The sequence below is a fragment of the Mytilus galloprovincialis genome, chromosome 11 (genome assembly GCF_965363235.1).
Source record: "Mytilus galloprovincialis chromosome 11, xbMytGall1.hap1.1, whole genome shotgun sequence".
In the NCBI taxonomy this organism is placed as follows: domain Eukaryota; kingdom Metazoa; phylum Mollusca; class Bivalvia; order Mytilida; family Mytilidae; genus Mytilus; species Mytilus galloprovincialis.
This window is the reverse complement of record NC_134848.1, coordinates 76,951,914-77,024,002: the sequence shown is the minus strand read 5'-3', so window position 1 is coordinate 77,024,002 and position 72,089 is coordinate 76,951,914. Positions and strand designations below refer to the sequence as shown.

The following is a 72,089-nucleotide window of genomic DNA, read 5'->3' as shown; positions in this document are numbered from 1 at the left end:
TATGATAATATAGTTCTTTAAAATCATGGTCATTGTCCGTCCTTGGGTTTCATCATCTCAGCTTTCAGCGTCTCCCATGCAGTGAACTCTAGGAAATAGTGCACGAAATCGTCCCGTTGGTTTTTCGTTATTTTGCTGTTGTGTATATTGTTGTTTGTCTCTTTATGCTTTCATCATTCTCAAGAAAGTTGACGTAAAGACGATATACTCATATTTTTGTATGTGCTCTATGGACATAAATTTCAACAGTTTTTGTTATTATACGTCATAGGTTTTATACATTTCTGCTATGAGTATTTCCTATGAAGTATAATCTAGAAAACAGCGAATGTCTCCGTGACGTAGACAGTTTACATTTGACTAATTATTTTGAACGTCCATTTGGTAGCTTCTACCTTTTTTGTAAAGGAATGGACGTCTGACATTCATCATTGTAATGTTATGTTTATTGTTTTACTTTACTACACTAATCACACCTTATTTTATTGTAAATTAATGTAGAAAATCAAGAAATGCAATGTTGGTTTTTTAAGACATAACGCGCGTCTAGCATACATCATATGCATAGTATATTAATGTTTATACTCTACACTTTTGTTTTAATATCTTCATATAATTAACTTACTATATATATATGCATGTATATTCAGAAGTAAATCATACCAACACCAATTGAATTTATTGAATGAACAGTGAAGGTCAATTAACAGTAAATTACAACGAGCAACAAATGTCGCTGTACTTAACCAATTTACTGTTAATTGACCTTCACTGTTCATTCAATAAATTCAATTGGTGTTGGTATGATTTATTTCTGAATATATTTTTTTTAAATTTTCGGTTATATTTAAATTCAAAATTATACCACAATCTGTGACATAGCCAATTTACTAGTTAACTAAATTCACAAAAATACTGAATTCAAAACGGAAAGTCCTAACCAAATGGCAAAATCAGAAGCTCAAACACATCAAACGAATGAATACCAACTGTCATATTCTTGATGTGGAAACGAATTTTTCTGATGTGGAAAAATAGCGGATTAAACCTGGTTTCATAGCTAGTAAAACCTCTCACTTGCATGACCGGAACATTTGGAATTACAACTTACAACTTGTTTTGTCCAATTATTTAATAGTATACACTACAAAAGAAAAGTCTGAAATGGCCTAGATCTGTACTCGACTATACTGTTTTTTACACGACCAGTCTTAATTGGTCCTAAATTTACTCGACATTTCTCGCCGCCAGTCTGTACCATACTCGAATATTCATTTAAAATATCACACCCGATCAGAGAGTATTTAATTCAGAATAACATACATTCCAAATTGCAACATCCTATTTAACTTAAATCACAAGGCCTTTTGACTCCACTAGATAAGTAAAACACAAGTTTATAAACAATGGGATTTCTCTTTACTTTTTACACATATAGTGAGGTAATTACACCTTATTCAAGTTCTTCTTGTATGTCATGTCCTTAATTTTGACAATAAAATATTTAAATTCATTTGAAATAAAGGTGTACTGCAAAATTAGAACGCATGTCCTTATCTAAAAGGTAATTGATGATTACAATAGTGTTATATATAGAATCTAAAGAAAGTTGTCATTTTCTAAATTTATGAAGTTGCTTTTGTATACTATGTCATATATATAAAAGAATAAAAGATATTCACTGTATAATGAACTAAAATCAACCGACACCATTAGTTTATACTAGGCTTAAATTAATAGTGAAAACAGTTACCATAAAATATATCTGAAACAATCATAAAATTTTTAATAAAATAATAAAATATAAGTAACAATTCATGTTTTGATCAGCTTGTTTTATTTTAATTTTATTGTGATTTATATATATGTAAATGTTGATAACGAGGTGTTCAAGTAATATTATGTTTATCGTGAAATTTTCGGTTCAATACTATATTTAATATGCAATTGTTAATTCAAATTGTTATTCAACTTACTAGTCAGGGAAAGTAACTTTTGTTAAAACAGTTCCTTAATTGATGAAATACAATAGATAGAAAAAAAAAAGATCTATGTTGGTTAAGAGTAGGTCGAGTATTGTTCAGACTAGGTGGAGTATGGGTCAGACAAGGTCTAGCATGGTTCAGTCTAGGTCGAATATGGTTCAGACTAGGTCGAGCATAGTTTAGACGCGTATAAAAGGATGAAGTACTTGTCGAGTAAAGGTCGAGTATAAGTTTAGACAGTAAAGTATATACATTCGAGTATTATCAAATCAATTTTAGCCTCATTTAGACTGGTCGATTAAAATCAGTACAGTCGAGAACAGATATAGGCAATTTCATATTTTTCTGGTATGTCGTGATAACTAACAATTTGTTATAATCTACATGGTCATATATTTCAAATGTTCGCCTTTAGCTTTTACCGTTTCTGCTTTGAGCGTTTCCCATTAATGTATACCTACAGAACAGCACATGGAATAACCGCGGGTTATTTGATTTTTGTATACTGTTATGTATGTATATAGGTTTATACCATGGCATTGTGAGTTTAGATTCGACTTATAGGTTTAAGTGTGTTTGGTATCTTTTACCTCTGTAGATAGATGTTTTTGTTTTCTGTTTTTGTTTTCTGTTTTTGTTTTATGATAATTGTTCCTTTTAAAATTGTTATACGATGATGACTGATAGTGGAATTAACTATTTGTGGATTCTTATAAATACTACATATAACTTTTGGACTATTTTCAATCTCGGTCTATTTCTGATATTTATTCTTACATACTTTTGATTTTTTAACCCTATATGCTAATATTGCCTATGTAAATTTTAAAATTGTTTGCATGCTCATTGAACGACAAATTTATATGACGTATAAAATTTTCTGGCGTCAGATACACAAATCAATGAATGTGTTTGTAGGTGGATGTTTTTTTGTGTTCTGTTGGATTTTGTTCCTTTTAAAATTGTTATACGATGATGACTGATGTACCCATATTTTGACTATTTTATTTATTGTGTCTGTTTATTAAGGTGGTACCTAACACTACAGGGAGATAACTCTGTAAAATCAGCTAAGCGTTTTAATTACGTTGTGTTGTAAAGGGAATATTAAGCTTCTCAATGATCAAAATTGTTGTTTGTCAAACTGCTATATAACCAGTGTAATTTTTCTGACAAAACGGTTGGTTCAAAATTTTTGAAATTTTTATATACTTGTTAAAGGGTCAAAGTAAATACTTTGTCAAAATTTTATGAAAATTAAACGAGCCAAATTAATTTTAGTGAAAGTGTTGGGTACCACCTTAAACGCATCAATGTAAATATAATGGAATTTGATGAGACAGTCATCAAAGTGAGAGGGTTAGCGATATAAAACCAGGTTTAATCCATCATTTTCGACATTTGAAAATGCCTGTTCCAAGTCAGAAATGCGACAGTTCTTGTCCATTCGTTTTTTATGCGTTTTTTTATTTGATTTTGCCATGTGATTGTGGACTTTCCGCGTTGATTTTCGTCTAAGTTCAGTATTTTTTGTGATTTTACTTTTTTTCTGAAGACGGGACACACGTTTGCAATCATCATTTCAGTCCTGGTATCTTTTTTGAATTAATTCTATATTGTACATGTAATACGTTGGTAGTGGCATTGCATTGTTAATTTCCCCATGGATAAATTAATTAGGATGCATTTGGTCTGTCAAAGGTTAACGTTCTGTCTCTAAATACACCATTTGTTGGATTAGGAAGAAAAAATGACTATTTGCATTGAGCGTTTTAATAACATTTATCACTTAAACCATGTTTTTCATATACACAGAGAAACGGAAAGGTTGTATTGGTATTTTTTACCGTATGAATTTAAACTACGTAGGTCTTTTGAGAAGATGTGTGAGGGATACAAGAAATTATTTTACAAGAAACATGTAAATCTCATTTAACTTTTTTCTTTTCAAATTTCTTTGATACATATTTTGTTTCGATCATTAATAACAGAAAAGTTGAAATAATTTGTTCGTAAAACAGAGAAAACCACAAATTTACAAAATTGACAGCATGGTAAATTTGACACGAAAATGCATTAAAAGATGATAAAACTTTCTTTTATTAACACCTATCGTTAGTTTTTTAAAGTGAAATTTATTAAGGTTGTTCCACATCATCTTCATTGAAATTATGGAAAAAAGTTTATTTGATTATTTTAACAATAATAACCCCAAAATGGGTAAAAACATAATGAAAAACGGGAAAATCATCAAAATCGGGTACTTTTAAAGAGCCGTAGCAAAAACAATAAGTGGACCACCACCATATGAATTTTTTTTACCAAAAGATCAAGTTTTTAAAGAAAAAAGTTTAATTATAGAAATTTGAAGCTCTCAGAGGTTTATATCCTTAACACTAGACATGTCAAAATATCTCTATGATTTTTACTTCTGTGCAATTGCGTATTTGTCTACGGAAAAACTTTTTTTTCCAATTTCAATACAAACACAAAATATTTACTGTGTATTATCCTTTCGTTCATATTTTTTGTGTAACTAATTACAATATACTTATCTTTTTTGTACATAACACTTACCGGTAGCTGAAACAATAAAAATAAAAATGCAATCTTAAATAAGTATAAAGAAACATCACTTTGTAAATATGGCTAACTATTGTTTTGAAGTGTTAATGATTTTTAGATGAAACTTTAAAGATGTGCTTATATCGAGTTACATATATTTTATTTGTATCAATACAGTCCCAATAAAGGATAGTATGTGCAAAGCAATACTATGAGGTTTGTACGAGTTTTAGTATTAAAAGTTGTTAGAGAAAATTAAATTATTTATACAATCATCAAATTGTATTTGATATGCTTCTTGTAGCTAGATATACAAATACAGGTTCATAGAGACGGTCTGGAGTTTCTTTACAATGGCAACACAATTTTATAGAGTTCAGTTCATTCAATAATTAAATACTGTTTATAGAAATACAGGTAGATAGAGAACGTCTGGAGTTTCTTTACAATGGCAATTTTTTTTTACAGAGTTCAGTTCAAATAAAATAAATAAAACAATGTTAAGTTTCACTCGGATTTTAATACTGCAATAATTGTCACTTTAGTATTCCCTATTCCTTTATATTCCGGTTAAGAGGTATTATCACTTTAAACCATCTGGAGTTTCTTTACAATGGCAAATTTGTTTACAGAGTCGAGTTCATTCAATAATTAAATAAGTCCATGTGTTTAGTAGTTTTTGATATTTGTTGAATATTTTGATAGAAAAGAGTAAACCATGTAGACTTCTCTTTATTAATTTTCTTTATCAACTATACTAACTATATCTTGATGGAAACATGTTTAACTGGTGACCAAATCTCATCAGTTCAATAAGAGAGGCAAATCAACAACAAACTTGAAGATTTACACGGTCTCTTATCGATGTACGTCAATTGAGTAAATTATTTCTGATGTACATGTTTCTATAGGTTACAATTGCGCAATTATTTGTTTACATTTCACCGGGAAGTTTTTGAACCCAAGATGGTAGTAAGGAAAACAATCTATGAGGCTTCTGATTGGATGGTATGCCTTCCATTTATTGATTTTATGAAAGATAAACCATTTTTGTGCAAAAATAGTAACAATTTGGAATGATTGATTTAGTATTCTCTGTGGAAATATTTTTTTTTGTGGTAATGGGTTGACTGAAAATTTTGCTATGTCATTTAGTGCGGATTTTGGAAGCGTCCATAACAACAGCTATTTAAGGCAATTTCCGCCGCATAAGCATGTTGTTTTTTTTTACTGAAATAAATTCTTAGTATGTCTCCTTTCAGATTCTGGCTTTGGTTTCTCTGCAATTTATGTACTTTTTTTTTTATTAGGATTCAAAGAGACAGGGTACCCTATGGAAAATGCATTGTAAATAATTGCGCAATTGTAACCACTTGCAATGCAAATCATAATTTCGACAAAATGGCGTCATCTGGAATACGATACGAAGTGTAAATTTGACAATCAGACAGCTAATATTATAATTAAAGTTCTAGGAAAACCTTGACATGTCGTAAGTGAGATAAGACCCATCAGCCTTAATTGTGATTGTAAAGTTATGTGATATCGAATCAATATGTTAGTGCTGAAAAATGAAAAAAATGAAAAATGGATAGTTGAAAGTTTTTGTTACAGTTACTAAATGTAAGATGTCAGTTCTGAAAAAAAAATCAAAAAGAGAAGCATAACTTGTTCTTTCGGTTATATCCTTAATTTTAAGTTCACTGTGATATACAGATATAAGCACACATTGACACGATTACTAATAATATATCTCTGTACGGGCTTTATAAACCAGGTTTTTATCACACAATTTAATTTTAATACATGCAATTTATGATTGCTTCATTGAATTTTTTTATATAATAAGCAAGCATTGGTTTGTTGTAAGTTAATACAAGCCGGGGAAATAAATAAAATCCGTTTTAAAATACTTTATACCAATGTAAAATACTTGTAAACACATTTTAAAAATATTTAAAAAACAAACAACAAAGGCCAACATAACTTCGAAATCATCATTAGTCCCGAATAAACTAAATACAACAATGTTAATATCCACTCCGATTTCACTACTGCAATAGTTGTCACTTTTTAGTATTCATTTTTCCTTTAGGATTCAAAAATATATTATAACTGTAAACCAACATACAAGACAACAGATAATTCTAATTGAAAAGTCCTTTATCAGATGGCAAATCAAAACCTTAAACACATCACATGAATAAAAACATTTGTCATATACTTGGTACAATCATTTCCTCATACGGAAATGATGGAGTAAACTTGGTTTTATAACTAAATTAACATGTAATCTGTATGGCAGTCGCTTATATTCCTTTACATTGACAACAATGTGTGGGCGAAACAAATATAATATGTTATAAGAGGACCATTTTTTTAAATTCTAGTATAAAAGATTTGAATTGAAAATGTTCTCAAAAGACATTTCAACAAATTACAATGGGCATTCGAAAATAAAAAAAAAAACAATGAAAAAAAAACAACACCTGGACAAAAAAAGACAACAAGCCATACAAAAATTTTTGGGGAGTAAATGTCCTCTGTGCTATTAGTATTTCGTTATCAAGTTATCATGAAAAGTCATTAGTTACCTGGTTGAAATTAGATAATAAAACTAACAAACCTTATCAAACACTTTAAAAACTAAATCGAATGACAAGAAAATATCGTAAACGTGGTAATATTCAACCAAATCCAGCTGATATCATTAAAATCTTGTTTTAATATTGCAGTATGTATCTAATGGTCAGTGTTCAATATTTATTCTTTTATAACATATGTAGTATAAAACAATCAAGTGATTGAAAAACACAACATGTATTTGTAAAACTTGTCTGTAGTAGATGACCGTTTTAAATATTTGTCATTTACAATAGACGTAGATAATACTTACTTATTATATCTCTCTTCCCTTCTGAAAGATGAAACAGATCAATGGCGTTAGATATATATGTATAAGTGAAAGATGGGTAAACAAACAGACCAGTATAATTGCTACTGTTCAATGTGAAAATGTGATGTGTCGTTCATTATTGAGGACTGAGATTAAGCTGTTCCATGTTTTTCTGGAATTTTCAATCAAACAGACATCAATGGGTTATCAAGAATGGAGTATAGTGTTGGACGACCTTTTTTCTAAATTGTCCTTGCATCATACATGTTTCCCTTTAAGAATGGCATCTATGTAAAATTGAGAATGGAAATGATGAATGTGTCAAAGAGACAAAAACCAGACTTAAGAGTAGAAAACAGCCGACGACCACCAATGGGTCTGTAACACAGCGAGAAAGTCCTGCAAGTTCTGTAAAATCACATAAATGAACTGAAATAAAATTGAAAAAACAAACAAAGACCAGAGGCTCCTGAATTTAGAAAGACGCAAAATTGCGGCGGCGTTAGAGAAGTTTAGTGAGATCTCAACTTTCCCTATGCTTAAATATCAAAGTATTTACAAATTGAGTGGTAGAATTCTGCTCTTAATCACTATTTCTGTTTTTTCATCAATGGGTTTAAAAGATTTCTGAAACATTGCAATCATCTACAATGTATGGGGCTTAAATTAAGAACAAATGTCAGAAGTTGCATTTTCGAAGACCAAACATATTCTGCACTTCATTGAAATAAAGGAATACAAAACGTTTTGTCTTCATACTTTTGATACGCCATAGAGTGCCATATGATACATAAATACATCTTTGTGTCATGTCCATAGAAACAAGAAACTTACCCACACGTTTCGCATCTGTTCAGGTATCTCCCTCGCTCTTTTGGGTTCACTTTCTGTTTGTAATCACTATAATTAGCAACACTAAGCTATTACTAACTGGTAGACACATAATCAGTGCAAAAATAGCAAACAGCATTTGAAATATATACAAGAGTCATATACAAAGTTAATGAATCTCGAATTAATTGAAAAAATAATCTTTAAGAAGATAAAATCCGTTAACACCCAGACAGAGAAACAATTTTTTACCAGGAAGATATATTGCTTAAATTCAGAGAGGTTTCCTATGGTTCAGTGTATCACAGAAGCTGTTTACCCACCAAGAGTATCACAATTCACCATTTGTTGTAAGTGGGGGTTGTCGTTACGTAGTGTTGTTGATTTTTGACAAGACCTTATGATTAATTTCGACTTTTTATTTAGTCTAATTGGTGTATGTCGTTTCTTTAAACCAAATCGGATGACATCATCAAAACAATATAAGAGTTTACACCAACAAGGAAACAATACATTAACGTCATTCTTTTTTATATTCCAAATCTTTATAGAATTATTCCTGATTTGCCTACCCTTTTCTCTCCTTTTCCCTGTCTTTCTTACAGACAATAAAAAAGTGAATGTAAGACGAACTATTTTAATTTAACCATTCATAAAACAGCATATTTGTAATCTCGTTTCAACTTATTGAAGAACTATATACGATTATTCCAATCATTTTGTAATGACTGATAGTTCTCATATTATATAATCGAAACCCCTTGTATTAACTTCATATGCATGTCGGAAATGTGACTGATAAAATCATTCAACCCATCACGAAAAGTCGATTGTGAAAGTGACTTCTGGATTCGTTAACCTCTTAATACAGTCGATTGTGAATGTGAATGCTGAAGTGGTAGAACTCTTCATTGACAGTCGATTGAGAATAACTTTGTCATTCAATTATATTTTAAAAAGAGGTGAAAATATCACAAAGAGGACAGTTCCATATGAGGAAAGATATGACATACAAAGACTATTTACAAAAGGACAGACTACACTTAACAAAACAGTATGACTTTGTTATGCTGTTGTAAAACAGTATGGCGTCTTTTGATTATACGTGCCTCAATAGTCCAGATAATAGTGATTAATGACTTTTATATGTTGCTTATATCGTATAAGTTTAAAGAGATTCTTAATATTTCAACTAAACAAGCAACGAAGATTAACGAAAATTAATTGCAACAAAATCTAAACACTATCGAAAATAATTTAAAATACAAGTATGCATTTGCATATCATAAGAAGATTTATTTACTCAAATGCAATCGTGATCGAGCCAGTGTGTTCTAACGTACGTAGTGGAAAAAAGGAGATACATAAACCAGAAAGACATTCTATAAGTATAAAGAGGTTTTAAATATTTCAACTAGACAAGCTGGCACATTTTAACCAGCAGTATATTTACGAAAATTAATCGTGCTCGAGTCAGTGTGTTCTAATGTACGTAGTGGAAAAAAGAGGAGAGACATATACCAGAAAGACAATCTATGAAATTAAACAGTGTATTGGTGTACGCAATATATAAAACAAACTTAATCAGAACCGTTGCAACGTCAACTGCTGAGGTATGCAAAAAGATAATGTGTAATTCACTCAAACATTTGATAACAAGTTTACATTGTCAAATACGTAACCTTTAAAACTGTATAATATACAAATATATTTCCCTACCTCTTTGGTGAAGGCAATTCTCTTTCTCTGTGTATGGTTTGTTGTGTACGCATTTCACTGATAAAAGAAAAACTGAAATGTTTACATTTTTTCCTCAAAATGTTCTGTCAAGTGTCAGGCGTATGACAGTTGTTAACACATAGTCCTTTTCTTTGTATGTTGGCGTTTGTTTTTGTAGCAGTACAGTGTTAATATTGTTCCGTTGCTTTCCACTTGTAGTTAATGTGTTTCCCGTAGTTTAATTGGATTTTTTTTTCAGTTTAATCGAATTATGACTATTGTAAAGCGGTATACTTCATTTGCCTTTATTTATATTATAATATTGCAGAAAATGCATGAAATTAGAATAAAATTTCTAAATAACGAGAAAAATAGATATATCTGTACTAGTTTTAAAGCAAGTATTTTTGCATTTTGTACGTATTGTCATGGTTGGTACATGTACATGTATCAATACAACTTAAAATGTACACTGCCATATACCCCGTATTTTTCTACTGGAGCACATTTTGAATCCATAATATTAAACAATACATTTGTAATGAACATATATTTGTATTTCATGAATTATATCTCTTTGTCTGTCATATTATATCCAGACATAAGTTGATATTTTAAAAAACAACATAATTTTGATTTTGCAAAAACACGTGTCTCTTTAAGATACTATAGTTATATTGAAACATGAATTACGACTACAAAATGGTCGGTTATTTTTAGTACAATTACCTGATTATGTAGTTACCAAAAAGCTGTTTAACGTCGTTATCTGTTGCGGACTTAGCAGTATACTGTATGTTGGGGAATTCAGGCATATGCTCTACCGTCAGCTGTGCGATGTAATCTGTAAGCTTCTGTAAAGACTGCAACAAATTTCCATCGTTTGGTGTCTTGTTGAGTTCATGTATTTTCTTGTCTAAGTCGCGTCCTGCCTTCAAGTCCATTTGAGTATCTTTCAACAGCTTTGTTAATTTGTCCCTTTCCTTCCTGGATTGATTCTTGACCGATTCAATCTTCTCTGAGATACATTTATCAACCATAGTCTTTATCTTTGTACCTTCTTCTGTAATAGCTTTGACTATTCCTTCCACCTTCACATCAAATGCCTTCAGACCTTCTTCTATCTGCTTCATGTTTTGGGTTGTCTCATGTACCTTACTACGCAGGTCTTTTGTATTCGTCTCCTTCAGCTGTGATATGCTGTCGAGAAGTTTGGAAAAGGCATGCCCTAAGTGACTGCCAGTCACACAACTGCTACATACCGCTACGTTACAGGTATTACATACAAAACTTACGTCTTCATTGTGGTCTTTACATTTTGATTTACCTTGCGGTATAACATCAGAGGAAGACTGGAACTGGTGATGCTTTGTCCCTCTCTGCCGTTTATGAAAGCCTTTACAATTTTCACAAAAGTACTGTTCACACTCTAAGCAGTACTGAGATCCAGAGGCACTTACACAAATCTCACACGTTTTTGAAGCTGCCTGAGCCATGTTGTCAATGATTCATTACAAAGTACTTTACATATGTACGGCAAATAACCAATGACAACAATATTTTACACTATACACAATTGACGGCTATGTATGTATGACGCGTCTTTTAAATAAAAACTGGTAAAACAATTATGATTTTTTATACAAAACTACGGTGTGGTTGAACAGGTTTCCGATTAGGTTGAGTACTAACTTCCATTTATTTTTTACTAAGGCGTGTTATACAAATCGCTGATCATTATGTTCATTACAATTAAAATAAAAAATATAATCTTACTGTAAATGCAGAAATTTTCATTTCATATTTAATTTCGTTATTTCGTGAAAAAGAATTATCCACGAAAACAAAATTTAATTGTTAATTTACCAAATCCGAATTTAAAATACGTAAATATTTACATTTTTTTATTGGAGAAAATCATATTGACAACATATAAATGATGAACATCAATGCATACAAAGAAAATCTTAGGTAAATTGATAAGCACAAAAATATCAAACTGTTAAAACGTATTCTTTCAGTCAGATGATAATTCTTATCTTTTATTTGTACAGGAATAAATTACGATCAAGTAATTATAACTTGCTAAATATACCTAGACATATCTGGGCGTCTTTCAATAAAAGTGTGAATTTCAGACCAAAAAAAATGGAAAATCAACTTGTCAAAAACTTTTGTTCAAGAGTTATTTGAATACCTCTATTATAGACCTGTTTGTTAATAAAAAGAGCAATCTTAAATACTCTTTAAATGATATTTTTTCATAATTTATGCACTGTTTCGTAGGGAACATGTGTATACTATGAAACTGCTTCTAAACGCACGTCTTATTGCATTTTGATGTCTTTTATATACATTCCAGTTTGTTTTACCTTATATACTAGATAGATCACCTTTTTTCTGAATTGGAGAACCATTTTTTATCGATAAATATTAGACAGTACTTCATATATGAAGGTACAACTCATGTTACGTAGTGGACATTTTGGTGAGTTTCGTAGTTGACAAAACTGTTTCGTAGTGGACCAAAAATTCCGTAGTTGACATCAACCCTATCCTATGTTGATAAAAAGATACTGAAAATTAAATAAAACTAACACTTGTTATTTGTTGTGCACGAATATAATTGCAAAAAGAGTAAAAAAAGACTGCATGGTATATAGAAGAGGTCCACTACGAAATATTTTTCTCCCATACTTGTTTCTTTAGTAGACCGTTTCGTAGTGGACATATTTTTTTATTTTCTTATATTTAATAAACTTGTACACCCAACTAGGCTGTCTGACACTATAACTTAATCGCGCAGAAGAACACGTTTCTTCTCAAATTTGGCAACAATAGAAATGGATATGTGGTGATGTTATTTCGGTAAAAGCCGTTCTCAATCAAAACTCCAAAAGTAATTTAAGGGAATATATGTATGGCTTGTTTATGAACAACATTAAGGCGTACATTTCTAGTTTGCACTGATTTTTCTAGGGGCGAGCGATTCCAAAGAGAAAGTAATTTATTTAGTGTGACTTCAGAGGGAATTTGTCATTAAATTTGTGTAATGTTATGCATTATGCCTTTATACACCAATGCCATAGAGGAACTGTCAGAATGATTCCTGATCACAACAATCCCTTATAAGAATCGGTTATGTAATATAGTGTAATTCCTGGATACAGCGACGCCTTGATGATTCTGTCATGCAAGTTTTCTAAATGCATTGATGACTTATCGGAATCTGTTATACAATATAGTCTTGTATAATAACTTTATACGGTGATCGCTTTGAGGATTCTGACATGTAGTATTGTATGATAACCGTGATAACTGCATATTAAGTGGAATATGTCATACCTTAAATATGGTTCCTTTAAATACATTAATACTTTATGTATTACTTTTATATAATGATGCCTAAAAGGAATCTAACACACACAATGTATAATGAGTATGTTTGTTTTAAACTGCGGTGTTCCTTGAAGAATAATCTGCCATGTTCCTTGAAAAAATCGCTATAGACTGATTTATCTGAGAGACAATCTGAATCGTCATATATAGACAAGGCAGCCATTGTTGTCATATAAACATCAAGTTCATTGGTTGAAGTTATATTGCTCCGTTCTTCCTACCTATACATGATAATATAGTAAACGAAATTTTGCAATGCACAGACACATATAGAGCAAAGACCAATGAATTTAAATATCAAATCAAGGTCATAGGTTTGTTTGTAATAGAGTTCATCCGCTTCATTAAAACTGTGATGGATAGTTGAATCATTGACAATTTTCAGCAATGTACTGTTTAGAGACACATGTACTTTATTTGACAAGGCTTTACAACTTTTTACTATAGATTGATTTTAAATGGATACTCACAATAGTTAGGCATATAATAATTCCTGAAAATCATCACACATGTTTACGTCAACTATATATTTATTTAGAATAGCAAATTATGAAAATGGAAGGGATAAAACAATAAACAAGTATGCCAGTCAACGTATGCATGTTTGCCTAGCAGACGTTCCCGATTGACTTTTGTTAAAACTAATGTATTGTTTACATGCACAGCGTGTTATTATTATATAAAGAAAGAAAAGAATAACAACAAAACAACAAAATTAAAACACCCGATCACTATATCAAAATTTTTGAATTTAAGAATCTGTCGTACTGGTCTCAGACGTAGATACAACATCAATTTTTCAGGGTGTTCACTTCTTTTTTTATTATCTGTCGTTCACATTCTCCCTCTTGTTGACGTTGTCTGTTTCTCCTTTATCTTGTCATCATCAACATGACACGAAGTGCATTAGACAATTAAGTGAGACACACGACGATTTCTTTTGAATCAAGCACAGTATTTACCTCCTGGATAAATGATCAATGTACATGATAGTATGTACGATACAGACCAATATATAAGTCAACTGGCGTCTAAAAATTGTAATGTGCAATTCAGAGATATTCGGTTAAAACAGTCACATTTGCGATTTTCAATATGCTCGAAAAAGTGTTCCAGGGGACTGTAAAACTTATTAATAAATCCCATGCATAATGAGTATGCATTTTAAAAAAAATACCTCCTTTTTTATATCTACATATCTAAATTATCTTTACTTCAATTCGATTTTTATACATTTTACTTGATTACAATGTAATTAGCATTTCCTCACTTAAACATTTTTTTAAATCAATGCAAGAAGAAGTACATACTAAACATGGCTGCACAGCATATTTAAAAATTGGTTATTCGCTACAACTCAACATTACAAATCGGAAGACCAAATATTTAATCGATCGATTCCAATCATTTGATCGAAGAAACGTATGCAAGAGCCTTTTCCCTGAACAGTAAAAGTTTTTGTTTATTTTTAGTTTTGTATGTACGATAGGCGATCGTTTGCCTTTACTTGTAGACGAAACGATCGCCTGGCGTAAATACAAAACTTATTCCTGATATCAATGAGTTTATTTACAACCACTGGGTCTGCCACTGCTGGTGGAATTTTAATTCCCCGAAGGTATTACCAGCCCAGTAGTCAGCACTTCTGTGCTGACATGAATTATCATTGATATGGTCATATTTATAAATTAACTATTTATGACACATTTGAATTTTTTAAATACTAAGGCTTTCCTACCTCAGGAATAGATAACCTAAGCTGTACTTGGCAAATTTTTTAGGAATTTTGGTCCTTAATGCTCTTCAAAATTTGTACTTTATTTTGCTTTTTCAACTGTTCTGGATTCGAGCGTCACTGATGAGTCTTTTGTAGACAAAACGAGCACCTGGTGTAAATACAAAACAGTACAAACTGAAAACTTACAGATTACTCACACACTACGGCTGAAAAATATCTAACTGCATACTTAATAAAAAAAAAACAATTATCTCAAGTAACGCTAAGAAATTTTGAATAATGACATTCGGACTGACGAACGATTGAAGAACGGGGGTAAACGGTAATTAAACCTGCTCTAGCTTCTGCCGTTTATTATTTTTCTAAATCATATTTTTAAATTGGGCCCACAAATAACTAGAACAAACCCATAAAAAAACTAACATTCTAATCTATATCAAAACGATAAACGAGAAACATTTATGACCCACACTAGCAAAGGACTATCATCAACATTGTTTATCAATGTAAAAAAATTAAAAAAAATAGAAACTTGCAAAACTAACCATATCAGCAAATTGTTTAACTGAAGAATTGGGAGGAGAGTTGGTGTAAGAATCAACGATTGGATTAGATATTGAACAGTGTGTTCCTCTTTGATGAGTGTTATATATTATATCTGCATGGATATCTATAGAGTATGTTATTATAGGTTTTGGAGTAATAAGAACTCGGATAAATAATTCCAAAACACTATTTCTGAGTATTCTAGATTTAAAAGGCAATCACATATACAACAGATCCTACACTTGGCGAAGATTTCTGACTACAGAAACACTTAGGTTTAAATGGTAAGGAAATACGATTCTCAATTTAAATAGATATACAATAAGTATACTGGTTGACAGAAAATAACTATTTGATTTACAAAGAGACTTACTGAACTTGGGAAGACAGTATATTAGAAAATTTGTCCGAGATCAGTACAATATACAGCCAGGCAACTGACTCCCAAAACACTAGTTCTAATCTTATACATGATCTTCTATGTTAAGAATTTATTGTCTTTTCTCATATGACGCGATTCAAATTAAGATGTTCTACAGTTTTAAATTAAATTGATTATCAAAACATAATGTAGCAATAGAAATAAATTTATGGTGGATAGAACACATATATCAGGAGTTACTTAATATTAAATTTATAAAGACGTCGATTTAGTTGATACAAAGTTATCATACTTTGGTTAACCATACTTTAAGATCTGAATTGTCTTAAAACGAGACAAATATTTATAATTTTATATATTGCATACATGTAATAATTTGCCAAAAAAGGGTTATGGTACTTATTTTATTATTGACACTTTTAGATACCGGTTCATCAATTTACGGGTTAGTAACCACGCATATTTTGGTTTTAACCTTTATATATTCTTAAAGTTCTAGAGTAGTTTATGTAAGTTGAACGAATGCAAAATTGATGAAAAAGAGCGGCTTAAGTAATTCTTTATACATTCATTTGATATCCTTTGAGTTCAAATCAATTTCAAATGGGATCGGGATCCCGAGCTTATTACTATAATCCTTTGTCGTGTAACTTTTATCGCATGCTCTTATACTCAACGAATGAACAACTCTCAGGTATTAAACGGGGTTTTGTATTTGGCAGGAGAATAAATAACATAAATGAAATACATTGTCAGCAAAAATTAATGAACTTTTGAAAAAGCATATAACAAAACCAATATGACAATGACAACTAATTCAACTGTTTAAATCATACAAAACATAAATCGTTACGCCATGATGATTTAACTGTATACAACGTCGGATACATTTCACAATAAGGTGAAATAAAACGCCGCACTCTTTAAATAATTTGGTTAATTGAAATAGCAAAATGTAATCTATATAAACACAAGGAAAATATTTAGTATACAAATCTATATTTTAACAAGTATATAAAATGTCAAATAAACATCCAGGTACATTTCGAACATATACAATACTTTCTAAAACAGCTAGAACTTGTTGTCATTTTCTTAAATAATTATATTCACTTCTCATCCTATTTAAAGGTTAAATCATACTAATCAATTAATACATTGTCAGCAAAAATTAATGAACTTTTGACAAAAAATCTTATAACAAAACCAATATGACAATGACAACGAGTTCAATTGTTTAAATCATACAAAACATAAATAGTTACGCCGTGATAGTTTAACTGTATACACTGTTGGATATATTTCACAATAAGGTGAAATAAAACGCCGCACTCTTAAGATATGTTTTTCAATTGAACTAGCAAAATGTAATCTATTTAAACCAAAGGAAAATTTTTAGAATAAACAAATCTACAATTCAACTAGTACACACAATTGTCAAAAAAAGATGCGCAATTCTTTCGAAAACCATGATAAAAGTTATAACTTGCTATCAAGTTCTTCAATAATTATATAAACTTCGCATTTAATGTTATGTTTAATTATATTAATAAATTAATTACGTGGGTGCATTTAACTGGCTCTTGTTATTAAAAACAATAATCACTTGACACTATCAATTAGAAGAGGACATACTTTGAAACTAAATAAATAAGTTATGTATACTTTTATTGAAGAAGTCATGATATGTCTTGTAATTACGTCAACGATATTCGGAGAAATCACCACGACTTGATACACCACACGTTCAAAACATATTATTATGAAAAATATATCTATCTAAACACGTGTAAATAAAGACAAAGGTTGTAAACATGGTAAACAATTATACGTCCAATTAGACAATTGCAAAGTATATGCATCCAATATATATCGTATGATAAGAGTTAAATTTGGACTTGAATGTCATATGTTTATTTGTATGTGTCAATGTGTCAGATGAGAAAATAAATAAAGACAGACAACATAAAATTTATTTCACCGAGAGTATCACAAGCCCAGTAGTGAGCACTTTTTGTGCTGACATGAATGGTCATTGATATTGTTATATTTATAAATTTACTGTTTACAATTTTTTTTGAAATACTAAGGCTTTTCTACCTCAGGCATGGATTACCTTAGCTGTATTTGGCAAAATGTTAGGAATTTTGGTCCTCAATGCTCTTCAACTTCGTACTTTATTTAGCCTTTTAAACTTTTTTGGATTCGAGCGTCTGGCGTATATAATAAATTTAGTCCTGGTATCTATGATGAGTTCATTTAAAACATACATTGTACACACCTTGCTATTTTGTAAGATGAACACAAATCGGTAATACCTTATTGTGTTTCATGTATTTATCATAATATATATAAAAAAAAGATATGACTTGCTTTCATATTCAAAATAAATGTATTTTGTATGATTTCAAATGAGACCATATTGCATTTAAGATAAAAAAAAAAACGTTTGCGTAAGCAACTATAGGTTAACGTGGATCCTACAACAATAAACAAAACCCATACCACAGAGTTAGTTAGTGTGCACTTTTTGTGCCGACATGAATTGTCATTGATATTGTTATATTTATAAATTCACTGTTTACAATTTTTTTGAAATACTAAGGCTTTTCTACCTCAGGCATGGATTACCTTAGCTGTATTTGGCAAAATTTAAGAATTTTGGTCCTCAATGCTCTTCAACTTCGTACTTTATTTGGCCTTTTTAACTTTTTTGGATTCCAGCGTCACTGATGAGTCTCTTGTAGACGAAACGCGCGTCTGGCGTATATAATAAATTTAGTCCTGGTATCTATGATGAGTTAATTTAAAACATATATTGTACACACCTTGCTATTTTGTAAGATGAACACAAATCGGTAATACCTTATTGTGTTTCATGTATTTATCATAATATATACAAAAAAAAGATATGCCTTTTTTTGTTTAGGGGCCAGCTGAAGGACGCCTCCGGGTGCGGGAATTTCTCGCTACATTGAAGACCTGTTGGTGACCCTCTGCTGTTGTTGTTTTTTATTTGGTCGGGTTGTTGTCTCTTTGACACATTCCCCATTTTCATTCTCAATTTTATCTTGATTACATATTCAAAATAAATGAATTTTTGTGTGATTTCAAATAAGACAATATTGCATTTAAGATAAAAAAAAAAACGTTGGCATAAGCAACTATATATTAACGTGGATCCTACAACAATAAACAAAACCCATACCACAGAGTGAGTCGTTAAAAACACACAATATTTCCGGAAGATAACTATGAGTAATTTAGGGTAACGAAATATCTGGCTTGATGATTTACCATGTATACATGAAATGTGTAAATTGAAGTAATAAACTACAATCGAGAAACTTTTACAACGTATAACATCAAGTTTACAGTATTGTAATAGAGAGCTGCATTGTGTGCAACACTATCATTCTCCGTCATTCTGAAGTCTACCCAAACAATAGTCTTCAAATTTGTGATAAAAAATATCCGAGCGCTTTTGACATGAAATGGGCAGTTTACAAGTTCTTATGATGGGGTGTATTTCTTTATTTCTAACTTATTTAAGGAGGGTCAGAGCAATTACTTTTACTTGCAAAAAATAAAAGAATAACTATGAAATATCCGTGAAAGGTCCTGCTTTTAGCGGGACGTATGTAGAAGAATGCTCAATTAAAGTTATAGTGTCCATAAAACGAGTTAATATTATCACAACACGGTATCTTCCAGATATTGTCCCCGAACACAATTATGCAAGATTGAGTTTTAATTCTTGTTATCTGGTGTATTCAAATTTATTTAACTTTAAGTTCCATCGATTTATTTAGTCAATTCAGTTAGAAACAAGTTAACACAAGTATGTGTTACAGTAAGCCATAAAAGAGGGACGAAAGATACCAAAGAGACAGTCAAACTCATAAATCTAAAACAAACTGACAACGCCATGGCTAAAAATGCAAAAGACAAACAGACAAACACTAGTACACATGACACAACATAGAAACTAAAGAATAAACAACACGCACCATACCAAAAATTAGGGGTGATCTCAGGTGTTCGAAAGGGTAAGCAGATCCTGCTCCACATGTGGCACCCGTCGTCTTGCTTATGTGATGACCAATCAGGTAAATAGTCTAATTCGGTAGGTCACATTCATAAAAGGGAACGGAATTGTAATTACGACGTAAGGAACATATCCGATATCATTTGTGAAACGGTTATTCCATAACGGTCAACCAACTCGTGATGGCGTCCGTAAAATTTACGAAGGGATGATTTCAACTTCATCATTTGGAACTCTTGGTTTAATAGCTTCCTTGTGATCAGCAACCCTCTATCAAAAAAATGATGATAGGAAATGCAAGCACGGGAATATCGTATCAATTGGAAGATATATACCTCGTATGCAAGTGCTGCTGGAATGTTGATACTTAGAAATGGAAAGTTCACAATTGGAAAGCTGAAATCATCTGTTTTGTCGTAAAGTTGTGTTTTCAACCGACTCTCATTGTCAATTTCTAGATGTAAGTGAAGATATGAGGCCGACTTAACTGTAGTATTCTTTATCTCTAGTTCGATAGGATAGATGCGTTCCACATAGTCACCAAATTTTAAATTATTTAGTGAAAGAACATCATCTATATAGCGGAAATAGAGTTAAAGGATATTGCTAACTTCTTATCTGAACATATTATTTACTCAATTTGGTCAATTGACTATTTACATCGACAGAAAATATTTTATAGACATCTATGGGCAGTTGTCGTTTTTAAAATTTCTTAATTTTAATGTGAATGCAGCGTGCTTAACTTTCACTATCGCATATCTTTTATATCGCTGGGCTTGAAATACACATGCCGATTCTTATTGATGACGTTTGAGCGGTTAACATTTTAACTTTAACAATACATTCAATAATTTCTTAGTTGTTTCATCAGTGTAAAGATTGCAATCAGACAAAGTGTCACAAACGGAAATAGGACATACTCATTTAATATGCATATCTACCCATAACCGTTATTAAAACCGTGTAATCACGTCCTTATTATTGACATTTTAAACAAACACCTCGTGTCAGTCATTTAATTCGTTGATAAAACATGTAAAACGTATTAAATACAGAACAAAAATGGAATGCTCTACTTTCACATTTTACAAGATATTGTTCATAATCTCAATTCAAACTCAACATTTCATATCGGAAGACCAAATATTTAATCGATCGATTCCTATCATTTAATCGAAGAAACGTATGAAACAGCCTTTTCCCTGAACAGTGAGTGTTTTTGTTTATTTTAAGTTTTGTGTTTACGACAGGTGATCGTTTGTCTTTACTTGTAGACGAACGATCGCCTGGCGTAAATACAAAACTTATTCCTGGTATCTATGAGTTTATTTACAACCACTGGGTCGATGCCACTGCTGGTGGAATTTTAATTCCACGAAGGTATTACCAGCCCAGTAGTCAGCACTTCTTTGCTGACATAAATTATCATTGATATGGTCATAGTTATAAATTAACTGTTTATAAAATTGAGAATGGAAATGGGGAATGTGTTAAAGAAACAACAACCCGACCATAGAAAAAACAACAGCAGAAGGTCACCAACAAGTCTTCAATGTAGCGAGAAATTCCCGCACCCGGAGGCGTCCGTCAGCTTGCCCCTAAACAAATATATACTAGTTCAGTGATATTGAACGCCATACTAATTTCCAAATTGTACACAAGAAACTCAAATTAAAATAATACAAGACTAACAAAGGCCAGATGCTGATGACTTGAGACAGGCGCAATAATGCGGCGAGGTTAAACATGTTTGTGAGATCTCAACCCCTCTATACCTCTAGCAAATGTAGAAAAGTAAACGCATAACAATACGCACGTTAAATGCAGTTCAAGAGAAGTTCGGGTCTGATGTCAGAAGATGTAACCAAAGAAAATAAACAAAATGACAATAATACATAAATAACAACAGACTACTAGTAGTTAACTGACATGCCAGCTCCATACTTTAATTAAACTGACTGAAAGATTATGATTTCATCATATGAACATCAGGCACAATCCTTCCCGTTAGGGGTTTAGTATCATACCATCATAACATATATGAGAAGAATATAACACATTTGAATTTTTTAAATACTAAGGCTTTTCTACCTCAGGAATATATTACATAAGCGGTACTTGGCAAAACTTTTAGGAAATTTGGTCCCTAAATGCTCTTCAAAATTTGTACTTCATTTGGCTTTTTCAACTGTTTTGGATTCGAGCGTCACTGATGGTCTTTTTTTAGACGAAACGAGCACCTGGTGTAAATACTAAACAGTACAAACTGAAAACTTACAGATTACGCACACACTACGGCTGAACCATATCTAACTGCATACTTAATAAAAATACAATCATCTCAAGTAACGCGAAGGAACTTTGAATAATGGCATTCGGACTGACGAACGATAGAGGAACGGAGGTAAACGGTAATTAAACCTGCTCTAGCTGTTGCCGTTTTTTCTTCTTCTCTAAATCATTAATCTAAATTGGGCCCTCAAATAACTAGAACAAACCCATACAAAAAAACTAACGTTCTAATCTATATCAAAACGATAAACGAGAAAAACTTATGACCCACACTAGCAAAGCACTACCATCAACATAGTTTATCAATGTAACAACATTAAAAAAAAATAGAAACTAACCATATCAGCAAATTGTTTAACTGAAGAATTGGGAGGAGAGTTGGTGTAAGAATCAACGATTGGATTAGATATTGAACAGTGTGTTCCTCTTTGATGAGTGTTATGTATCATATCTGCATGAATATCTATAGAGTATGTCATTATAGATTTTGGAGTAATACAACAAGAACTCGGATAAATAACTGAAAACACTATTTCTGAGTATTCTAGATTTTAAAGGCAATCACATATACAACAGATCCTACACTAGTCGAAAATTTCTGACTACAGAAACACTAAGGTTTAAATGATAAGGAAATACGATTTTAAATTTAAATAGATATACAATAAATATACTGGTTGACAGAAAATAACTATTTAATTTACAGAGAGAATTACTGAACATGGGAAGACAGTATATTAGAAAAGTTGTCCAAGATCAGTACAATATACAGCCAGGCAACTGACTTCCAAAACACTAGTTCTAATCTTCTACATGATCTTCTATGTTTTCAAATGTATTGTCTTGTCTTATATGAAGCGATGCAAATTTAGATGTTCTGCAGTTTTAAATTAAATTGATTATGAAAACATAATGTATCAATAGAAATAAATTGATGGTGGATAGAACAATAATATCAGGAGTTACCTAATATTAAATTTATAAAGAAGTCGATTTAGTTTATACAAAGTAATCATACTTTGGTTAACCATATTTTAAGATCTGAACTGTCTTAAAACAGGACAAATATTTATAATTTTATATATTGCATGCATGTAATAATTTGCAAAATAATGGTTACGGTATTTATTTTATTATTGACACTTTTAGATAGAGGTTCATCAAATTACGGGTTAGTAACCACGCATATTTTGGTTTCAACCTTTATATATTCTTTAAGTTCTAGAGTAGTTTATGTAAGTTGAACGAATGCAAAATTGATGAAAAAAAGCGACTTAAGTAATTCTTTATACAATCATTTGATATCCTTTGAGTTCAAATCAATTTCAAATGGGATCATCGAGATCCCGAGCTTATTACTGTAATCCTTTGTCGTGTAACTTTTATCGCATGCTCTTATACTCAACGGATGGACAACTTGCAGGTCTTAAACGGGATGGTGTATTTGGAAAGAGAATAAATAACATAAATAAAATACATTGTCAGCAAAAATTAATGAACTTTTGAAAAATCTTATAACAAAACAATATGACAATGACAACGAGTTTAATTGTTTAAATCATACAAACCATAAATAGTTACGCCGTGATAGTTTAACTGTATACACTGTCGGATATATTTCACAATAAGGTGAAATAAAACGCCGCACTCTTTATATATGTTTTTCAATTGAAATAGCAAAATATAATCTATTTAAAGCAAAGGAAAATTTTTAGAATTAAAAACCAATTGTTCAGAGAACAATTGAAGGTCTTTCCATCAAAACAATGTATTTTGATATGAAAAGTTGTGAAACTAAGTTTTAAATGTCATTTCAATCGTCAAATGATAGCTCCTAGTAAGCTGATTCCAAAAATATATTGTTTCCATACATTTTTTTTTAAATAAGGGAGATAATTTATTACTTCCGGTTTGAAAAATGTTACTTCCGATTATATTTGAATATTTACTTGATACTGATTCCAAAAATATCTGGTTCTATATACTTTTATATTAATAAAGTACAAAAAAATAGCTACTTCCGGTTTACAAAAGGTCACTTCCGGTTGTTTTTTTCAAGGTTAAATGGTTTGATACCTTTTTCTAAAAGTTGTATATCTTTATCATGTATACATATAGAATAAAAGCAAAGGTCAAAATCTAGAACGTCAAATTAAGCTATGACCTTGAGATCAATTTCAAGGTCATAAACCAAGGACCTCAAATCAAAAGACCATAGGTCTTAATTATATTTAGTTAATGAGTTATATCACCAAACGCGTATTTTTAAATACAAGAGGGGAGAAAACTCCCTTTTACATTCAACGTACGCTTGCAATCAAAATTTACATCTTACGACATGTCGCAACTAACAATTTAGTAAAAATAATTTGTTGATATCTTATACAGTCTTTGGATATAAGTGAAAATAAGCCAAATTCAAATATTAGAATATGACCTTGACCTTTGACCTTGACCTAATTTTCATTTTTTGGGACCAAGGACCTCAAATCAAAAGATCCTAGGTCTCTATCACTTATGATTTATAAGATAGAAATTCATATCACTTATATCAGATGCATAAGGGGAAATAACTCTCATATGGAGCGGTCATATCGCTTCGGTCAAAATGTGACAAATCATGCGAAGGATATAACGAGCAATTTTGTAAAATAAATTTGTCATAATCTTTTACGGTTGCGAAGGAGATGCGCTAACAAGGAAAACAGTGTTTGGGGAGATAACTCCTACAAAGAAAAGTATTCGTTTACGCAGGGTAAATTTCAAAAGCGCATAAACTGTTCGATATCATATACCAAATATCTAAGCGACATATTGCGAAACAAATGTTTATCGCAAGAACAAAATTAGGCGGAAGAAAAAAAAAAAAAAAAAATAATCAGAAGAAAAACAATAGGTCTTTCCACAGAAAAGTGGAAAGACCTAATAAACAAATCTACAATTCAACTAGTACACACAATTGTCAAAAAAGATGCAGGTATATTTCGAACATACGCAATTATTTCGAAAACCATGATAAAAGTTATAACTTGCTATCAAGTTCTTCAATAATTATATACACTTCGCATTTAATGTTATGGTTAAATTATATTAATAAATTAATTACGTGGGTGCACTTAACTGTCTCTTGTTAGTAAATACAACAATCACTTCACACTATCAATCAGAAGAGGACATACGTCGAAACTAAGTAATTTAGTTGTGCTTATTTTCATTGAAGAAATCATGGTATGCGTTGTAATTACGTCAACGATGATCGGAGAAAGTACTTACACGTTCAAAAATATTAAAATGAAAAAAAAAAATATATAAAAACGTGTAAATAAAGACAAATGTTTTAAACATGGTAGAACGTTATACGTCCAGTTAGACATGATCAAAGTATATGTATCCACACATATCGTATGCCAAGGGTTTAGTTTAGTCTTGGATGGAAGTATCAAGTGTCACGTAACTGCCATACATCAGTGAACTTAGGGGAACCTCTATCCCATGTTAGGGGAGGGTTGGGATGCCATTTACATGTTTAACGCCGCCACACTCTCTATGTATGTGACTGTACCCAGTCAGGAGACTGTAATGCAGTGTTTGTCGTTTGTTGATGTGTTACATATTCGTTTTTCGTTCATGTTTTATATTTAAATAAGGCTGTAAGTTTTCTTGTTTGAATTGTGTTACATTTGTCATTTCTTTTTATTGCCTTTTATGGCTGACTATGAGTTACAGGCTTTGATCACTGTCAAGGCCGTACGTTGAACTATAGCGGTTAATTTCTGTATCATTTGCTCTCTTGTTGAAAGTTGTCTCATTGACAATCATACAACATCTTCTTTGTTATATTAGATAAGTGTATACTCTGAGCGACATGAATATATTAAAGATTTCTGTTCTAATAGGTTCTGATTACTACTGGGCCACAAAATAACACAAAAGAAGTCAATTTGGAACATTTCGGGAAAATCGAATCAATGAGAGATGTTTATGATGAATCAGTGAAGTTTAGCAAAAACAAAAACCCAGCTGTTTAGAGACATTTTAATAAAAAAGTTTAAGAACGAAGGACAACCGATATATTGCAAAACTCCCTTGTAAAGAAGATTTCCCAGAGTTGCTTAGTAGTCATAATATTACAAAACAGTGTACACTTGGAATGATGACACATTAAGTACGAACCAGCATCATATGATTCTGAGCCGTTAGCATTGCTAGTTCTTCTTACCTTCTGTACTACCGTTTTTCTGTATCCAAGGATAATTCCTATAAACCTGAATCATGGTCTTCATCTACTCCATCATTTGTTTTCTTAAAGATTTAACAGAATCGTCCACCAATTCATTTGTTTTCATAAAGATTCAGTTTTCAAATCAGCTTCTGATCTGATTTAATGATAACCATATTTTTTATGTAGATATTTTACTGATATTAGCATGATTAGGAGTTGGTTTAATTAACGTGTTCACAAATGCCTTCATTACGAGATCTTTTAAAAGTTTAGTTCTCTTTGGAAACATACATTATACAAATATAAATTGTGGTATTTTAACAAGTGCTATTCCAGTTTTGGGGGAAATTTTACAATTTCGTGGGGCTTTTCAAAATCAAGCCTTTATATATAAAATCTTCATGTTTTTTTTTAGTTTTATTGAGAAATATAACAAGCCTACTTTTACATGTACAATATGTGACGAAGCTTCCTGATCAAGACCTTCAAAAAAGTGCGTAAACACAATTTTTTTACAATATGATTACACCACAGATTTTAGTTTTCTTCGCCTACAATTTTTTTTTTCAAACTTAAAAAGGGCGGGCATTTTATATAAGAGGGAAAGTCAAACTCGTAGATGGAAAATAAACTGGCAAAGCCAAAGCTTAAAAAATAAAAAAAAAATAAACCGACAAATAAAAGTTTATTAGTTATTTTTTTAGGCCCTTTGAAGCTTACTGTTCGGTGTGAGCCAAAGTTCCGTGTTGAAGGCCGTACCTTGACATATGCTGGCTTACTTTTATACATTTTTATTTGAATGGAGAGTTGTCTTATTGGCACTCATACCACATCTTCCTATATCTAAATAGAACACAAAATAGAAAACAAAGGACCAAGCAACACGGTCCCCGAAAAAACAGCAGATTTCAGTCGATCTGGAAAGATAGCAGAACCAGCTCCACATGTGGCACCTGTCGTGTTGCTAAATTTATAACAAGCTCGTTATATTCGGTAGGTCATATTAGAAGTGAAAAAAGAAGTGGATTGTTACGTCATAAGGAGCATATCTGATAAAATCTGTGAAACGGTTATTCCAAAACGGTCAACATGCTCGTGATGGCGTGCGTAAAATTAAGGAAGGGATGATTTCAACTTCACTATTTGAAAATTTTGGTTTAATAGCTTCCTTGTGAGCAGCAACCCTCTATCTAGAAAACCATAATAGAAAATACAAACCCGGGAATTTCATATCAATAGGGAGATATATACTCCGTATGCAGGCGCTGCTGGAATATAGGTATGGACAGTTCACAAATAGGGCAGCTGAAATATCTCTGTTGTTGTTAAGATTGTTAACTGGTGATTTGTTAAAAGCTATTTCATAAATTGTACCGAAACTGGATTACGAACCTGACCTTTGCTCTGATGGAGAGACATACGAACAGCAGTTATATATTTCCGACCGCAGTGTAATGTTGAGGGAGGAAACAACAACAGTATTTGATACATTTGATTTCGGATGTGTTCTTTGAAATAAATGTGCACCCATGCAGGGGTCGCAAAACAATCTGCACCAACTTGGGAAGCTCCGCACCATATAGTTAGACTTTACATATTCGGAGTAACATAAATTGTTATTTTTTGTTGAGATTTTGGAACATGAGCATTTTCTATTAGATGGCGCTGCATAGAAACTAATCATCATTTTGATGCTATAAACAAGATAAAAAATAGTTATTAAAATAAAACACGAAAACTTTGTCGAAGGTTTACTACTGAACAAAATGCTGGAACTATGGATCTTTAGACATAATAAAGCGGTTACATGGCCTGTGTTTGATGTTTACAAAGCAGAAAAATACATATATGGTATTTACAAGTTGTATAGTTTATTTCGTTTAACAATACAAGAATATCTACAATCACATTCTCTAAAATGTATCAGGGTTTTTTCGCGGTTGAAATATACAATAATTTGAATCTTCATAATCGTCATATGCACACGAAAATATACATCGTGAGAGATAGATTTGTACATGTCAAATCCACTTTCTGTATATTTTGAGCGATAACTTACAGTTCCCCTGTGCATATTTAATCATCTCAAACTAAGTCGATGTAAAATAATGTTTTTACATGCATAAAATTGAGAAAAGAAATGGGGAACTTATCAAAGAGACAACAACCCGACCATAAAAAAAAAACAACAACAGAAGGTCAATAACTGGTCTTCAATGTAACGAGAACTTCCTGCACCCGGAGGCGTTCTTCAGCTGGCACCTGAACAAATATCAACTAGTTCAGTGATAATCTACGCCATACTAATTTCCTAATTATACACAAGAAACTAAAATTAAAATAATACAAGACTAACAAAGACCAGAGGCTCCTGACATTGGGCAGGCGCTAAAATGCGGCGGGGTTAAACATGTTTATGAGATCTCAACCCTCCCCCTATACCCTAGCCAATGTAGAAAAGTAAACGCATAACAAAACGTACATTTGAAATTCAATTCAAGAGAAGTTTACATTCAGATAATTTGGAAAATTATTTGAAAAGTGAAACCAATTTCTTTTTTTAGCAACGGATATTAAGCCATTAGTACATGTATGTATAGTGTAATAACTGTATACATCAGAGTGTGAGAGTTGAAAGTTAGTTATATAAGACAATTCCAAAGAACTGTGTGATATAACACGTTCGTGATCAAAACAGCATTCTATCAACGAAGTCCATTCTTTAAAACAGTTTATTCACTTTGATGCAAAAACATCATTTGAATGTAATTGGAATCTTTGCATAAGTCACAATAAAAAGGCATTTAAAAAAGAAAACAGTAGATATTTTTCATTTCATGTGAAGAAAGTTCCTGGATTATTTCTGTTTCTAGCAAATGTTTAGTTTCTAATTGTCTCTTTACTGGACTATGTCCATCAAACTGCAAAAATAAAAATAATTGTTATTTTGAATTCATTAAAATCTTTTGTTCGTTTATTGTTTAACTAAGCATTTATGCACGACTTAAATCAACAGACACTATGAATTGTGTTCGCTTTCAATTATCTTATTGAACAGAAGTCATACAAGTAAAAGCTTCCAATGTATTCAAACTTCAATAAGAACTGCCTCAGTCCCTAGTACAAGTTGAACTATAGACTATGGTTGGTTTCTATGGTCGGGTTGTTGTTTATTTGGCACTTCCCCATTTCCATTTCCATTCTCAATTTTACTATTTTTTAACAGAACACGACAGTTGTTAGTTGTTTATATTGTTCCGTTGCTTTACTCTTATACATATTATACTTCTGAGTTTCTCTTGGTTTTTGTTTGTGATCCAGATTTGTTTAAGTTAAATCCATGTATGACTATCAAACAGCAGATACTACTGTTGCCTTTATTTGATATATATATCTAATATATTTAATGTAAGTGTTGAAGTATTTTGTGTTCGACAAGTATGTATTCAGTATGACAACGTACCAATGTTTTCAAATATAAGCGATTTGTTACAGAGACAGACATAAGACAGAAAAAGACAAAATAGTGTCCTCTAAGAGACCCACTTGGAGAGTACAAGTTCTGTCATTCGTTTTCTCTTAAGAAAGAAACTAAAAGAGATTACTGCAGCAAACTGCTGTTCTCTGCATATTCGTTGCGACCAATGTTGTAATTTGACTAACGATTACATAATCATTGTTGATCGAAAGTAGCAAGCACATACAAACGTGTTATTCGTTTAAAGGTCATATTAATTCTTTTATTATTACGATCTCTACATCTTTGCATGACTAATTCATGAAATGTACTGTCAAGCAACAGAAGAAAAATACTGATCAAAGTTTTATCTGCAATACTTACCCTCCACATGAACAGCTAAAATGAGAAAATATCATACTATTTAGGATGCGTCGCTCGGACTTACCGATCGAACTTATCTGGGCGAATTACACATTTAATTGACTTCACATATTGTCATGTAGCGATCTGTTTAGCTTACAATATGGTACTTTAGCGCCCATTGTTTAAAGCCATGGGGTAACCTAGTGTTGAAATGTGTACTACCACTAATATCATTACGTTTTTCCTTGAAAGCTGTCTAACATCTTCTTTTTACTTTCTTGTGTCTTGATAAAGGATTTGTAATTAAGGCGTAATAAATACGATTATAGTATCCACGTATATTTGATTTCCAGTAATTTAAGTAATTTAAGTAATTCTTAGTAATATTGTTCCATATGTTGAAATTATGTATCAACATTCCAACATACTGCCAGTTTTCATTAATATCCAACATGCATATAAACAAATGCCTAAAGCTATTTGTATAATAATCGGTTGGTAAAGTGACACTTATCAACAAAAACAACTTGAAAATTGATGGGTTGAAATTGTCAATGTTATTAGACTTGTATGGGTTGTACTATTTTAGAACCAAACAGTACCATTAATGTGTATAAGTACACTATACACTAATAACATAAACTATATGATAAACTAAGATTTGACTACTGTATCAATGTGTATAGATATTTCAGAAACATGTCATGGTATACATGCCTATATGCAGAAGTAACGGTGTAAATATAGGTATAGGAATATGTGGTATGAGTGCCACTTAGAATACCATTCATCCAAAGAACAATTTATGAAAGTAAATAATTATAGATCAAGGTACGACCTTCAACACGGAGCAATGGCTCACACCGAACAACAAGCTAAAACGGGCCTCAACATAAAAAGTGCAAAACCATTCGAACGGGAAAACCAACGTTCTAAGCTACATTAAAAAACGCAAAACGAGAAACATGTATGAAATATAAATCAACTGTTTATAAAACAATTGTTAGATGGTTTGTCCCCTCCAAAACATTAATAATTGATTTTTTGATTGATTAATTGATTGATTAGTTGGTTGGATGGTTGGTTGAATGGATTACTATTTGAACCAATTGATTGATTGGTTGGTTGGTTGGCAAATATACTAATTGAACCCTGGGATAAGGTCTCCTTGAACAAGCGAAAAAGAAACTAATGCGATCTTGGAATCCGTTTTTAACAGATTTATAGACGAGTTGATTGATTGGTTGGATAGTTGATTGATAGATTGATTGCATGGCACGTTCCATCTTTTATCGAGGCCTAGGACTTAAAGTCGATATTCTGACCTACGAATTTTTTTCAAGAGAGACCGTTGAACAGAGCACATGTGTTTGATCGGAGAAACACGATCATTATTGGTTTTATTACTTACAGGTCATTGATGATGGATCATGCATGCATCTTACGTTCACATGTTCACGGGAGCACAGTTTTATGTTTTACTGTATGCTTTGAATTTTAATTGTAGTAATTCAGGTATATTTAAGAATTTAGGAGCATTTTTTTTACAACATTGAACTTTATGTCTCAATCAATCGAACCGCACCTGACGGGAACGTTTTTTCTTGATTCATTCTATATATTGTACAGGTTGTCTATTGTCGTGCAAAGCATTCACACACACATAGTGCTGTTATTTAATATTCTAACAAATCGTTCTTCTATTTTTCTTCAGAATAAACACAAGAATTGGAGCCGATTTTTGCCGGGATGAATTTCTATTTCAGACGTTTGTTTATAAGAAGGATTTCATTTTTAAAATTAAATGTTTCATGCGGAAATGGGATATCTCCTAAAAGAAAAAATCCGAGAAAAAATGGGGGTCTGAGGATGGCGAACCATGATTCATAAATCACAATAAGATGCATGTGTACATCATAATAACTGCAAAGTTTGAAGCTAAAATTAGTTCATTTTGTTCATTGTGCCGTTCCAGTGGCAAGGAACCCCTAAAATCATGACCAAAAAATCTTACCACTGGTATATCATGGCGAGGCTAAAAGTTTGGTGCATTTTTTTCAAACGGCTTACTGTTTACGTGTTTCAAAAATAAAACCACAAATTTATTTGCTGAAGGCAGATAACTCATCTAAAATTTTGATTTCACTTCGAACAAAATTAGCCAAATTTCCAGAGGATGTAACGATTAATTTGAAAAAATAGTTTTGTCGATATTTTTTTTTTGTTACTGAGAAGATGCACACAGATCATAAACAGTGAATAGGTAGATAACTCTTACAAAGAATAGTGTTCGTCTATTTAAAAGCGTATAAAATGTGCTGTGCTACACACAAATTATCTAAGCAACATAATACGAAACACACCAGATCTATATGTAAACAAAACAGTTGTAGTGCCATCTAAGACAATCGGCAAACTAAGTTCAACGAGCTCCTGTGCCTGCTTTTGTTTAGGCGAATTTTGACCAAATCGGCATTTGAAAGAGCCTCAAATTGTGAAAAAAAAATAGTAATTAAACTTGTTTTGTTGGCAGTACTATACTTTTTGAAACTTTATTTCCTTTGGAATATATTTGTTAACAGTTTATTTCAACTGGAGTAACGTCGAAAGTCCCAATTTTCAATAGAAACATTCCTATTAGATGTACACTGGTTAAACATTGTAATTTTGGCTTTGGATGACTGATATGTTATGTTCAACTACTTCGACTAATTTAACAGATACAAATTTACAATAACAAACAGAAAAAGGGTCGTTGATGCCATCTCAAATACCTTAATAAGAAAGTGATTTATGACGGTTTTTGTCAACGAACTGTACAGTGATTATTTGAAAACGCACAACGAACTCGACACATTTGGTGTGACGAACGATACAGTAAGAGAAAACTTAAGAAGTATGATATTGCGTTTATTTTGAGTTCAAGGGAACATTTGAAGGCACGTAGTAATTCAATGTATAGTTATTTATTATTGCTTAAGGTATTAATATGTAAAAGTGTATGCACAAAAAGATATTCAGCATTGCTTATCTTATAACACGTATGAAATTGCACCATGTATGTGCGTTTTGCATCTAGCAGTTTTATCAAACGTTCTAAGCAATATCTAAAACTTGCAACAACTGTAACATTAAATAAATAAACTAACTTGCACATTGACATATTTATATATACTCAAACAAGTTCTAGAGAGGCATTCGAAATTGTTGTCATCCCAAATGTTGTCCGGATTATCGCTTCGAACGCGTCAACGTCCGGATTCACTTGTATCCGCATTATACGGGGTGTGGTATTTGTTAGTTTTACAATGAATACAACCATACGTGCGTAGCCTCTTGTAAAAGACATGGAGAGAGAAAGAGAGAGAGACCGACAGAGAGAGGTGAGGTAAGGATAGGGAGAGAGGCACGAAATAGAGCGGTATTTGTTTAATTGTAATATGTTTCTCCTTGTAATCAAATTATTACGGAAGCCGTAAGAGGAGAGGGTACACAAAAAATTAGAAAATATTTATTTAAATTCGAGATTACGATAAAACATTACCGTTTTACATCAGATCTCGATAAAAAATATATCGTTATATCGATAAAATATATCGTTATTTCGATTTATTAAATATCAAAATACTCAACGTTATGTTTTGTTGTTTTTTATTTTCACGGTACCTTTGCTGTTCTTCATCCCATATTTATAGATATAACATGTCCATTGTTTTGCAATGACCATTATATGGGTTACGGACGACCTAAATGCCGAAATACGGGTGAAAATTATGAAAAGGCCAATTCTGAATTATGGATATTTTGTTGATTGAGTGATGTTGTTTTCGTAGATGCATGGTTGCCGTATTCAAAACATGAACTGTTAATGGTGTTTGAAATAAAAAAAAAAGAAGATGTGGTATGATTGCCAATGAGATTACTTTCCACAAGAGGCAATTTAAGGCTGTTTGTTATAGACCATGTCAGTACCTAAGTTCGGACTACTGAGCGCGTTTCTGGATATACCTTCATCAAGCACAGACATAATCTTTGTAGACTTTGTATCTTGATTGACAGCATATTTGTTACGTGGTTTTTTTCGGGCAGACAATCGACATTCCTATTGGAACCAACAGTGCACCTCTTCGTGTCGACTTGTTTTGTTTAATCGGGTTCGTGTTGGTGAGTCTTAATTTGTCTATCGAATATTTTGTAAAATTGTCTATCGTTTCGTACTCGTATTTTTTTACCTTGACGTTGTCACTTTCTCTTTGATCGACACATTTCAAATGTTCCCTTTTTGACGTTAGCCCCCTTTTGAACAATGGTTGGTATTTGTACATTGAGAGTCACACAACATCTCCTTATTGTAATTACTGGTTATTTTGTGTTGCAAATTGATCAAATGTTGTACTTTGTAAATACAGCTGTTTCGCGAACCACGCCTCTTTTGGGGAGATATGTATTATTCATATACATTTTGTTTTGTTTTACGTACTGGTTCCCAGATATGATCTCAATGTTTCATCTCATAGAGACTTAACTTAGGTATGTTACCATTATAATTACAAATGAATGGCGGTCAAATTGGATTCTTAGGAAGATCCAAGTCAAGGAAGGGGTTGTAATTTTTTTTAATATAAGTTTAAACTCTTAGGAGTTTTGGGCATATAAATGTTGAAAATATGCCGAACAGTCCTATGTTTTGACAATTGAAACAAAATTGTGAATATGAACTTTTCGTTAGAGGATATATATTTTTACGAAACTTAATAGTAAAAGGCTACAGTTTTAGTCATAACAGAAGATCCTATGTGAAATTGAATTGTCTATACTTACAGAACTCAACCTATAAGGGGGTGTATATTGTCAGTTTTTTATCCATTCATTTGATGTGTACGTGAGCTTAAGATTTTGAAAGTTGATTATTGACTTTCAATTTATATTGAGTTTGAAATTTTTGTTATTTTACTTTCAATCAAATATGTGTCAGAATATTTATTTTACATGTTGTGTATAACTTGAAAAAACAGGTTAAATTGATATCATTTCTGCACATTTTTAATCTGGTTTCGAATCAATTGATTATCGAAATACCCGACGTATAATTATGCTGTTTTCATAGCGTATTTGTCTACAGTAATAATAATTATATGAATACCAGGAAGCTGAAATCAACTTATAGGTTGTAGTTTTAAATATACCAAAAGATACTAATGCATAAATTTATTTGTGTTACATTTATATACAATCAATTTAAACTAGCAAATTCTAAATAGAATACAGTCATGAGAGTGGATAAAGTTCATATTAGTTAATAATATAGGAAAATACCAAAAAGTTTGAATGATTCATATGGTGCAACGAGTAAAGATTCATACATATGTGGTTAAAATCTCAAAGTAGCTAACTATTTGAAATGTTTTCATATATGTAACTAGAATCATATATATTTATATCATCAAAATAAAGATGCAAGCATACATAAGCTTCAAATTGTGTTCTATTGTTCAAGAAATACGTTTATGTTCCTATTTCTAGTAAATGATACAGGATTTTTATTTGCTATTCTGCTGTATACTCATACTGTCTGCAATAAAATGAATAATATTAATATTATTTGATGCTTTAGCATGTTTAAATATGCATCAAAATAACATCATTATGGTTATTTTTATTTGAAAATAAAAACAGTTGTTTTAGATCTTATGTGTAGCCTTTGCTTTATGAATGCAAATGGTTCATCCTTTATGTATTCCGAGTTCGATAATAGTTTATGTGTGCATGTTTTGCTAAAATATTAGGAGCATTTTTAGTCTTCAAAATTATGTTCAGTGTTTTTTATTTTTTTAGTGCCAGACTGCCTAGGGATTAGGCTGTGATGAAAACATGACATGTAAACCCACTCAAGTTGACAATGTATATTGGTGCACGAATATAACATTTGTTTCGTTTTCCTGTGCTAGTAATTCAACTTATAGTTATGTTGAAATGCATGAGAATGTAAAAACTAAGAAAAGCTGACTCTAAATTTTTGCTATCATGCTAACTAAAAGTTATCTATATTTTTCAGGAATTACTAGACACGCAGAAATGAAAGACCTATCAATAGTGTCATTCAAAAGAAATAATTTGTAAATAAGTTTAATCTATCATGAACCCTTACAAACAGAAGTTAAAAGAACCACTGCAGGACAATTATATTCTCTCCACATTCCTGTCGTGCCGTTACATAACTAAATTAGATAATGCGCAGTAAATGCTAATTGGAAGATTCAAACAAAACAACTCAAAATAAGCATGTCATACTTCGTTTAATTGTGATACTAATAATTTTAAAACTACGATATCTACGTCTTTGTATGACTTATTCATACTATGTACTGCCAAGCAATAGAAGAGAAATATGGATAGTAAGTAGTACTTACCCTCCACACTGACAGCTAAAATAAGAAAATATTATATTATGTAGAGCGAATCGCTCGGACTTACTAGTCGAAAGTAAAGTATTAGAATCACTGGTGTAGATGAAGGGGGGGGGGATGGCCCGCAAAAAGAACTGGTATCAAAATAAGTTCATCTGTATAATTGCAGTTAATTTAGACAATTTAATGTTATCTATGCAAAACTTTTTTCAAGTGTAATTGTACATGTTACAGGATGTAAACCATCTAAACTGTTGTTTATTTATGTCTTGTTGATGTCAAGTATGCATCAAGGACTCATTACTTTGCTCTTCTTCTTCTGCTCTACACATACACACACATGAAATGTCAGAATTTCAAATAATTAAAGCATGTGCTTATATTGTGAATTGTATATTTAAAAGTTGTTCTCGTCTTGAATATACATAAAATGTTTACCACTGAACATTAAAATAAGCAAGAAAAATAAATCAATTATTGTTTTTGCATTATACGAATGACTTTTCAAACATACAACAATTGAAAAATTTTCTTTTAAGCTTTTTTATGAACCAGCATATAGATATAACATGTATAAGGAAATGAGGTACTGGTATGATTCTCAATGTGACAACTATCAATTAAAAAACCAAAGGACGAATATGTTAACATTTCCTGGTCACTGTACAGCCGTAAAAAATGATCAGAATCCATACCATAACCTTTTATGGCAATACCTTGTAAAAGGAAGAAAAAATGTGAACCCATGAAAAACAATAAAACTACACACAGTATGGCAGACAGCACCCACCATCAGAACCAGCCATCTGTCAAAATCAGCCAGAAAGGGCTGGACTCATTAACAAGCACTTAACAAAAAATAACAAAATAATAAAAGATGCAAAAATTATGTTTTCCCAAACTAAAATATCTATCAGTTTACCTTGACAGGTTTAATTTTAAAACAAAACATTTGTCATTTCAAACTGTCTAAGAAAGCATGACTCTGTGGAATCCAAAATATTGAACACACAAGAATATGTAAGACCATTCACCATTTAGTTTTAATAACTGCATAGAATATCTATTTCTGAAATACACGTTCTGCTTTTTGTCAAGCTTGCAAATTTATTTCACGAAAGCGAGACAGTAATCCTAGATTCTGCCAGAGGCGGCCTCGCTGTACTAAAATTAAGGTTCAGTCTGGGGTTAAAGTTTTTTTTACCATCGATAACTTTGTCAAACAGACATGGGATTTTATGAAATTGGAACAGAATGTTCAAGAGTTCTTCATGACCAAAATACAGTATCCAAGGCAAAATTTTGAAAATATTTATTGTCATTTTTTCCGTATTTCAACATGTGAGTTTTTTATGAGCTTTCGACTTCCGTTGCAGAAAGCCCGACACAAGGATATTGATCAGGCGGCTGCGTCCATGGTGGGGTTAACAAACATATAAAAATCTTTTTATTTTAGAAGGTAGAAGACGCGGGTGCTTCATACTATGTACAATGTATATAGATGCATATGTATGTTATGAAGTTTCCGTCTGACAAATGTCCATTTTTTTAACTCATTTTCCTGATTCAGTGATTACTTGAAAAAAACATGTTTATTTCTCTTTTATTGATATTATTTATAATAATCATGGTAATATGATATTTATATTTACTTAGTATGTGGGTACCTTCCAAGGTCCTAGGATCTGTCTACTCTGTCAGAAGGTTTTTAGTGGTCTTTTCAATATCTCATGTATTATAAGCAATAAGTCTACTATATTTGGTGTATGGAATTATTGTAAGGTGTAGATGTCTAACTGACAAATGCAATCTAGCCTTGACTCATTTTAATGGTTCAGTAATAAGTTTTTATGTTTTGGTTTAATTTTTATATAAGCATTTAGTCAAAATGAATTGCTGAGAACAACAAAAAAGACAACAAAGAAAAACCTATTAAAACATAACCCTTAAAAACCCATCGCAAAAAAAAAACACAACATATATTTAGGCCAGGTATGAAAACATATGAAAAACATATGTTTGTACAAAATATGATTTTAAAAACATCTGTTTTTCATATGTTATCCTTTTTTTATATATATGTTCGAAAACATATGTTTTCATGTCAGTCCTAAACATATGCTTACATATATGTTTTTAAAAATATGCAAAACATATGCTAAAAATATGAGAATATATGTTAAACATATGAAAACATATGTTGCAATTTTTCCTATGTACCTTAGCCGTATTTGGCACACCCTTTTGGAATTTTGGGTCGTCAATGCTCTACAACTTTGTACTTGTTTGGCTTATAACTATTTTCATCTGAGCGTCACTGATGAGTCTGATGAAGACGAAACGCGCGTCTGTCGTATTAAATTATAATCCTGGTACCTTTGATAACTTTCAACATAAAATTTTCCTATTTTGGGAAAAAATACCACATACAGCATTTGCTATTACTTATTCTTATTTTCTTTACTTTTGTCAACTAATTACAATATACTTATCTGGTTGGTATATAACACTTACTATGTCCTGAAAAATAAATCCAAATTAGTTTGAAATATGAGTAGTAACATAAGACAATCATGATACAGCAAAAGCAGTTTACGAATTTTACTAATACGTTCAGCTTATTGTTTATATATGTGGATGTTGTTAACACGACGCTTAAATAAAATATCAATTAAAGTGGTGAACATGAATATCTCCTTTAGAAAAATGTAAATGGCTGTTCAAACCTTATCATGTTGTCTTTTGGAGATCAATTTTTAAAGTTGTTTAAATATTTTTGAAAGACAGAATGATAATGGATGCATAATGTATACAATTGCCGAAATTCCTCTCAACATATGTATACAACACACTGGTAGTATGTAATGTAACATTAAACACGGATATGTGTTTTATTTAATTTCTTAATAGAGGCATAGAATACAGCATACTATTTAGCAATGAAGAATAAAAATGACAGTACAATTAATTGAATAAGTAGTAAAGCGATTGTGGAGCATGTTGAGATGTAAGCTTGTTCTTTCAGACTAGTGAGTATTATAGTCCTTTATCAATTATTGAAATGTGGAAAGGTATAATTTCAAAGTGTCGATTTATAAATTCATAAATTATAAAGAAATTTAGGTTTCAACACCCTTTAGGAATGTTGAACTTGGGTTGATCTGACCAGTTTTATATATGTTCTCTATGGTCATATAGTTCTTTTAATATGATGGTTATTATTCGTCCTTGGGTATCATCATCTCAGCTTTCAGCGTCTCCCATGCAGTGAAATCTTGGAAATAGTTCACAAAATCGTCCCGTTGGTTTTTCGTTATTTTGTTGTTGTGTATATTGTTGTTTGTCTCTTTTGCCATGTCGTTGCCAGTTTGACTGATGAGTTTGGATCTCTCTTTGGCATCTTAAGCCTCTTTTGTAGACGGAACACGCGTCTGAGATAATCATTTAAAAGATATATTTATTGATTTACTTAAGTATTCTACTACCACCATTGTATACAATGAATTGCATATGCATTTGTATGCTATACTTATCTGTTTTGTATTTGACACTTACCACCTGAAAAAAATCAAATAAATAATTATAAAATGAAGCATACAATTCAGCAATAAATTAATACAACGTCAATGGAATACGTTGAATAAGTAGTAATGTGAGAGAAGAACATTTTAAGATGGGTTTGTTATGTCAGATTATTAAAAAGTATTTATGTCAGTAATGATGCATAATATTGATATGGGAAATTTGTATGATTTGGCGCCTTATGATAAAGAATGTGTAAATCAAATGTGGTTCATCATTCTCAAGAAAGTTGACGTAAAGACGATATATTCATATTTTTGTATTTGCTCTATGGACATACATTTCAACAGTTTATGTTATTATACGTCATAGGTTTTATACATTTCTGCTATGGGTATTTCCTATGAAGGTTAATCTAGAAAACAGCGAATTTGGCCGTGACGTACACAGTTTACATATGACAAATTATTGTGAACGTCTATTTGGTAGCTTCTACCTCTTTTGTAAAGGAATGGACGTCTGACATTTATCATGGTAATGTTATAATTATTGTTTTACTTTACTACACTAATCACACCTTATTTTATTGTAAATTAATGTAGAAAATCAAGACATGCAATGTTGGTTTTTTTAAGACATAACGCGCGTCTAGCATACATCATATGCATGGTATATTAATGTTTATACTTTACACCTGTGTTTTAATATCTTTATATATATGTATATTCAGAAATAAATCATACCAACACCAATGGAATTTACAGAATGAATAGTGAAGGTCAATTTACAGTAAATTGGCTAAATACAGTGACATCTTTGGCTCGATGTAATTTAACTGAATATCGAAAAAAATATATTTATCTGTTCTAATTTTCGAAATATTACTGATGAAATTAATTCAAAATAGGTTAATTTATTAGAAATCACATAGACGAATAACGTTCCTAAATTTGTTTTTAAATTGTCCAATCTCAAATATCTATTCCATTGTTTTTTTCTGAAAAAAAAAGCTATTTGTTGTTGGTACATGAATTTCTGTTTAAATGATTTACAATAATCAAGGGGCCACCGACTTCGTTTTTACAGTTTATATCATTCAAAGCATTGTTCTAGGTAAAAAAAAAATTAGCACTTAATGTCAAAAAAGAGTAACATCATCGCGTTAGAGGCCATAAAATGTCGATTGTTTACGTTTTTATCAAGCAATTTGATAACGGATCGGTAAATACCATAAAACAAAGTTGATGACCCGATGATTATTTTGCATATTAATTAAAACGGAAATTCATGTTCCAACAACATTAAGTTTTAGAGGGAAAATCTATAAAGTAGAAATTTCAGTTGAAAGGATTTAAGACAACTTAAAGAACGTTTTTGCTTCTTTACACTGCTTGCTACATGTTCTATACAAATATTCTTTTATTTATAAAGAATACAATTAGTTTTATTTCAGACAATAAAAAAGATAAATGTCTGTTTTCGATTTTCAGTTATATTAAAATGCAAAATTATACCACATTCTGTGACATAGCCAATTTACTAGATTACTAAACTCAAAAAAATACTGAATTCAAAATGGAAAGTCCTTAACCAACTTGCAAAATCAGAAGCTCAAACACATCAAACGAATGGATAACAATTGTCATATTCTTGATGCGGAAAAGACATTTTCTGACGTGAAAAAAAAGCTGATTAAACCTGGTTTTATAGCTAGTAAAACCTCTCATTGCATGACCGAACCATTTGGAATTACAACTTATAACTTGTTTTGTCCAATTATTAAATAGTATACACTACAAACCAAAAAGTCTGAAATGGCTTAGATCTGTACTCGAATGTACTGTTTTTTACACGACCATTCTTAATCGGACTAACTCGCCGCTAGTCTGTACCATACTCGAATATTCATTTATAATATCACACCCGATCAGAGATAAAATTGAGAATGTAAATGGGGAATCTGCCAAAGAGATAACAACCCGACCATAGAGCAGACAACAGCAGAAGGTCACCAACAGGTCTTCAATGCAACGAGAAATTCCCGCACCCGGAGGCGTCCTTCAGCTTGTCCCTAAACAAATATATACAAGTTCAGTATTATGAACTCCATACTAAACCCCAAATTGTACACAAGAAACTAAAAGTGGAAATAATACAAGACTAACAAAGGCCAGAGGCTTCTGACTTGGGACAGGCACAAAAATGCGGCGGGGTTAAACATGTTTGTGAAATCTCAACCCTCCCCATATATCTCTAGTGAATGCAGAAAAATAAAACGCATAACAATACGCCCATTAAAATTCAGTTTAAGAGAAGTCCGAGTCTGATGTCCGAAAGATGTAACCAAAGAAAATCAACAAACTGACAATAATACATAAATAACATCAGACTACTAGCAGTTAACTGACATGTCAGCTCCAGACTTCAATTCAACTGATTGAAAAATTGTGTCTTCATCATATGAATATCAGGCACAATCCTCCCCGTGAGGGGTTCAGTATCATACCATCATAACATATATGAGAAGAACATAACCCGTGTCATGCCAACAACTGGTTTATTAATAATAAATGTGTTTAGTTCCGATGTAAAGACCCTATAAGTGAATCAATATTAACGCCAAAATATGCAATCTTTAATGACCTAACAACAGTATCGTAACTATATCCCTTCTTAATAAGTCTATTTAAAGGTTTTGTTAGCTTCTGAGGTGAATACTGACATTTTTGTGCTTTATAAAGAATATTTCCATAAAATATTGGATGTGAAATACCTGAACGTATAAGAAGTCTGCATGTTGAGCTATATTTCCGAATGATGTCCTTATACCGATGATAAACTTTAGTAAATGTTTTGACTAGTTTGTGATATCGAAAACCCTGGTGAAATAATTTTTCAGTAATACATACATTTCTCTTGTTAAAATCTAAAACATTGTTACATACACGAGCGAATCGTACAAGTTGAGATATATAAACACCGTAAAATGGTGACAAGGGAATGTCACCATCTAAAAATGGATAATTAACGATAGGAAATAGAGAGTATTTAATTTAGAATAACATACATTCCAAATTGCAACATCCTATTTAACTTAAATCACAAGGCCTTTTGACTCCACTAGATAAATAAAACACAAGTTTATAAACAATGGGATTTCTTTTTACCTGTAAAGTACAAATATACTGAAGTAATTACACCTTATTTAAGTGCTTCTTGTATGTCATGTCCTTAATTTTAACAACAAAATATTTAAATTCAATTGAAATAAATGTGTACTGCAAAATTAGAACGCATGTCCTTATCTAAAAGGTAGTAGATGATTACTATAGTGTTATATATAGAATCTAAAGAAAGTTGTCATTTTCTAAAGTTATGAAGTTGCTTTATATACTATGTCATATATATATATCTTAGAATAAAAGATGTTCACTGTGTTATTAACTAAAACCAACTGACACCATAAGTATATACTGCGCTTAAATTAATAGTTAAAACAGTAACCATAAAATATATCTGAAACATTCATAAAATTTTGAATAAGATAATAAAATATAAGTCGCAATTCATGTTTTGATCAGCTTGTTTTATTTTTATTTTATGGTGATTTATATACAATGTATATGTAAATGTTGATAATGAGGTGTTCAAGTAATATTATGTTTATCGTGAAATTTTCGGTTCAATACTAATATGCAATTGTTATTTCAAATTGTTATTCAACTTACTAGTCAGGAGAAGTAACTGTTGTTAAAACAGTTCCTTTATTGATGAAATACAATAGATAGATACAACAAAATAGGTCTATGTTGGTTAAGATTAGGTCGAGTATTGTTCAGACTAGGTGGAGTATTGATCAGACTAAGTCGAGTATGGTTCAGTATGGTGAGGGATACAAGAACTGATTTTACCAGGATATGTACATCTCATTTAATTTTTTTCTTTTCAAATTTCTTTGATATATATTTCTTTTCAATCATTAATAACAGAGAAGTTAAAATATTATGCATTTTGTTCTAAAAACAGAGAAAACCACAAATTTACCAAATTGACAGCATGGTAAATTAGACACGAAAAAGCATTAAAATATGATAAAACTTTCTTTTATTAACACCTATCGTGAGTTTTTTTAATATCAAATTTATTCAGATTGTACCACATCATCTTTATTGAAATTATGGAAAAAAGTTTATTTGTGGAAATGTGATTATTTTTAGGATAATAACCCAAAAATGGGTAAAACATTTATGAAAAACGGGAAAATCAACACAATTGGGTACTTTCAAAGGGCGTCGCAAAGCAATAGGTGAACCACCATATGATTTTTTCTTCACCAATAATTTTTTTCAGTCATGTACCCAAAAATCAGGTTTTGAAAGAAAAAAGTTTAATTCTAGAAATTTTAAGCTCCTCAGAGGTGTATATCCTTAACACTTAACAAGTCAAAATATCTCTATGATTTTTACTTCTGTGCAATTGCGTCTTTGTCTACTGAAAACTTTTTTTTCCAGTTTCAATACAAACACTTAAAAAATATTTACTGTGTATTATCCTTTCGTTCATATTTTTTGTGTAACTAATTACAATATACTTATCTATTTGGTACATAACACTTACATGCCCCTGAAACAATAGAAATAAAAATGCAATCTTAAATAAACATCACTTTGTAAATATGGCTGACTATTGTTTTGAAGTGTTAATTAATGAGTTTTAGATAAAACTTTAAAGATGTGCTTATATCGAGTTACATGTATTTTATTTGTATCAATACAGTCCCAATAAAGGATAGTATGTGCAAAACAATACTATGAGGTTTGTACGAGTTTCAGTATTAACAGTTGTTAGAGAAAATTTAACTATTGATACAATCATCAAATTTTATTTGATATGCTTCTTGTAGCTAGATATACAAATTCAGGTTCATAGATACCGTCTGGAGTTTCTTTACAATGGCATTTTTTTTTACAGAGTTCAGTTCATTCAATAATTAAATTAGTCCATGTGTTTATTAGTTTTTTATATTTGTTGAATATTTTGATAGAAAAGAGTAAACCTCTCTTTATTAATTTTCTTTATCAACTATGCTAACAATATCTTCATGGAAACATGTTTAACTGGTGATCAAATCTCATCAGCTCGATAAGAGAGGCAAATCAACAACAAACTTGAAGAATTACATGGTCTCTTATTCATGTACGTCAATGGAGTAAATTATTTCTGATATACATGTTTCACTTGCAATGCAAATCATTATTTCGTCAAAATGGCGTCATCTGGAATACGATACGAGTGGTAAATTTGAGAATCAGACAACTGTTATCATAATTAAAGATCTAGGGAAACCTTGACATGTCGTAAGTGAGATAAGACCCATCAGCCTTAATTGTGACTGTAAAGTTATGTGATGTCGAATCAGTATGTTAGTGCTGAAAAATGGGAAAATGATCAGTGGATAGTTGAAATTGTTTGTCACAGTTACTAGATGGAAGATGTCAATTCTTAAAAAAAAAATAAGAAGCAGAACTTGTTCTTTCGGTTATATTCTTAATTTTAAGTTCACTGTGATATATGAGATATAAGCACACATTGACATGTGGTTTATTGATTTACAAGACATCATCGATATACCTAATTGTTAAGTAAAAGAATATTGCATTTTTTTATCAATGCCTTTGAGATAATTTTGGAATCAAAGTTATGATTCTTTTTGTTTTAGTTAAATCAGAAATATATAGCAGAAGGTGTACATCCTACAAGGTTAAACTGTTTTATACTTAGAAATGTGACATGCACAGCGAAATGACACTTCTATAATCTGTCGCAGTTTGATGTTGTATCACCTTTATTACATAAGTAGGGAGATGTAATACATTTGCTAATAATATATCTCTGTAGGGGCTTTATAAACCAGGTTTTATCACCCAATTTAATTTTAATAAATGCATTTTATGATTGATTCATTGAATTTTTATATAATAAGCAAGCATTGGGTTGTTGTAAGTTAATACAAGCCGAGGAAATAAATAAAATCCGTTTTAAAACACTTAAATACCAATGTAAAATCCTTGTAAACACATTTTAAAATTATTTAAAAAACCAAACAACAAAGGACAACATAACTTCGAAATCTTCATCAGTCCCGAATAAACTAAAAAAATAAAACAATGTTAAGTTCCACTCGGATTTCACTACTGCAATAATTGTCACGTTTTACTTCAGGATTCAAAAACATATTCAGGTTAAGAGGTATTATTACTTTAAACCAACATACAAGACAACAGATAATTCAAAATGGAAAGTCCTTTATCAAATGGCAAATCAAAACCTTACACATATCAAACGAATAATTTTTTTTGTCATATTCCTGACGTTGTACAATCATTTCCTCATACGGAAATGAGGGAGTAAATTTGGTTTTATAACTTAACCTGTATTCTGCATGACAGTCGCATATAATTCCCTTCAATTGACAACAATGTGTGGAAGCAACAACTATAATATGTTATAAGGGGACCATTATTTCGCTTCCAGTATTCTGTTTATATTATATAATATAATTGTTTATTTTCTCAAAAGACATGTTCAACAAGACACAATGGGCATTCGAAAATCATAAAAACCAATGAAAAAATACAACACCTGGACAAAAAAAGACGACAAGCCGAAAAACAATTTTAAAACAATACATATAAAACGCAGATGTAGCATTCGTCGTGTTACTCACAAGGTAAAAATCAGGTTTTGAAAGATAAAAGATTAATTCTAGAAATTTTGAGCTCATCAGAGGTGTATATCTTTAACACGTAACAAGTCAAAATATCTCTATGATTTTTACTTCTGTGCAATTGCGTCTTTGTTTACTAAAAACATTTTTTTTTAATTTCAATACAAACACTAAAAAATATTTATTGTGTATTATTCTTTCGTTCATATCTGTTGTGTAACTAATTACAATATACTTATCTATTTGGTACATAACACTTACAAGTAACTGAAACCAAAAAAAAAAAGAATGCAATCTTAAATAGGTATAAAGAAACATCACTTTGTAAATATGGCTAGCTATTGTTTTGAAGTGTTAATGATTTTTAGATAAAACTTTAAAGATGTGCTTATATCGAGTTACATATATTTTATTTGTATCCATACAGTCCCAATGAAGAATAGTATGTGCAGAGCAATACTATGAGGTTTGTACGAGTTTCAGTATTAACAGTTGTTAGAGAAAATTAAATTATTTATACAATCATCAAATAGCATTTGATATGCTTCTTGTAGCTGATATACATATACATATACAGGTACATAGAGACGGTCTGGAGTTTCTTTACATTGGCAAAAACATTTACAGAGTTCAGTTAATTTAATAATTAAATTAGTCCATGTGTTTATTAGTTTTTTATATTTGTTGAATATTTTGATAGAAAAGAGTAAACCTCTCTTTATTAATTTTCTTTATCAACTATGTTAACTATATCTTGATGGAAACATGTTTAACTGGTGATAAAATCTCATCAGTTCGATAAGGAGAGGCAAATCAACAACAAACTTGAAGAATTACATGGTCTCTTATGGGAGCCCAATCGATGTACGTCAATGGAGTAAATTATTCCTGATGTACATGTTTCACTTGCAATGCAAATCATTATTTCGTCAAAACGGGTATTTTTTTTTATGAAAAACGGAAAAATCAACAAAATTGGGTACCACCATATGATTTTTTCTTCACCAATAAAAATATTTACTGTGTATAATCCTTGCGTTTATATCTTTTGTGTAATTAATTACAATATACTTATCTATTTGGTACATAACACTTACGGGTTACTGAAACAATAAAAATAAAAATGCAATCTTAAATAAGTATAAAGAAATATCACTTTGTAAATATGGCTAACTATTGTATTGAAGTGTTAATGATTTTTAGATGAAACTTTAAAGATGTGCTTATATCGAGTTACATATATTTTATTTGTATCAATACAGTCCCAATACAGGATAGTATGTGCAAAGCAAGTTTCAGTATTAACAGTTGTTAGAGAAAATTAAATTATTTATACAATCATCAAATTATAATTCTTGTAGCTATATATACAAATACAGGTACATAGAGACGGTCTGGAGTTTCTTTGCAATAACAACACAATTTACAGAGTTCAGTGCATTCAATAATTAAATAAGTCCATGTGTTCAGTAGTTGTTGATATTTGTTGAATATTTTGATAGAAAAGAGTAAACCTCTCTTTATTAATTTTCTTTATCAACTATGTTAACTATATCTTGATGGAAACATGTTTAACTGGTGATAAAATCTCATCAGTCCGATAAGGAGAGACAAAACAACATCAAACTTGAAGAATTACATGGTCTCTTATGGGAGCCCAATCGATATACGTCAATGGAGTAAATTATTTCTGATGTACATGTTTCACTTGCAATGCAAATCATAATTTCGTCAAAATAGCGTCATCTGGAATACGATACGAAGTGTAAATTTGAGAATCAGACAACTGTTATTATAATTAAAGATCTAGGAAAACCTTTACATGTCGTAAGGGAGATAAGACCTATCAGCCGTAATTGTGACTGTAAAGTTATGTGATATCGAATCAGCATGTGAGTGCTGAAAATGGAAACATTATAAATGGATAGTTGAAATTGTTTGTCACAGTTACTAGATGGAAGATGTCAATTCTATTGTATCCTTTAAGGGGCACTAGCTGTCAAATTCATGGTCACCGATTTTACTCAAATTCTCATATTTGATTTATAACAATGTAAAACATTTATCCAAACTATCAAAAGTCTAAAATAAACAGTTTACAGAGCATGGGGTAGATAATATATAGGTTCGTTTCGTGTGTATTTTAGTCCAAACGCCATCTAATTACCTACCGATTTGACCTCAGATGACCATATAAACGATGTAAACAAAAATAAAGATAAATAGATTAAAAGGACTAGAAGGACTGCTTCATACCTTGATCTTTTCCTCAATATTGACGTAGATGGACGACTTCACACGAAAATCTATGATAAACTAGCTAAGGACATTTTTACCACATGGTAGATTGTGGTTTGTCATTATGTCGTCTAATCTTTTAATTACCAAACGTGACTTATTCCCGATTGTGACTGTTTTGCTGAACGTGAATTCGTATTACTATAAGACGTGTTTCTGTACTTGTTTATCCCAAATTCATGTATTTAGTTTACATGTTTGGTTTTATATTTGTAGTTCTCATCTTCTCATTTTGTCAGGCCTCACGGTCATAAAATTTTCGAGCAAGATTTTTGTACTCAGACTCGAGAATCAACCAATCAAAATACAGGATTTGGTGTTTCGAGCATGATTTTTGTGCTCCAAGCACTGAGCAAAGTTTTATGACTTCAACCCCTGGTGTGTTGACGTCTTTTTGTTATATTTGGGTGTTGCGGATAGAGAAATTAATCACCGCCTTTATTTATTATATTTAATTTTGTACGATTAATTACGTTTGAAGTTGGATTCATAACAAACTGGACATATATATATTACAGTTAATTGCTATTAATAAGTATTGCAATATGGATTTTGTTTTAATGAATTATCAGTATTTAGTTCTCATATAATCTTAAAGCAATCCTAATTCTATCTCACTTTTGAATTATAGTTTTTCATGTGTGACGTCATGCTGTTTCTAAATTTCATAAATTCAAATGTGGCATAACGTTTGCCTTTTCGCCATCGTATGCGACGTCATTTTTTTTTTTTTTTTTTTTTTTTTTTTTTTAATTGCGTTGACGCCTGGACTGATTCGGGTGTGTCTATGCTGTATTGAACTTGGCATCATGTATTCGAGTTTAGTTTTCTGTAATAAGTTTATACTTCAGTTTCATTATGAATATATCTTTCACATTCATTTGTTAAAAGTTACTGTTTGCAATAGCATGAATCGTTCTATATAAATAAAGGCAACAGTAGTATACCGCTGTTCAAAACTCATAAATCCATGGACAAAAAACAAAATCGGGATAACAAACCAAAACCGAGGGAAACGCATTAAATATAAGAGAAGAACAACGACATAACACTAAAATGTAACACATATAGACAAAATCCCACGAGAATAACAAATATAACATATATATATAACATCAAAACCAAATACATGAATTTGGGATAGACAAGTACCGTGACACGTCTTATCGCAATGTGAATTTACACTCAAAAATAAGAGAAAACAAACGACACAACGTTATAATGTAACACACACAGAAACGAACTATAATATAACAATGACCATATTCCTGACTTGGTACAGGGCATTTTTAAAGGAAAAATATAAAAATAAAAAGTGTTCTTATCCCGGGCATAAAAAACAATGCCGTATTTGGCAAAACCTTTTCAACTTTTGATCTTCAGTGCTGTACAACTTTGTACTTTTTTCACTTTCGATCTTTTATATCTGGGCGTTATGTATTCGGGTTTAGTTTTCTGTAATTAGTTAATACTTCAGTTTCATTATGTATATCTCTTTCATATTCATTTGATAAAATTTACTGTTTGCAATAGCATGAATTGTTCTATATAATAAGAATGTTCTTATCCCGGGCATACAAACAATGCCGTATTTGGCAAAACCTTTTTCAACTTTTGATCTTCAGTACTGTACAACTTTGTACTTTTTTCACTTTCGATCTTTTATATATGGGCGTCACTGGTGAGTCTTGTGTGGACAAGACGCGTTTTTGGCGTATTGAATTTTAAACTTGATGCCTTTTGTTATCTATTAATCATGCTTTTCTTTGTCTAATATGTTCTCCTTTTTATTTGTATTGTAGTCCTGTAATATTATGTTGTCATTTCAATGTTATATTTAACTTTGCCATTAAAGTGCGAGGTTTGGCATGCCATAAAACCAGGTTCAACCCACCACTTGTATTCCCCTTTAAAAGTGTACTGTACCAAGTCAGGAAGATGGCCATTGTTATAATATTGTTCGTTTCTGTGTGTGTTGCATTTTAACGTTTGTGTTTTCTCTTATTTTTGAGATATTGAGATAAGACGTAGCACGGTACTTGTCTATCCCAAATTCATGTATTTGGTTTTGATGTTATATTTGTTATTCTCGTGGTGTTTTGTCTGTTGCTTGGTCCGTTACTGTGTGTGTTGCGTTTCGGTGTTGTGTCGTTGTTCTCCTATTTTATTTAATGCGTTTCCCTCGGTTTTAGTTTGTTACCCCGATTTTGTTTTTTGTCCATGGATTTATGAGTTTTGAACAGCGGTATACTACTGTTGCCTTTATTTAAACCAGCACGTGCAATTGGATTTTTATAGGTCTCTTTGATTTTATTTTATAGATTAAAAATATATGTTTCTCATTGTTTTTAGCTGTATAAGAATGATTTTATGTGCACCGAATTAGTAATCAAATGATAACCGTAGTCTCACTTTCATTGTTGACATTCTTAAAATAACCAGTACACGTACAATGCATGCGTTGTCAATCCCTAGCTAGGTGTTAAATTGAAGTTCACATGAATACGGATTGAAAGAGATCGACTGATTCACTTGCAAGTGAATTAGTAATTATCAATGTTTCTTTGCGTCATTTGACAAAATTGAACCTTTTTGGCTGCAAAAAGTGAATTGTTATTTCACTATTTCACATTCATTATTGATTGAACAGAAAAAAATCAAACTTAAATGTTTTATATATCTCGTACATGTAGCTAGTGCTCCTTTAATTTTAACCCTTTCCCTTTCAGGCATTTTAGACCTTTACTTATCGAAAAGACATTATTGAAGTTTAAATGAATACTGCATTCGCATCAATGGTCATACACATGCCATGTTGGGATCAAATGAAAGATAATTGGTAAAATATTTCAAAAAATTAAGTTTGAAGATAATTCGTCATTATTTGGTCACGTGGTATATTTCCAAAAGTCACGTGACTGTTGGAGAAAAGGTGAAAAAATACGAAATCCTTGGGCAAAAAGTCATGCAGAGACATATTGGTGGGCTAATAGGGTCTGGTTTTGGTGGAAACACAATGCCTCGAGTCTGTTGAAGCCATATAAGTTATCATAGTGGTATAAATAGACGCATAACGTGCTATAGGCCTTGAAATATAGATGTCCGTAACATTCAAAATAACTGATTTTAGACGGCATTTTTGTCCGAATTCAAAATTGGACCCTAGTTATTTGTCTAATCCGTTTTCAATCAATCAGCAACCTAAACTTTGTTTTTACAAGGGAAAATTGATTGAATTACCAATGCTAGCTTGATCTGGGACACCTTTGACCGAGCCCGATGGAGCAGAGGGGGTAAAAAGGGGGGGGGTAATTTGGCACACACATTCTTTTAAAAAAATTCCGTAGGTTTTCTTTTTGAAATTGGACGTAAAGTTAAGTTAAGTTACATTTAATATAGGAAATTATTTTTCCAGCTCCGGCAGTGAGATTCGAACTCTCAATCTAAGCGCTTTGGGATGGATCATCGTACCCCTGCGCCACTGACATTGTAATGATTTTATTGAAATTTAAGTACTTAAGTCTACTTTTACGGAAGAAATTTTAAAAAAAAAAAAAATAATATAAAGATTCTCACCCAGTTTGTTTTCTTTTTGGAATTATGTGTTCAGATGATATTTTTTTGTTGCCAAATGCATGATTTTTACGCAAATCTGGGAGGAATCCACTCTTTAAAATGTCATTTTGCATTGAAATATACATGTTCCTTTATTCAAACAAAAGTGTTTTCAACTTTAGCATACCGCAACACTTACGAAACCATGTTTTGTTACATCTATTTCAACTTTGCCAAACAAAATTAGAATATTTTAGTGGTTTTTGTCTCTTTTCTCGTAATATCTTTAAGAAATGACTTCGGATTTTTAGCGCATTTCAAGTTTGTGATTGCGCTGCTACAATAAAAATTACATTTGCAGCTAGTGTACAAGTTAGAACTATTAGTTTAATACTATTCTTCAAAAACTCACTGCACAGTTATTGAGAAAAGTCATAAATCCTCTTAAAAGAGCAGTTTTCTTTGCCCTTCTTTTTAAGAATTTTCCTCAAAATTCGAAGAAAAATAAATGGTTTTTACAGAAAAATTACACATCAGTAAGGGGCGACTTGTTTATTAACTAATAATGATAGAGGTTTGATGCACCTTTAATCGCATTGCTGGTTATCTGAGGATTAATTTGAGCCCTTAACCACATCTCTACGTCAGCAAATGGCGACGGAACAAGTCTAAATGCACCCAAAAATTCTTGAAATTGGCTTCACCGGTAAGCTGTACCGGTGTGAAAGGGAAAGGGTTAAGTTCACTGTGGTATATGATATATAGGCACACATTGACATGTGGTTTATTGATTTACAAGACATAATCGATAATCGTAATTGTTAGAGAAAAGAACATTGCATTTTTTTCTTAAATGCATTTGAGATAATTTTTGAAACCAAAGTTATGATTATTTTGTTTTGTTAGATCAGACATATATAGCAGAAGGTGTACATCCTACAATGTTTAACTGTTTTATACTTAGAAATGTGACATGAACAGCGAAATGATACTTCTATAATATGTCGCAGTTTGATGTTGTATCACCTTTGTTACATAACTATGGAGATGTAATACATTTGCTAATCATATATCTCTGTACGGGCTTTTTAAACCAGGTTTTTATCACACTATTTAATTTTAATACATGCATTTTATGATTACTTCATTGTTTTTTTTTTGGTATAATAAGCATTCATTGGTTTGTTGTACGTTAATACAAGTCGAGGAAATAAATAAAATCCGTTTTAAAACATTTAATGCCAATGTAAAATACTTGTAAACACATTTTAAAATTATTTAACAAACAAACAACAAAGGACAACATAACCTCGAAATCATCATCAGTCCCGAATAAACTAAATAAAACAATGGTAAGTTCCACTCGGTTTTCACTACTGCAATAATTGTCACTTCAGTATTCCTTTTTCCTTTAGGATTCAAAAATATATTATTACTTTAAACCAACATACAAGACAACAGATAATTCAAAATGGAAAGTCCTTTATCAAATGGCAAATCAAAACCTTAAACACATCAAACGAATAAAAACATTTGTCATATTCCTGACTTGGTACAATCATTTCCTCATACGGAAATGAGGGAGTAAATTTGGTTTTATAACTAATTTAACCTGTAATCTGTATGACAGTCGCATATAATTCCCTTAAATTGACAACAATGTGTGGGCGAAACAAATATAATATGTTATAAGGGGACCATTTTTCAATGCCAGTATAATAGATATAAATTGTTTATTTTCTCAAAAGACATTTTCAACATGATACAATCAGCATTCGAAAATCATAAAAACCAATGAAAAAATACAACACCTGGACAAAAAAGGACAACAACAAACAACAATTTTAAAACAATACATAGAAAACTCAGATGTAGCATTCGTCGTGTTGCTCATGTAAACATCTTGCTGTTTGGGCAGTAAAATGTCCTCTGTGTTATTAGTATCCCGCGATCAAGTTATCATGAAAAGTCATTAGTTACCTGGTTGAAATTAGAAAATAAAACTAACAAACCTAATCAAACACTTCAAAAACTAAATCGAATGACAAGAAAATATCGTAAACGTGGTAATATTCAACCATATTCAGCTGATATTATGATGATCTTGTTTTAATGTTGCAGTATGTATCTCATGGTCAGTGTTTAATATTTATTCTTTTATAACATGTGTAGTATAGAACGATCAAGTGATTGAGATACACAAAATGTATTTGTAAAACTTGTCTGTAGTAGATGACCGTTTTAGATATTTGTCATTTACAATAGACGTAGATAATACTTACTAATCAGTTCTCCTTTCCTTTCTGAAAGATGAAACAGATCAATGGTGTTAGTTATATATGTATAAGTGAAAGATGTCTAAACAAACAGACCAGTATATTTGCTTCTGTTCAATGTGAAAATGTGATGTGTCGTTCATTATTGAGTATTGTGTTTACGCTGTTCAATGTTGTTCTGGAATTTTCAATCAAACAGAACTTAAATGGTTTATCAAGAACTGAGAATAGTATTGTACGACCTTTCCTAAATTATTATCGCACCATACATGTTTCCATTTGCTTAATATCAAAGTATTTTGCAAGTTGAGAGGTAGAATTCTGCTCTTAATCACTCTTTCCGTGTTATCATCAATGGGTTTAAGATATTTCTGAAACATTGCAATCATCTACAATGTATGTGGTTTTAAATAAGAACAAATGAAAGAAGTTGCATATTCGAAGACCTAATATATTCTGCACTTCATTGCAATTAAGGAATAAAAAACGTTTTTTTCATAATTTGGATACACCATAAGATGCATGAATACATCTTTGTGTCATGTCCATAGATACAAGGAACTTACCCACACTTATTGCATCTGTACAGGTATCTCCCTCGCTCTGTTGTGTTCACTTCCTGTTTGTTATCACTATAATTAGCAACACTAAGCTATTACTAACTCGTAGACACATAATCAGTGCAAAAATAGCTAACAGCATTTGAAATATATACAAGAGTCATATACCAAGTTAATGAATCTCGAATTAATTAATTAAGAAAGAAAAAGATCCGCGCACACACAGACAAAGATATTTTGTTTTTACCAGGAAGATACAATGCTTAAATTCAGAGAAGTTTTCTATGGTTTAGTGTAGAAGAGAAGCTGTTTACCCACCAAGAGTATCACAATTCACCATTTGTTGTAAGTGGGGGTTGTCGTTACGTAGTTTTCCTAATTTTTTGACAAGACCTTATATTTAATTTCGACTTTTTATTTAGTTTTATTGGTGTATGTCAGTCCTTTAAATCAAATCGGATGACATCATCAAAACAATATAAGAGTTTACACCAACAAGGAAACAGTACATTAACGTCATTCTTTTTTATATTCCAAATCCTTATGTAATTAAAAACCAATTGTTCAGAGAACAATTGAAGGCCTTTCCACCAGTTAATATCTATTTTGATATTAAAATATAAAAAAATCAGTCTAAAATGTCAGTTCATATGGCTTTATGATGTATAGATATGAATTTAAAGCAATGGTCAAAATCTAGAACGTCAAATTAACCTATGACCTTGACCTCAATTTCAAGGTCACAAACTGAGGATTTCAAATCAAAAGACCCTAGTCTCTAATATGTATGGTTAATAAGTGATATCACTTTAAACATAATTTAAGATATGATAGGGGCTAAAACTCCCATTTATTGTTTACGCAACCTTTCAACTAAAATTATTTAGTTACCACATGTCGCAACTAACAATTTATACAAATAATTTGTCGATATCTTATAAGGTTAATGAAAATGAGTGAAAATAAGACAAATTCAAAAATTTGAATATGAACTTGACCTTTGACCTTGACCTAATTTTCATTTTTTTGGACCAAGGACCTGAAATCAAAAGATCCTAGGTCTCTATCACTTATGGTGTTCCAGATTAAAATACATTTCAAAATTTTAAATACAAAAAGGGAAATAACTCTCATATGGAGCGTTCATATTGCTTCGGTCGAAAATGGACAAATCATGCGTAGGATATAACGAGCAATTTTATAAAATAAATTTGTCGTAATCTTTTACAGTTGCGAAGGAGTTGTGATCATAAGGAAAACAGTGTTTGGGGAGATAACTCCTACAAAGAAAAGTATTCGGTTACGCAGGGTAAATTTCAAAAGCGCATAAACTGTTCGATATCATATACCAAATATCTAAGCGACATATTGTGAAACAAATGTTAATCGCAAGAACAAAATTTGGCGGAAGAAAAAAAAAATAATCAGAAGAAAAACAATAGGTCTTTCCACAGAAAAGTGGAAAGACCTAATTATTCCTAATTTGCATTCCCCTTTTCCCTCCTTTTCCCTGTCTGAACTATTTTAATTTAACCATTTATAGAACAGCATATTTGTAATCTCGTTTCAACTTGTTGAAGAACTATATACGATTATTCCAATCATGTTGTAATGACTGATAGTTCTCATATTATACAATCGAAACCCCTTGTACTAACTTCATATGCATTTCGGAAATTTGACTGATAAAATCATTCACCCCATCACGTAAAGTCGATTGTGAAAGTGACTACTGGATTCGTTAACCTCTTAATCTACAGTCGATTGTGAATGTGAATGCTGAAGTGGTTGAACTCTTCATTGGCAGTCGATTGCGAATAACTTTGTCAATCGATAATATGTAAAAAAGATGTGAAAATATCACAAAGAGGACAATTCCATATGAGGAAAGATATGACACACAATGACTATTTACAAAAGGATAAACTACACTTAACAAAACAGTATGCCTTTGTTATGTTGTTGTAAAACAGTATGGCGTCTTTTGATTATACGTGCCTCAGTAGTCCAGATAATTGTGATGAATAACTTTTATATTTTGCTTATATCGTATAAGTTTAAAGAAGTTCTAAATAGTTCAAGTAGACAAGCAAGGACATTTTAACGAAAATTAATTGCAACAAAATCTAAACATAATTGTAAATAATTTATGATACTAGTATACGTTTGCATATCATAAGAAGATTTATTTACTCAAATGCAATCGTGCTCGATCCAGTGTGTTCTAACGTACGTAGTGAAAAAAGAAGGATAGACATGAACCATAAAGATATTCTATAAGTATAAAGAGGATTTAAATATTTCAACTAGGCTTGCAGGCACATTTTAACAAGCAGTTTATTTACGAAAAAACAAATGCAACAAAATCTAAACATTATTGAAACGTACGTAGTGGAAAAAAGAAGAGAGACATAAACCAGAGAGACATTATAATTGATTTATCGAAAATAAAATTAAACAGTGAACTGGTGTACGCAATATATAAAACAGACTTAATCAGAACCGTTGCAACGTCAAATGCTGAGGTATGCAAGAAGATAATGTGTAATTCACTCAAACATTTGATGACAAGTTTAGTTGTTTCCCCGATTTTGTTTTTTCTCCATGGATTTATGAGTTTTGAACAGCGGTATACTACTGTTGCCTTTATTTACATTGTCAAATACGTAACTTTAAAAACTGTATAATATACAAATATATTTCCCTACCTCTTTGGTGAAGGCAACTCTCTTTCTCTGTCCATTGTTTGTTGTGTACGCATTTCACTGATAAATGAAAAACTGAAATGTTTACATTTTTTTCTCAAAATGTTCTGTCAAGTGTCAGATGTATGACAGTTGTTAACAAATAGTCCTTTTCTTTGTATGTTGGCGTTTGTTTTTGTAGGAGTACAGTGTTGATATCGTTCTGTTGCTTTCAACTTGTAGTTAATGTGTTTCCCGTAGTTTCATTCGGATTTTTTTCAGTTTAATCGAATTATGACCATTGTAAAGCAGTATACTTCTATTGTCTTTATTTATATTATAATATTGCATAAAATGCATGAAATTAGAATAAAATTTCTAAATAACGAGAAAAACAGATATATCTCTACTAGTTTGAAAGCAAGTATTTTTGCATTTTATACGTATTGTCATGGTTGGTAGATGTACATGTATCAATACAATTTAACATGTACACTGCCATAGACCCCGTATTTATCCGGACAATGTGAATCCATAATATTAAACAATATATTTGTAAAGACCACATATTTGTATTTCATGAATTATCTCTCCTTGGTCTGTCATAGTATTTCCAGACATAAGTTGATATTGAAAACAAACAGCATAATTTTGATTTTGCAAAAATACGTGTCTCTTTAAGATACTATAAAATTGAGAATGAAAATGTGAAAAGAGACAACAACCCGACCATAGAATAGACAACAGCAGCACCAACAGGTCTTCAATGCAACGAGAAATGATCGCACCCAGAGGCGTCCTTCAGCTGGCCCCTAAACAAATATATACTGGTTCAGTGATAATGAACACCATACTAAACTCCAAATTGTACACAAGAAACTAAAAGTAAAAATAATACAAGACTAACAAAGGCCAGAGGTTCCTGATTTGTGACAGGCGCAAAAATGCATCGGGGTTAAAAATGTTTGTGAGATCTCAACCCTCCCTCTATACCTCTAGCCAATGCAGAAAAGTAAATGCATAACAATACAAGAGAAGTCCGAGTCTGATGTCAGAAGATGTAACCAAAGAAAATAAAAAAAATGACAATAATCAAAATAATATCAGACTACTAGCAGTTAACTGACATGCCAGCTCCAGACTTCAATTAAACTGATTGAAAAAATATGTCTTCATCATATGAATATCAGGCACAATCCTCCCCGTGAAGGGTTTAGTATCATACCATCATAACATATATGAGACGAGCATAACCCGTGTCATGCCAACAACTGGTTTATTAATAATAAATGTGTTTAGTTCCGATTATGGTTATATTTACAAATGAATGACGACTACAAAATACTCAATTATTTTTAGTAGAATTACCTGATTATGTAGTTACCAAACAGCTGTTTAACGTCGTTATCTGTTGCGGACTTAGCAGTATACTGTATGTTAGGAAATTCAGGTATAGGCTTTATCGTCAGCTTTGCGATGTAATCTGTAAGCTTCTGTAAAGACTGCAACATTTTGCCATCGTTTCGTGTCTTGTTGAGTTCATGTATTTTCTTGTCTAAGTCGCGTCCTGCCTTCAAATCCATTTGAGTATCTTCCAATAGCTTTGTTAATTTGTTCCTTTCCTTCCTGGATTGATCCTTGACCGATGCAATCTTCTCTGAGATACATTTATCAACCATAGTCTTTATCTTTGTACCTTCTTCTGTAATAGCTTTGACTATTCCTTCCACCTTCACATCAAATGCCTTTAGACCTTCTTCTATCTGCTTCATGTTTTGGGTTGCCTCATGTACCTTACAACGCAGGTCTGTTGTATTCGTCTCCTTCAGCTGTGATATGCTGTCGAGAAGTTTGGAAAAGGCATGCCCTGAGTGACTGCCAGTCACACAACTGATACATACCGCTACGTAACAGGTATTACATACAAAACTTACGTCTTCATTGTGGTCTTTACATTTTGATTTACCTTCCGGTATAACATCAGAGGAAGACTGGAACTGGTGGTGCTTTGTCCCTCTCTGCCGTTTATGAAAGCCTTTACAATTTTCACAAAAGTACTGTTCACACTCTAAGCAGTAATGAGATCCAGAGGCACTTACACAAATCTCACAAGTTTTAGATGCTGCCTGTGCCATTTTGTCGCTCATCATGTTGAATGTGTAATACACAGGTAAGGTATATAACCAATGACAACAACGCTCTATATTTAAATCAATATCGGTTATATATGTATGTCGTGTATTTAAATGAAACACTTTAAGTTATTATAAGGATATCATTTGAATAGTTTATATAAAGACTTTATTGTATTGACTACTGGACTATGGTACGGCTTTATTAATGAAATTGGCCATTGACACTTTAAATTATAATCAGTCAGGGGCATTACTTAAACAAGTAACAATTAAAATTACCTATACAAGTAATGTTGAAAACGAGGCTTATTTAAATATAACTTATATAAGCTATTTTTCTGAATATTATTTTTATAGGTGTCCAAGAATACAGATTTTACTAGCTTTAAATAATTTTCACAGTTATCTGGTTATTTTTCCCTTGATATATAAAAACTAATTCTTCAGAAATACTAATTAACTTTCCGACGCACTTATCTTGCATACCGACGCTTCTGGGTCAAAGATTGGTCTCTTGGGACTATTAAATTATCATTTTCCTCTAAAATCTTGAAGGTAGACTGATATAAATAGATAGATACTTGTGAATTAATTAAGACCTGAAGTTATTTATAATTTGTAACCTAAATCATTTACATATGTGCCTTAAATAAGTGTAATTGCTATTTTTTTTTCAAAAATGTTTGAAATAACTTATTCAAGTAATATTTTTGTTATTATTTTCAAAGTAACCCTTCATCTCTATACTCCTCTCAAATTTAATAAATTCTTTATTTTATGATATAAAATGTAGTTTAAAATCATGAAAACTACATTTAGTCTATGTTTCTATTGAAAATTAAAATAACTCTATTAAGTAATTTTATTGTATTTAAAATAAAAAAAATACTTACATAAGTAATTAAAAAAAAATAACTTGTTTAAGTAACGCCCCTGACTGATAATAAGGACATCGTTTGAATAGTTTATATAAAGACTTTATTGTATTGACTACTGGACTATGGTACGGCTTTATTAATGAAATTGGTCATTGACACTTTAAGTTATAATAAGGACATCGTTTGAATAGTTTATATAAAGACTTTATTGTATTGACTACTGGACTATGGTACGGCTTTATTAATGACAAGGACTTCATTGTATTGACTACCGGACTATGGTACGGCTTTATTAATGACCTGAACTTCATTGTATTGACTACTGGACTATGGTACGGCTTTATTAATGACAAGGACTTCATTGTATTGACTACTGGACTATGGTACGGCTTTATTAATGACAAGGACTTCATTGTATTGACTACCGGACTATGGTACGGCTTTATTAATGACCTGAACTTCATTGTATTGACTACTGGACTATGGTACGGCTTTATTAATGACAAGGACTTCATTGTATTGACTACTGGACTATGGTACGGCTTTATTAATGACAAGGACTTCATTGTATTGACTACTGGACTATGGTACGGCTTTATTAATGACAAGGACTTCATTGTATTGACTACCGGACTATGGTACGGCTTTATTAATGACCTGAACTTCATTGTATTGACTACTGGACTATGGTACGGCTTTATTAATGACAAGGACTTCATTGTATTGACTACTGGACTATGGTACGGCTTTATTAATGACAAGGACTTCATTGTATTGACTACTGGACTATGGTACGGCTTTATTAATGACAAGGACTTCATTGTATTGACTACTGGACTATGGTACGGCTTTATTAATGACAAGGACTTCATTGTATTGACTACTGGACTATGGTACGGCTTTATTAATGACCTGGATATTGACCTGGATTTATGATAAACTAATGTAAACATAATGTATATAAACAATTACAAGTATATTTATATTATCATAACTGCAGTATGTATAGATAGACTTATATAAACAATTACAAGTATATTTATATTATCATAACTGCAGTATGTATAGATAGACTTACATAAACAATTACAAGTATATTTATATTATCATAACTGCAGTATGTATAGATAGACTTATATAAACAATTACAAGTATATTTATATTATCATAACTGCAGTATGTATAGATAGACTTATATAAACAATTACAAGTATATTTATATTATCATAACTGCAGTATGTATAGATAGACTTACATAAACAATTACAAGTATATTTATATTATCATAACTGCAGTATGTATAGATAGACTTATATAAACAATTACAAGTATATTTATATTATCATAACTGCAGTATGTATAGATAGACTTATATAAACAATTACAAGTATATTTATATTATCATAACTGCAGTATGTATAGATAGACTTATATAAACAATTACAAGTATAATCATATTATCATAACTGCAGTATGTATAGATAGACTTATATAAACAATTACAAGTATAATTATATTATCATAACTGCAGTATGTATAGATAGACTTATATAAACAATTATAATTATAATTATGTTATCATAACTGCAGTATGTATAGATAGACTTATATAAACAATTACAAGTATATTATATTATCATAACTGCAGTATGTATAGATCTACTTATATAAACAATTACAAGTATAATTGTATTATCATAACTGCAGTATGTATAGATAGACTTATATAAACAATTACAAGTATAATTATATGATCATAACTGCAGTATGTATAGATAGACTTATATAAACAATTACAAGTATAATTATATGATCATAACTGCAGTTTGTATAGATAGACTTATATAAACAATTACAAGTATAATTATATTATCATAACTGCAGTATGTATAGATAGACTTATATAAACAATTACAAGTATAATTGTATTATCATAACTGCAGTATGTATAGATAGACTTATATAAACAATTACAAGTATAATTATATGATCATAACTGCAGTATGTATAGATAGACTTATATAAACAATTACAAGTATAATTATATTATCATAACTGCAGTATGTATAGATAGACTTATATAAACAATTACAAGTATAATTATATTATCATAACTGCAGTATGTATAGATAGACTTATCACCCTGTGGGAAATATTATATCGTAAGTCTTTTCACAGCAAAAGTTTTATTATATCCCCGAGTCCTGCTGTTTTCATTTTATATGTATAATCAAGATATAGATTTAAATGAAACTGTTCTACAATTAATTTAAACCGTATCCGCTCAATATATGTTCAATGTAAATGGATTTGCGATTTGTGACAACTGTGATATTCTCAGGTGATATTAGCCGTTAATAAATATCAAACTGAATAAAACATCTACTGGAAACGTGGAAAGATCACACATCTTTCGTTAAACAAAGCAACTAGCATAGTCTGAAGTTTTTTTAAACGGATTCGAAATATCCAAATAAATATTCTTAATTTTTGCCGCAAATTATCATCAAACAATGAAACTTTTCTTTGCACATGATATGTAAATAATTGTGTGTTCGTACATCCATAATATGATTATTATTCAAATAAATAAAATAATCTGTTACTTTGTTGAACAAATTGAAGAGATTGACACCTTATATGTTTCATGATGGTAAAAGCAATTATGGCTTTAAAATTTGCACTTTTGAAGCAACATGGAACATCAATGGTGTTAAAAAAACAAGTATAACTACTTAGCATTAGTCCAATATAGATAGTAACAGCATGGTCAACAAAGAAAACGGCGGGAAAAAATAACAACACTAACAACACATTATATAGAAAACACTTAATATATACCAACACTAACAGAGCGAAAGACCAGAGGTAACATAACATTATATAGAAAACACTTAATATATACCAACACTAACAGAGCGAAAGACCCGAGGTAACATAACATTATATAGAAAACACTTAATATATACCAACATTAACAGAGCGAAAGACCCGAGGTGACATAACATTATATAGAAAACACTTAATATATACCAACACTAACAGAGCGAAAGACCCGAGGTAACATAACATTATATAGAAACACTTAATATATACCAACACTAACAGAGCGAAAGACCCGAGGTAACATAACATTATATAGAAACACTTAATATATACCAACACTAACAGAGCGAAAGACCCGAGGTAACATAACATTATATAGAAAACACTTAATATATACCAACACTAACAGAGCGAAAGACCCGAGGTAACATAACATTATATAGAAACACTTAATATATACCAACACTAACAGAGCGAAAGACCCGAGGTAACATAACATTATATAGAAACACTTAATATATACCAACACTAACAGAGCGAAAGACCCGAGGTAACATAACATTATATAGAAACACTTAATATATACCAACACTAACAGAGCGAAAGACCCGAGGTAACATAACATTATATAGAAAACACTTAATATATACCAACACTAACAGAGCGAAATACCATAGGTAACATAACATTATATAGAAACACTTAATATATACCAACACTAACAGAGCGAAAGACCCGAGGTAACATAACATTATATAGAAAACACTTAATATATACCAACACTAACAGAGCGAAATACCAGAGGTAACATAACATTATATAGAAAACACTTAATATATAGCAACACTAACAGAGCGAAAGACCCGAGGTAACATAACATTATATAGAAAACACTTAATATATACCAACATTAACAGAGCGAAAGACCAGAGGTAACATAACATTATATAGAAAACACTTAATATATACCAACACTAACAGAGCGAAAGACCCGAGGTAACATTACATTACATAGAAACACTTAATATATACCAACACTAACAGAGCGAAAGACCCGAGGTAACATAACATTATATAGAAACACTTAATATATACCAACACTAACAGAGCGAAAGACCCGAGGTAACATAACATTATATAGAAACACTTAATATATACCAACACTAACAGAGCGAAAGACCCGAGGTAATATAACATTATATAGAAAACACTTAATATATACCAACACTAACAGAGAGATAGACCAGAGGTAACATAACATTATATAGGAACACTTAATATATACCAACATTAACAGAGCGAAAGACCCGAGGTAACATAACATTATATAGAAACACTTAATATATACCAACACTAACAGAGCGAAAGACCCGAGGTAACATAACATTATATAGAAAACACTTAATATATACCAACACTAACAGAGCGAAAGACCCGAGGTAACATAACATTATATAGAAACACTTAATATATACCAACACTAACAGAGCGAAAGACCCGAGGTAACATAACATTATATAGAAAACACTTAATATATACCAACACTAACAGAGCGAAAGACCCGAGGTAACATAACATTATATAGAAACACTTAATATATACCAACACTAACAGAGCGAAAGACCCGAGGTAACATAACATTATATAGAAAACACTTAATATATACCAACACTAACAGAGCGAAAGACCCGAGGTAACATAACATTATATAGAAAACATTTAATATATACCAACACTAACAGAGCGAAAGACCTGAGGTAACATAACATTATATAGAAACACTTAATATATACCAACACTAACAGAGCGAAAGACCCGAGGTAACATAACATTATATAGAAAACACTTAATATATACCAATACTAACAGAGCGAAATACCAGAGGTAACATAACATTATATAGAAACACTTAATACATACCAACACTAACAGAGCTAAAAACCCGAGGTAACATAACATTATATAGAAAACATTTAATATATACCAACATTAACAGAGTGAAAGACCCGAGGTAATATAACATTATATAGAAAACACTTAATATATACCAACACTAACAGAGCTAAAGACCCGAGGTAATATAACATTATATAGAAACACTTAATATATACCAACACTAACAGAGTGAAAGACCCGAGGTAATATAACATTATATAGAAAACACTTAATATATACCAACACTAACAGAGCGAAAGACCAGAGGTAGCATAACATTATATAGAAACACTTAATACATACCAACACTAACAGAGTGAAAGACCCGAGGTAACATAACATTATATAGAAAACACTTAATATATACCAACACTAACAGAGCGAAAGACCCGAGGTAATATAACATTATATAGAAACACTTAATATATACCAACACTAACAGAGCGAAAGACCCGAGGTAACATAACATTATATAGAAAACACTTAATATATACCAACACTAACAGAGCGAAAGACCCGAGGTAACATAACATTATATAGAAACACTTAATATATACCAACACTAAAAGAGCGAAAGACCCGAGGTAACATAACATTATATAGAAAACACTTAATATATACCAACACTAACAGAGCGAAAGACCCGAGGTAACATAACATTATATAGAAAACACTTAATACATACCAACACTAACAGAGCGAAAGACCCGAGGTAACATAACATTATATAGAAACACTTAATATATACCAACACTAACAGAGCGAAAGACCCGAGGTAACATAACATTATATAGAAAACTCTTAATATATACCAACACTAACAGAGCGAAAGACCCGAGGTAACATAACATTATATAGAAAACACTTAATACATACCAACACTAACAGAGCGAAAGACTCGAGGTAACATAACATTATATAGAAAACACTTAATATATACCAACACTAACAGAGCGAAAGACCCGAGGTAACATAACATTATATAGAAACACTTAATATATACCAACACTAACAGAGCGAAAGACCCGAGGTAACATAACATTATATAGAAAACACTTAATATATACCAACACTAACAGAGCGAAAGACCCGAGGTAACATAACATTATATAGAAAACACTTAATACATACCAACACTAACAGAGCGAAAGACCCATGGTAACATAACATTATATAGAAAACACTTAATATAAACCAACACTAACAGAGCGAAAGACCCGAGGTAACATAACATTATATAGAAAACACTTAATATATACCAACACTAACAGAGCGAAAGACCCGAGGTAACATAACATTATATAGAAAACACTTAATATATACCAACACTAACAGAGCGAAAGACCCGAGGTAACATAACATTATATAGAAAACATTTAATATATACCAACACTAACAGAGCGAAAGACCTGAGGTAACATAACATTATATAGAAACACTTAATATATACCAACACTAACAGAGCGAAAGACCAGAGGTAACATAACATTATATAGAAAACACTTAATATATACCAATACTAACAGAGCGAAATACCAGAGGTAACATAACATTATATAGAAACACTTAATACATACCAACACTAACAGAGCTAAAAACCCGAGGTAACATAACATTATATAGAAAACATTTAATATATACCAACATTAACAGAGTGAAAGACCCGAGGTAATATAACATTATATAGAAAACACTTAATATATACCAACACTAACAGAGCTAAAGACCCGAGGTAATATAACATTATATAGAAACACTTAATATATACCAACACTAACAGAGTGAAAGACCCGAGGTAATATAACATTATATAGAAAACACTTAATATATACCAACACTAACAGAGCGAAAGACCAGAGGTAACATAACATTATATAGAAACACTTAATACATACCAACACTAACAGAGTGAAAGACCCGAACCAACACTAACAGAGTGAAAGACCCGAGGTAACATAACATTATATAGAAAACACTTAATATATACCAACACTAACAGAGCGAAAGACCCGAGGTAATATAACATTATATAGAAACACCTAATATATACCAACACTAACAGAGCGAAAGACCCGAGGTAACATAACATTATATAGAAACACTTAATATATACCAACACTAACAGAGCGAAAGACCCGAGGTAACATAACATTATATAGAAAACACTTAATATATACCAACACTAACAGAGCGAAAGACCCGAGGTAACATAACATTATATAGAAAACACTTAATACATACCAACACTAACAGAGCGAAAGACCCGAGGTAACATAACATTATATAGAAACACTTAATATATACCAACACTAACAGAGCGAAAGACCCGAGGTAACATAACATTATATAGAAAACACTTAATATATACCAACACTAACAGAGCGAAAGACCCGAGGTAACATAACATTATATAGAAAACACTTAATACATACCAACACTAACAGAGCGAAAGACCCGAGGTAACATAACATTATATAGAAAACACTTAATATATACCAACACTAACAGAGCGAAAGACCCGAGGTAACATAACATTATATAGAAACACTTAATATATACCAACACTAACAGAGCGAAAGACCCGAGGTAACATAACATTATATAGAAAACACTTAATATATACCAACACTAACAGAGCGAAAGACCCGAGGTAACATAACATTATATAGAAAACACTTAATACATACCAACACTAACAGAGCGAAAGACCCGAGGTAACATAACATTATATAGAAAACACTTAATATAAACCAACACTAACAGAGCGAAAGACCCGAGGTAACATAACATTATATAGAAAACACTTAATATATACCAACACTAACAGAGCGAAAGACCCGAGGTAACATAACATTATATAGAAAACACTTAATACATACCAACACTAACAGAGCGAAAGACCCGAGGTAACATAACATTGTATAGAAAACACTTAATATATACCAACACTAACAGAGCGAAAGACCCGAGGTAACATAACATTATATAGAAAACACTTAATATATACCAACACTAACAGAGCGAAAGACCCGAGGTAACATAACATTATATAGAAAACACTTAATATATACCAACACTAACAGAGCGAAAGACCCGAGGTAACATAACATTATATAGAAAACACTTAATATATACCAACACTAACAGAGCGAAAGACCAGAGGTAACATAACATTATATAGAAACACTTAATATATACCAATACTAACAGAGCGAAAGACCAGAGGTAACATAACATTATATAGAAACACTTAATATATACCAACACTAACAGAGCGAAAGACCCGAGGTAACATAACATTATATAGAAACACTTAATACATACCAACACTAACAGAGCGAAAGACCCGAGGTAACATAACATTATATAGAAAACACTTAATATATACCAACACTAACAGAGCGAAAGACCCGAGGTAACATAACATTATATAGAAAACACTTAATATATACCAACACTAACAGAGCGGAAGACCCGAGGTAACATAACATTATGTTAAAGTAAATTACTTCCGGTAATGAGTTGTAAAGAAAGCATTACTATAATATTAAATGTAGACTCATGAAATGGATGCTTTTTTCATAGAGGAAAAGGAAACGTATTATCTTAAAAATCAACAGTTTGAAGATTTATTTGGATACACTTAGTTCATCATCTACAGTTATCACAAGCTTATCAACACTGTTTATGTGCACTTGAATATTGCATCGGCAAGTCCGGCTCCTGTCTTAATTAACTTTGTTTTGATATGAAGCTTTTGCTTCCAACGTAATCAAAATCTGACGGCCGTGGTATAGTAAAAGTAATATGTTGGCGTTAAATTCATCCACTGTTTTAAACAATGAGTAGTTGGACCAAGAATACTGCATTCAATTTACTGATATTTTTGTCAATGTTGAGAGAACTATAGCTTATCTCAAAAATCCTAAGTATCTTTTAAAGCTCCTGTAATTGTCTATTATGACAGGAGAAATCGAAATGTTTAAGATTGTGTTTATACTTTCATGTCTATGATTAATCATTTAAATAGACCAATACATTTCTAATTAGTCCAAGTCATGCATATGAAATCAAAGGATATTTGTAGATTTAAAATCCATTGAATAAACCCATTAAATCTTTAAAGTGTGTTTTGTATCGCAAACAGGGATTATTGGTTTAAATAGTTGAAACGTTGTGAATTTGATATTTAACTTTAACTGCATTCAAGTGTAATATTATATGTATTAATAAGAGAATAAACTCAGCAATAAAGTAAAAATGTAAGAAACATACTTGAATTCGTTTGTTAAATCATGCATCAAAATAATTAACTGCGTCAGTAAAAAATTAATAGTTGTAAACAAAATTCTCAGGTAAAATTTACAATAACCTGTAGCAATAACTTGAGTTTTTTTAAATGGCAAATTTAATTAAAAACCGCACTTTGATTTAAACCAAAATTATTTAAAAAACAGTTCGATTTTTACAAGTTCTAATCAGAAATAACTTGTAGCTTATATTTCTTTTCATATAAAAAAATGTATTTTTTATAATTACCAATATATCATTAAGTGTTTAAAAAACATATTTTTCAACAAGATACACAGCTAAACCATATTTATAATTCTCGCTACATTGAAGACCCATTGGTTGCCTTCGGCTGTTGTTTGCTCTATGGTCGGGTGGTTGTCGCTTTGACATATTCACCATTTCCTTTCTCAATTTTATTATAGAATAGCCAACTTGTAATTTATCATATGATACAAACCGCCATATTTTTTTTTTTAATTTCGTTTTATTTGCACATGAACATAATATAAGTTATGCACTCTTTTATGCACAAAGTTATATACAATAATCAATAGATATGTAATATATTTGATATACACAGTACATTACAGAATATGATTGCAAGACAAAGGCTGTTAGGATATAAATATATATACTATATATGTGGTGTCTGTTGATTTTGTATGACAATAAAGGAGTCCAGGTATTCAAGCAGTTCTCTGTCCTACTAAGTACTATATTTTTATTAAATATATTTATAAAATATATATTTTTCTATTACTAAGTTTAGTACTATCATGTTGTTTTGTTCCATTAGTAGTTTGCTTCTATTAATATAAAATTGTATTAACAGAATTATTATATCTCTTATGTCAATTATTTCTATTTTTGTAAGAAAACTTATAAAACCAAATCAATATCTAAAGGTAATTTTTCTGCTGTCTGCTCAAATATCCAGGAACCAAGGTCTTCCAATAATTTTATATATAGGACAAGCTCAGAATACATGTTCTATTGTTTCGACTCCTATGCACCAAAAACAACACATTTGTATTGTTAGTTTATATTTTAAAAAGAATTTCAGTCGTGCCTACAATTCGAAGTATTGTTCCGTATTGAAACCTCTGTAATTTTGAATTCTTGGAAAAAAGAAAGGGCAAGATAGGGATATTTTTCCAATCGCGGTTTGTATTGAGAATTAATGACAATTTGGGTTGACATTTATGTATAGGAGTTGACTTCATTCCTTTCAAAATATTTTACATGTCTTTTGAACCTCTCTGGGAACAAAAAAAAACAATTATCCAAACTGAGGGCAATACGGGACCGTTTTTCTCTCTCTCAGTCATTGGGGCATATGATTTATTCTTTTGAATACTTTTTTATTGCAAAAATTAAGCCTTGATATGTAAAAATATTAGTTTTAATTTTGTATACAATTTTTAAAGTGATCAAAAGTCATAAAATTTCCACCTTTCTCTAACAAGTCATTAATCTGTCAAACCCCTTTCATTGTCCAATCTTTATAAAATACTAAATGGTTACCAATCTTTATTCCATCATTC

At 31.1% G+C, this 72,089-nt stretch overlaps 1 protein-coding gene and 1 long non-coding RNA gene across 2 annotated transcripts; both read right to left on the bottom strand.

Moving 5' to 3' along the window:
• Nucleotides 1–8,275: 8,275 nt before the first annotated feature.
• On the bottom strand, nt 8,276–11,517 carry LOC143052836 (uncharacterized). The gene is made up of 3 exons (XR_012971266.1): nt 10,726–11,517; nt 9,997–10,053; nt 8,276–8,346 (listed from the first exon to the last, which is right to left on the bottom strand). It is a non-coding gene; the product is annotated as an uncharacterized LOC143052836 (long non-coding RNA).
• Nucleotides 11,518–35,642: 24,125 nt separating this feature from the next.
• On the bottom strand, nt 35,643–60,671 carry LOC143052835 (E3 ubiquitin-protein ligase TRIM71-like). Its single transcript, XM_076225943.1, has 4 exons — nt 59,847–60,671; nt 58,503–58,559; nt 55,801–55,866; nt 35,643–36,057 (listed from the first exon to the last, which is right to left on the bottom strand). Exons 1-4 carry the CDS (start codon nt 60,626–60,628, stop codon nt 36,048–36,050), a joined length of 915 nt encoding a protein of 304 aa, XP_076082058.1. The 5' UTR covers nt 60,629–60,671; the 3' UTR covers nt 35,643–36,047.
• Between the last annotated feature and the right edge of the window lie 11,418 nt (nt 60,672–72,089).

Coding starts and splice junctions, on each gene's coding strand:
- LOC143052835 (XM_076225943.1), bottom strand. CDS start 60,628: ATGATGAGCGACAAAATGGCACAGGCAGCATCTAAAACTTGTGAGATT. Junction 58,560..59,846: donor TTTGGTAACTACATAATCAG/GTAATTCTACTA, acceptor TTCATTTATCAG/TGAAATGCGTACACAACAAA. Junction 55,867..58,502: donor GAGTTGCCTTCACCAAAGAG/GTAGGGAAATAT, acceptor TGCTAATTATAG/TGATAACAAACAGGAAGTGA.